Source organism: Pogonomyrmex barbatus, unplaced genomic scaffold (genome assembly GCF_055798465.1).
Source record: "Pogonomyrmex barbatus isolate J1 unplaced genomic scaffold, ASM5579846v1 scaffold31, whole genome shotgun sequence".
Taxonomy (NCBI): Eukaryota; Metazoa; Arthropoda; class Insecta; order Hymenoptera; family Formicidae; genus Pogonomyrmex; species Pogonomyrmex barbatus.
In genome coordinates, this window is record NW_028297129.1 from 12,125 (window position 1) to 84,213 (window position 72,089).

Below are 72,089 nucleotides of genomic sequence, written 5' to 3' on the forward strand. Positions count from 1 at the left end.
TAACCTAACCTAACCTAACCTAACCTAACCTAACCTAACCTAACCTAACCTAACCTAACCTAACCTAACCTAACCTAACCTAACCTAACCTAACCTAACCTAACCTAACCTAACCTAACCTAACCTAACCTAACCTAACCTAACCTAACCTAACCTAACCTAACCTAACCTAACCTAACCTAACCTAACCTAACCTAACCTAACCTAACCTAACCTAACCTAACCTAACCTAACCTAACCTAACCTAACCTAACCTAACCTAACCTAACCTAACCTAACCTAACCTAACCTAACCTAACCTAACCTAACCTAACCTAACCTAACCTAACCTAACCTAACCTAACCTAACCTAACCTAACCTAACCTAACCTAACCTAACCTAACCTAACCTAACCTAACCTAACCTAACCTAACCTAACCTAACCTAACCTAACCTAACCTAACCTAACCTAACCTAACCTAACCTAACCTAACCTAACCTAACCTAACCTAACCTAACCTAACCTAACCTAACCTAACCTAACCTAACCTAACCTAACCTAACCTAACCAGACTCGACCTGACTTGTACTCGTCCTGACTTGTACTCGTCCTGACTTGTACTCGTCCTGACTTGTACTCGTCCTGACTTAAAAAATATATGAAAAAAAAAAAAAAAAAGAAACAGAAAAATTTTCAAAAAAAAAAAAAAAAAAATCAAAATCTGGTTCTCCACCGTGGACGATAGAGCTCGACCGGAGCTACCATTTTGGTCCTCTGACCCACCCCCTTATCGTCCCCCCCTTCCCAGTTACCGTCGCTCAAAGTAGAGTCCCACTCTTTACGCCGTAACTTTTTTGTTTATGAATTCTTAACGACGAGCCTGCGCTCGTTCGACGCGGCTGACCGACCGCTACGAGACCCCACAGGGCCGTCCCTTAATACCCGCTGGTTGGGGAGTTATGGTAAAAAAAGTAAAAAAAAAAAAAAAAAATTTCACGCTTCGAGACGAGGGGTGGGGCCATGCCGTAGAGCTCGACGAGACCTGCCACTTTGGTCCTGCGACCCGACCCCCTATCCCCCACCGTTTCCGAGCTACGACGGGTCGATGCTCCCCGGAGTGGGGATCCGTATCTCGAAAACTATTGGTCGGATCGAAAAAAGTCATAGGACTTATTTGTAGAGCTCGACGAGCCCTTTCGAACGAGCCGTGGCTCGTCGTTAAGAATTCATAAACACCGGAGATACGGCGTCTCGAAGTTTCGACGAGAACCCCACCACCCGGTAGCTAACGGAGGGGGAGGGGTGGAGGGGTGGGGGTGGGGGTGGTTCAAGGTCTCGCCGAGGGGAACCCAGCCGCACACCCCCCATCCCCCTCCATCACCTCGTTTAGTGGCTACGGGGGAGGACCGAAACTTCCCCCCTCCCCCCCCAAACCAATATGGCGGTCGTCATCCTCGGGCCCTCCCCTACCACCACCCGAAGTATGAACGTTAACTTCGAAAAAAATTTTTTCCCAAAAATAATGCAGAAACGTGTAACCTAACCTAACCTAACCTAACCTAACCAGACTCGACCTGACTTGTACTCGTCCTGACTTGTACTCGTCCTGACTTGTACTCGTCCTGACTTGTACTCGTCCTGACTTAAAAAATATATGAAAAAAAAAAAAAAAAAGAAACAGAAAAATTTTCAAAAAAAAAAAAAAAAAAATCAAAATCTGGTTCTCCACCGTGGACGATAGAGCTCGACCGGAGCTACCATTTTGGTCCTCTGACCCACCCCCTTATCGTCCCCCCCTTCCCAGTTACCGTCGCTCAAAGTAGAGTCCCACTCTTTACGCCGTAACTTTTTTGTTTATGAATTCTTAACGACGAGCCTGCGCTCGTTCGACGCGGCTGACCGACCGCTACGAGACCCCACAGGGCCGTCCCTTAATACCCGCTGGTTGGGGAGTTATGGTAAAAAAAGTAAAAAAAAAAAAAAAAAATTTCACGCTTCGAGACGAGGGGTGGGGCCATGCCGTAGAGCTCGACGAGACCTGCCACTTTGGTCCTGCGACCCGACCCCCTATCCCCCACCGTTTCCGAGCTACGACGGGTCGATGCTCCCCGGAGTGGGGATCCGTATCTCGAAAACTATTGGTCGGATCGAAAAAAGTCATAGGACTTATTTGTAGAGCTCGACGAGCCCTTTCGAACGAGCCGTGGCTCGTCGTTAAGAATTCATAAACACCGGAGATACGGCGTCTCGAAGTTTCGACGAGAACCCCACCACCCGGTAGCTAACGGAGGGGGAGGGGTGGAGGGGTGGGGGTGGGGGTGGTTCAAGGTCTCGCCGAGGGGAACCCAGCCGCACACCCCCCATCCCCCTCCATCACCTCGTTTAGTGGCTACGGGGGAGGACCGAAACTTCCCCCCTCCCCCCCCAAACCAATATGGCGGTCGTCATCCTCGGGCCCTCCCCTACCACCACCCGAAGTATGAACGTTAACTTCGAAAAAAATTTTTTCCCAAAAATAATGCAGAAACGTGTAACCTAACCGTCACCATCATCACCGTCACCGTCACCGTCACCGTCACCGTCATCGTCACCATCCTCGCCGTCACCATCCTCACCGTCACCATCCTAACCGCCACCATCATCACCGTCACCGTCACCGTCACCGTCACCATCCTCACCGTCACCGTCACCGTCATCGTCACCATCCTCACCGTCACCATCCTCACCGTTAGCATCCTCACCGTCACCATCACTGTCACCGTCACCATCCTCACCGTCACCTTCCTCACCGTCATGGTACTCTCGTGGGGTTGACCCCTGACGTCCCGGGATTCCACGAGCGTCTCACGCCATCTGGGGCGTTTGTTTGCGTCCCATGTTTGGAGGACGAGCCGTCGGACTCTGAGATTTCAGTCCTTCACTGGATCTCGGGTTACGAAGAGGATCCAGCGGCTTTCGGGCCCTTGTATACCTCCGAGAGGGTTAGGGGAGGAGCGGATGACCCCTCCACACCTGTGGTCTGCTTAGGACCCAGGGTGGTTGCGGCTTCTGATCCCCCTCCCTCGGTTTCTGGAGGGGGGGCGTCTTCCGGTGAGGGAGCGCCGGTCTCCGCCGTTGTCGGGCCTTCGGTCACCTCGATTGAGGTGGTCCGTCCACCGATTGCCGTCGTCGGAGTCCCTGGCTCTAGTGGGCTCAGGGTTCCAACTATGGAGTCCGATTCGGACGTCGGCCCTTCCAGGCCGCTAAAAAGGAATAGGGGCTGCTCCCGCAAAGACGGGACGGCACCTTTGCAACCCGCGACCCCGACGGTCTTAGAGATCGTGAGGGCGCGTGTCAGTGGGGATCCTCTACCCAAGGCGGTGGGTGTTAGGAGAAAGGTTCCGCACCTCTCCGTCACTCGCCGCCTTGTGATGGAGGAGGACATATCCTCGGATGAGGACAGGGTTGGCTCGCTCCCGGTCGCTAACATGACCAGTGACCAGCGCAGGGAGTTCGAGCATTTCGCTTGTCAAATAGAGCACATGGCACCCTCCGAGGTGTCGTCGCAAGCCACTCAGTGGCTGCATGAGTTGGAGGAGGATAGGAATTCCTCCTCCTCTCTCCAGGGATCCGTCTCGCGGCGGATGAAGGTCAAACACTACCTTCCCCGGGAGGCTATTTATGCCTTATACCGGACCGCCGCGGGACGGATGGGATCTTCCTCGGATCCCGGCGGGGTCTCGTCCCTGGCTAGCGAGAATCTCTTGCTCAGGGACGAGGTGGAGCGACTTTCGGCAGAGCTGGAGAAAACGCGAAGCGCAAATAAATATTTGCGTAGCGTCTCTCCAGCTCTGGGCTCCATCGGGAGTGTGGCCACCCGGTTATCGGGTCTGGTTCCCCTCTGTGCCAAGAGGCGCGCGGCGAGGAGACTCGGGGTTTCCGCCCCATCTCCCCTGTGGCGCCGCAGCAGGCCCTGGACACCGAGGTTCTCCGGACGTTAGACCGGATGACCGAGGCTCTCCAGGACCTGGCTGCTCGGGTGGGGGCCCTCGAAAAGAGGAGCCCCATTCCCATCCAGCGTCCTCCGTCTTCTTGGGGAGCTGGGAACATCGAGGGTGGTCACTCGGGGGACATTGGGGGTGGTTCGTCGCCCCTCCCCCTCCCCCCGAGGAGATGGTTATTTCCCCGGTGGCGTAGCCTTCGCTCCCCGTTCCGAAGCCTATTACCGGCGGCGGTGCGGCCTCTTGGTCCACCGTCGTTAGACGCGGCAGCAGGAGGGTGGCGGCTGGGGGTGTCTTGCTCCCTCCTCCTCCTCCTCCTCCTTCAGCCCCTCCTGCCTCTAAGGGCAAAAAGGGGGGAAAAAGAAGGCCCGGCAGGGTGCTGGTGGGACTTCGGTCCCACCTACCCTTAAGCCCGGAGCTGCTGGCGGGGGTGGACCTAAGGACTTAGGTCCATTGTCCCCCGTCAGCCAAAAAAGAGGGCGGTGGGGCCTCGCCGGTATCGACGGAGGCTTCTGCTCCCTCGGCCGGTGTCGGTCTTCCGCGTGCCCCGGTGGCTGTCAAGCCTCCTCCCTTTCCACCCCCCGGGGTAGTTAAGGGGAGAAAGAAGAAGGGTGGAAAGGGGGGTAAGTCGGCTGGGGAAGTTCCTCCCCCGCCTGTCCCCCCACCATCCCACCCAATGGGTGGTCGGAGGGCGGGCGTTATGCCCCTTTCCACTGCTCGGAAATGTATCCCCCGATCCGCCGCGATCTCGGTCGCGGTGTCCGGGGACTGTCGGTTGAAGGATGTTATCGCCCGGGCGAGGGATGCCATCTCCCATGAGGAGGTGGGCATCTCGGGTGGTATTCGTCCTCGGCGCTCGAGGGCTGGGGCCTTCCTCATGGAGGTTTCCGGCGGCGCTGCTGCGGAATTAGCGTCGACGAATTAGCGTCTCGCATGGGGGCTCTCTTCGAAGGGGACAGTCCGGATTGGTCGGCCCGTGCGGAGGTTTGATCTCCGCATTAGTGGGTTCGACCGATCCGTGACAGCTGAGGAGGTGGCTGACCGGATTGCGGCGGTGGGTGGCTATGGGGCCGCCGACGTCCGCACCGTTCAGCCGAGATTTGTGAGCGGCGGTTTTGATCTTGGGACTATTTGGGCAGCTGCGGCCCTTCGCGTTGCGAGAGGGCGTCGCATTGTCCTGGGCTGGGCATCGGCTCGGGTGGACCTGGTCAAAGGCAGGCCACTCCGATGTTTCCGGTGCCAGGCCCAGGGACATATGCAGCAGAGGTGTCCGGGTCGTGGCGATCTGGCCCTCTGCTGCCATAATTATGGGCAGGAGGGGCTTGTGCGGGCGGATTGTAGAAATCCGTCCTTCTGCCCCTCCTGCAACGTGAGAGGACGTAAGTCCTCTCACGCGACCGGCGGTCCGGGTTGCGTCCCCGTTCGGGGCGTTTCCGCCCGCCCGGAGCCCCATCCCTCTGGGGATGGAGTTATCGTGAAACCCACCGTGTCGGCCACCTCTCTTAGTCAGGGATCTGCCGACACGGTGGAGATGGAGATGGTGGCGGCCCCGGGCAGCTCGCCCGAGGGCCCGCCGGATAAAAGGGCCCGGTGTGGGGGGGTTCTCCTCCCTCTCCTGGGGGAAAGGCCCCTCTCCCACAGCGGGTCCTACGTAGTCGACCTGCCCCACCAGAGCAATAAGCTCGGGGCAGGTCGACACGTAGTTGTGTCGGGTGGCTGAGGCACCTTCTGTGCCTCAGCCACCCTTGGGGCATTTAATGCCCCACCTACGGTGGAGTCTTAAACTCCTCGACGCGAGGGTGGCCGGGATGTGTACTGCATGTGTTCCCCGGTCACCCTCACTTTGCGTCCGCGAGCCCCTGGGGGGTTTTAGTGGGTAGGGGGGCGTGCGCACGTATGCGGGCGTCCAGAGTCCCACACTCCGTGTCGCTTAACGGCATTTCACCTCAATAAAAAAAAAAAAAAAGGTTCCCCTGCGATGACTCTCAGAAGGACATCGGTCCATGTGCCAACCCCACCTTCACGTGGTGAGAGTCGATAACGCCGAGGTACTCCCTCGGCGGCTGACGGGGCTCTGGCTTACGGTAGACCGCGTGCATCGGCACGTTGGTCTAGGCTCTGGACGGGCGGTCGGTCTCGCTACGGGCGTCGCGGTCACGGTTCGAAATTCCGGGTGTAGGCCCGGAAGAGTAGGCCGGGGACAGATGCCCTTAAGCCGTCGGTGAGACCGGGCTTGGCTGACGTCTGCTCTGAAGGGGCCAATGCGAGGATACGAGCGTGTCCGCCTGGGCATAGAGGACAATTCCTCTCCCGGATATGCCGGCGGACGGAGGAGGGAGTTGGCGGTGGGATACACCTCGACTCCCGAATCTGAAAGCAGGGCCTGTCCCTACCGGTGTGGCATCGGGATGCGACTCCTTGGGCGCGCTGCCCTCGGCCGGTACTCGCCTGGGACAGTCGCTATCCCGTCGTTAGGGCAGCTTACCTCCACAATGGGAGGCCGGGTAGGACGCCCGTCCCGGTGTTATCATTAATACCGAGACGGGTCACCTGCAATCGGTCCACGTGGACACTCCAGGCCTCGGGAAGGGGGGATGGGAGGCGAAGGGATGCTCGCATCCTGGAGCCCGACATCCTCAAACAGGGGTCTGCTTTCCCCCTCGTATAAAAACTTGGAAGCAGGGTAGGGGCGGTGGATAGGCACCGGCGCCTCCTCGGAGGTGCCGATGATGCCACACATCGACCAACAGGGGTCCGCCTCTCCCTCATATAAAAACTCGGAGGCGGGGACACGGGTAGTGGTGGTGGATAGACACCGACTCTCCACGTAGAGGGTTGCAGTTGTCACACATTACCAACAGGGGTCCGCCTTCCCCCTCGTATAAAAACGCGGGGGCGGGGAAACGGGTAGAGGCGGTGGATAGGCGACGGGCCTCCGGCGTACGCTGGTTTCCCGTTGCCACACATCGCCAACAGGGTTGTCCCTCACCCTGTATAAAAAACCGGAAGGCATAGGGATGGGGGGTAAAATGGTCGGTCGGTCGCCCGCGGGGAGGACGCTGGTTCGGAGGGGTCCCCGGTTCTCGGGTGCTCCTTTGGCTCCGTCTCCTCCTACAGGGGCCCGCCTACCCCTGCCCCTCGTATAAAAACTCGGAGGCGGGGACACGGGTAGGGGCGGTGGATAGACACTGGACTCTCGGGTCCATGATGTCACACATCGCCAACAGGGGTCTGCCTCCCCCTCGTATAAAAATTCGGAGGCAGGGACACGGGTAGGGGCGGTGAATCGACTCCGGACCCACTCACAGAGAGTGGGCCCTAGGAAGTCACACATCGCCACACAGGGGTCTTCCTTCCTTTGTATAAAACTTGAAGGCAGGGACACAAGTAGGGTGGCGGGTGACATAGGGCCGGACCCCGAACGTCACCTTCCACCAAAACAGGAGTCCGCCTCCCGCTGGGGTTCGTCCGTCCTGGCCTAAGGGCCGGAACGGGGAAATAAATGGAGAGCGGGCCGGGGCCAGATGGCTCGCCACACTCGGTGGCAGCGTCTCTGACGCAAATGGCGTGGCCTGACCGGTAGACGGGTCGGACTCTTTCCGGCTGGTAGCAGGCTGCCGGGGCGGCACATCCCTCCGCAATAGTCCTGCCCCCCTCCTTTCTCGTCGGAGGGCGTGCCCTTCGGGGGACCAGCTGGGGGACCTAGCCTGAACGCTAACACAGGCGTCTGTCTAGTGGGAGTTCCGCATCACCCCACTATAAAACAACCGGATGCGGCGCGCAGGGGCGGACTCCCTAGGACAGTGAACTAGGGAGTACCGCATCAACATATCAGACGCACACCCCCCAATGACGGGACTTAGCGGGGGTTTAATGGATGGGTCTCCACACTTGGTGGAGATTATCGACCCTTTCTGGGTGCACTCCCTCCTGGTGTGGTGACGGTGTGGCCACCTTGACGTGGTGAGGGAGCTCCCTATCCCTATGACCACCTGTTGGCAGTACCGGGGTCCAACCCCGGTAAAGCCCGGGTGCGAGGAGTCAGGGTCTAAGGGCACACCGACTCTGGGTCCGGTTCCCCAGTAGGGTGTCGGATCTCCTTCGGGAGATCCACACCCAATGGGCCGGTAGGGGATGCGGCGACCCTGACTTCAAACGCCCGGCGGTGCGGCGCCGATAAGGGAACGTCTGCTCCCTGTCCGTAACGACGCTGGTACTCCCGCAGGCGTGTCGCTGTGTCGCTGGATGCTCCTGGCGGCACGGCTCGACACAAGCCGGGGGGCGGTGCTCCGCCCAGGGGGGAACGGGCTGCGGTGTCGCTCGAACGTTTCCGAGGTAGGGTCCGCAGTTCGGGTGCCGTCGGGGCCGCTCGGAAGTATTCCGGGTCGGGGTCCGGCAGCACCGGTGAGCCATTGCAGTCAGGCTCACCAGAGTGTCCCATTACAATAGGGACACGTTAGCACACCGTAATCCCGTGGTCATGTTTTGCGGGACCGGGGGCCTTGGCTTAACCGCCCGAGTCACGAGGAAGAAAATCTCTATAAAAAATTACCCCAACCTAAGTTGAGCTACGTGACGAGAGGTGCGTGGCACAGGGGTAGCTGTGTCGCTAGCGAGCAATCCATGGGGAAACTGGCGCATCCCATGTGGAATCAGCCTACCACCCGGAAAGGCGTCACCTGGGTGGGGTCATCTATTCGTCCAGACTCGTGGGAACATTATGGAGTTCAACATTAATAACAAAAACAAAAACCATACCGGCCCAGTCCCTGGCAGGGCCCGACGAGATAGCGGCGATGCCTCATCCGCTGAAGAGTCGAAAACTCACACGAGGCAAAACAGCCGATCCGACGAACAGGCTGATAGTAGCTCGAGGGAAAGATCTCCATCGGTAGGATCCTTTAAGTCCCTGGGATCAAAAATGACGCATATGTCTACGTCATCAAGGAAGAGGCCGATCGGCGACCTTAACCCAGGCACGCTGAGTAATCCGGTGCCTGAGAAAAGGGGAAAAGGACGACCTGCGATAATCCCCGAGCATAAGGGGATATTTACAGCAAAAGAGCGCCTGAAGAAGATCAAACAGCAAAGAGCTGCCAAAGAATATCGTGCAGCCATGGAGGTTGGCGACTCAGATACCTCAGTTGCTGACTCAAAAAGACTAAAGAGAGCCTTGAATAAGGAAAAAGAGCTCATGGAGGATTTTAATAAGCTCCCAATCGTGGACATTAATGCCATCGTAACGGAAGAGATCGCCACGGTTAGAAAGTCGTACAAAAATCGAGCCATCTAAAAGGAGAAATGCATGGATTATTATGGAAAGCCACAGAAAGGATAGGCGCGGCCAACATAACATTCGCCAAGAAAAGTCGGGAAAACAACCCGACAAAACAGGCGATTGAAATGGAAGAACTCAGGAATGAGTTTCTATTGGCTAGACAACACTAGTTTAAAAAAGAAGATCGACGATCTCAGGAAACAATTGGAGGAGTTGAGGAACACACCCCCTTCTCCCTCTCCACATCTCTCGTTAGAGAAAGTGACGCCTGCGCGGAACATATAGAAAGAAACCTCTCGTAATAGAGAGGACGACATTTCCCCATCACTCCCTCTCATAGATCCCATGAAGGTAGGCCCCTTCCTCATGGAGGTAAAGAAGCGGGATAGGAGAGAGAGAGAAATTCCTCGCGCTTAGACCTCCGCTAAAAGGGATGCCTCGAAGGAACTTGAATCCTGGACCAATATCTATCCAGCGATCAACAATGGATATAAAGGAACTGGGAACACTCATCGAGAGCATTATCCCACACATCCTGAATAAGATGGGAATTATCCTAAGGGATCAACCCCCGACACGGATGGCCCCCTCCCTAACTCCCGCCCCCCCTAAGACCAATCCAAAGGGGGGAGTCGGAAGCCGGGGAAGGACAAAGAAAGCAGGGAGTCAACCCCCCTACTTCCACACCCGCAACCAATCGTCGGGTACAACTTAAGAGGGCAGCAAAAACTCTGGCCAAGGAGCATAAAGAGATACTCCACTGGATGGGATCCAGCGCACAAGGACCCATGCATCGGCCCGAGGAGGGCACATGGGCTCAAGTTATACGCAGAAAAGAGAAGAAGGATGCAAAGAAAAAGAAAGGACAGCGATCCACACAAGAAGGACAAAAACCCTCAAATAATAGGGACATAAACAACTCTCCCCCTAACCCTCAAAAAGGGAAACATAAAAGTAAAGGGAGAGTCAGAAAAAGGAAAGTGTCCAGAACTGCGGCTGTAAGTATTGTTTGCCCCGCAGGGAAATATGCGGAAACAATGGCCGCAGCGAGGAAAAAGATCCCCAGCTCAGAACTCGAGCAATGGGGATCTCCGAACTTCGAGCAAGGCGCGTTTTAACGGGAGCGCTCATGCTCTAAATACCAGGGGAAGGCAGCACAGAAAAAGCGGATAAACTTGCTACCAGAATGCGCGACGCTCTAGGTAGCTTGGAGGGGATTAAAGTAGACCCGTCCCATGAAAAAGGCGGAGTTGTGCATACGGGATCTCGACGACTCAGTCGAGGAATCGGATGTTGTGATGGCAATCGCCGCTGCAACAGGATGCGACCCAAACGAAGTGAAGGTTGGGAGAATCAATGTCTCTCCCGACGGCTTGGGTGCTGCATGGGTGCAGTGCCCAATCGCAGCGGCAAACAACATAGCCGCCAAAGGTCGAATCCGAGTGGGATGGGTAAATGCCCGTATTGGCTTATTGGAAACCAGACCTCTCCAGTGCTACCGTTGCCTGGAGAAAGGTCACGTCCGACAGCAGTGCACCAACTCCGTAGACAGAAGCGGGGCGTGCTACCGCTGCGGACGAGATGAACATCTTGCTAAGAACTGCAAACAGAAGATCGAATATCCTGCATGCAAGGCTGCGGGCAGATCCCCAGATCATAAAATCGGGAGTCCCAAATGCAGAGCCACCTCAAAGGGATAGGAGGCCTTCCAGAAGAAAAAGAAGGCGAGCGAAACGGCGAACGCACAGCCCCCCTGATAAAAGGGGGAAAGAGGATGAAAGAATCACAGCAAAGGGGGGAATAAGAAGAAAAAAAAAGCTCCCCCAATCAAAAGAACAGATAGCTTCCCTCCCTACGGGGGATGAGGAGCTGATGGAGGTCTGCCAGGAGAAATCGAACACAGTCAAATGATGGCCATGTGCCTCCTCCAGGCAAACCTAAATGGGGCCCGCCATGCGCAGGACTTATTTGTTCAGTGCATGGCGGACCGCAATGTCGGATTGGGCATCGCCGCCGAGCCATACAACATCCCGGAGGGTCACCCCTGTTGGGTGGCAGAGCGGATTGACTCGGTGGCGATGCACTGGAGAGTGGTGGACGCCTCTCCTCCCGCCTCGCTGGTTGAGGCGGGCGAGGGTTTCGTTGCGGTTGAGTGGGAGGCCCTTGTGGTCGTCGGGTGTTACTGCCCGCCGAGCTGTATACAGGACCGGTTTGAGCGCTATCTTGATGCGCTGAGGGATTGCGTACGCCGATGCCTCCCCCGGCCAATAGTGGTCGCCGAGGACTTTAATGCCAAGTCGGTGACATGGGGTTCCCGGCGTACCGACGTAAGAGGTGGCGCTATAGACTGGGCGGCGGCATGGGCCTCTGTTCACTGAACAAGGGCTCGGTCAGCACCTGCGTCCGATGGCAGGAATCGGTGATCGATGTCACCTTTGCTAATCCGCCTGCCGTCGATCTGGTGACAGGGTGGAGGGTGGCCCAAGAACTGGAGACGAGCTCCGACCATTTATACATCCTGGTCGGAGTCCGGGTCGCCCGGCCCGAGGTGATGGCCCGCCAATGGCGGTATCTGCGCACCCGGCGACGGTGGGTCCTCGTCAAGTTGGACGAGGACTCCCTGAGGGCCGCCATACTGATGGGAACCTGGCCCGGCCAAGCACGGGCCGGGATTGATGAGGAAGCTGGCAGGATCGGGGACATAATGACAAAGGCGTGTGACGCCTCCATGCCCCGATCCAAGCCCTGCCCTCTGCGGGCCGCGTACTGGTGGACCGAGGAAATAGATGAATTGCGGCGTCTCTCGGTCCGGGCCAGAAGAACTTTCACGCGGGCCCGCAGGAAGGGGAATCCCACCAGGACTGTAGAGGTGTACGAGGCATATAGTGGACCGACATCTCTAAACAGATGGGTCTTGGGTTTGTTGTATCAGTCGATAGGCAATCTTCTGAAGCGCATTCTGGACCTACAAATTTGGGACCAATTCTTTTTTCATTAATTTTTCGAGTCCCGGGGTTCTATTTCTTTGAAAAGTTGGGACAAACGGGTCTTGGGTTTGTTATGCCAGTCGATAGAGAATCTGAAACGCATTCTGGACCTACAAATTTGGGACGAATTTTTTTTCTTTAGTTTTTCGAGTCCCGAGGTTCTATTTCTTTGAAAAGTTGAGACAAACGGGTCGGGTTTGTTATGTCAGTTGATAGGGAATCTTCTGGAACGCATTCTGAACATACAAATTTTGGACCAATTTCTTTTTTCATTAATTTTTCGAGTCACAAGGTATTATTTTTTTGAAAAGTTGGGACAAACGGGTCTTGGGTTTGTTATATCAGCCGATAGAGAATCTGAAACGCATTCTGGACTACAAATTTGGGACCAATTTTTTTTTCTTTAATTTTTCGAATCCCGAGGTTTTATTCTTTGAAAAGTTGGGACAAAAGGGTCTTGGGTTTTTTATACCAGTAGATAGGGAATCTTCTGAAACGCATTCTGGACCTATAAATTTGGAACCAATTTTTTTTTCAATGATTTTCGAGTCCCGAGATTCTATTTCTTCGAAAAGTTGAGACAAACGGGTCTTGGGTTTGTTATGTCAGTCGATAGGGAATCTTCTGAAACGCATTCTGGACCTACAAATTTTGGACCAATTTCTTTTTTCATTAATTTTTCGAGTTCCGAGGTTCTATTTCTTTGAAAAATTGGGACAAACGGGTCCTGGGTTTGTTATACCAGTCGATAGAGAATCTGAAACGCATTCTGGACTACAAATTTGGGACCAATTATTTCTCTTTAATTTTTCGTGTCCCGAGGTTTTATTCTTTGAAAAGTTGGGACAAACGGGTCTTAGGTTTGTTATACCAGTCGATGGGGAATCTTCTGAAACGCATTCTGGACCTACAAATTTAGACCAATTTTTTTTTTCATTTTTTTTCGAGTTCCGAGGTTATATTTCTTTGAACAGTTGGGACAAACGGGTCTTGGGTTTGCTATATCAGTCGATAGGGAATCTTCTGAAACGCATTCTGGACCTGTAAATTTGGGACCAATTTTTTTTCATTAATTTTTCGAGAGCCGATGTTTTATTTCTTTGAGAAGTTGGGACAAACGGGTCTTGGATTTGTTATGCCAGTCGATAGAGAATCTGAAACGCATTCTGGACTACAAATTTGGGACCAATTTTTTTTCTTTAATTTTTCGTGTCCCGAGGTTTTACTTTTTTGAAAAGTTGGGACAAACGGGTCTTGGGTTTGTTATACCAGTCGATGGGGAATCTTCTGAAACGCATTCTGGACCTACAAATTTAGGACCAATTTTTTTTCATTAATTTTTCGAGTTCCGAGGTCATATTTCTTTGAAAAGTTGGGACAAACGGGTCTTGGGTTTGCTATATCAGTCGATAAGGAATCTTCTGAAACGCATTCTGGATTACAAATTTGGGACCAATTTTTTTTCTTTAATTTTTCGTGTCCCGAGGTTTTATTCTTTGAAAAGTTGGGACAACAAGATCTTGGGTTTGTTATATCAGTCGATAGGAAATCTTTTGAAACGCATTCTGGACCTACAAATTTGGGATCCATTTTTTTTTTCATTAATTTTTCGAGTCCCGAAGTTTTATTTCTTTGACAAGTTGAGACAAACGGGTCTTGGGTTTGTTATACCAGTCGATAGGGAATCTTTTGAAACGCATTCTGGACCTACAAATTTGGGACCAATTTTTTTTTTATTAATTTTTCGAGTCCCGAGGTTTTTTCTTTGAAAAGTTGAGACAAATGTGTCGTGGGTTTGTTATACCGGTCGATAGGGAATCTTCTGAAACGCATTCTGGACCTACAAATTTGGGACCAATTTTTTTTTGTTCATTTTTCGAGTCCCAAGGTTTTATTTCTTTGAAAAGTTGGGACAACCGGGTCTTGGGTTTGTTATACCAGTCGATAGGAAATCTTCTGAAACGCATTCTGGACCTTCAAATTTATGATCAATTTTTTTTTCACAGGAATGTATTAATCTATAACATGGTTATGTTACTAAAATATTAGGATTAAGTATATAATATTGTAAATGTGAGATGAATCGAGTGTTTATGTCTACGTCTTATCCTTCCATGTATTAGATTATTTATTTATACGTTTGTTTATTCTTCTTTTTACCTCTCCATACTTTACTCTAGAAATCAGAAATTAAGAATATGTATTATAAAGTCTGTGGATATGTCTGTCACTATTATAAGCTACATATCTGTGTGGTTCTATAGGTATTTTTCTGTTTGAATTTGTAGGTTATATTTGTTCACTTGAAAACGTTGGACATTATTGTCGACTTGATAACATTGCTCATTGTGCGATGATACTCTCCCTTTATGGAGTATGTCTCTTTTATGGAGATAATGTTGGATTGCTGCGCGACGCTGGAAGTGAGCGCCCCTGTACTCGAGGTGGTTAACTGATATGCGCTGATGTCTTGTCTCCCTTAATGTGGAGATACGGTGTTTCTAGCACATAAAAGGAACAAATTGAAATACATCAAAAATAAGGAAAGGAGGAGCGATTTGGATGTGCGAATGAATTGCTCCATGGTTGGAATTTTCTCTCATGGAGGGGGCTGTTCTCATCTGATTTTATGGTTCGGTGATTGCTTCGAAGTTTTGAGAGCGAAATTAACTGTGTGGTGATTGTGTAGTGATGATCCTTGGCTAGGAACTGAAACTTAAATTATTTACGGAACTTATGAGATTTATATTTGATATCCATTGATTTATATCTTGATGTAATAGAGTAGTGATACTGGATTTTGATACTAATTGGGAGACCTTATTCCGAGTTTAGGAGAATAGTGTAATTGCGCTCTGGTACCTGCGTTGTGCGAGGTGTATCCTACCGCCAACTCCCTCCTCCGTCCGCTGGCACGGGAGAGGAATAGTCCTCTACGCCGGGGCAGATACGCTTGTTTCCTCGCGTTGGCCACTTCAGAGCAGACGTCAGCCGAGCCCAGTCGTGCCGACAGCTTAAGGGCATCTGCCCCCGGCCTACTCTTCCGGGCCTACACCCGGAATTTCGAACCGTGACCGCGATGCCCGTAGCGAGACCGACCGCCCGTCCAAAGCCTAGACCAACGTGCCGGTGCACGCGGTCTACCGGAAGCCAGAGCCTCGTTAGCCGCCTAGGGGGTTACCTACTCTCACCACATGGACATGGGGTTTGTTTTTTTTTTTTTATTGAGGGGAAATGCCCTTAACCGGCACGGAGTGTGAGGCTCGGGACGCCCGCAAAAGAGCGCACGCCCCCCTACCCACTAAAATCCCCCAGGGCCTCGCGGACGCAAAGTGAGGGTGATCGGGGAACACATGCAGTACACATCCCGGCCACCCTCGCGTCGAGGAGTTTAAGACTCCACCGTAGATGGGGCATTAAATGCCCCAAGGGTGGCTGAGGCACCTTCTGTGCCTCAGCCACCCGACACAACTACGTGTTGACCTGCCCCGAGCTTATTGCTCTGATGGGGCAGGTCGACTACGTAGGACCCGCTGGGGGAGAGGGACCTCTCCCCCAGGAGAGGGAGGAGAACCCCCCCACACCGGGCCCTTTTATCCGGCGGGCCCTCGGGCGAGCTGCCCGGGGCCGCCTCCACCTCCATCTCCACCGTGTCGGCAGATCCCTGACTAAGAGGGGTGGCCGACATGGTGGGTTCCACGGTAACCCCATCCCCAGAGGGATGGGGCTCCGTGTGGGCGGGAACGCCCGGAACGGGGACGGAACCCGGACCGCCGGTGGCATGAGAGGACTTACGTCCCCTCATGTTGCAGGAGGGGCAGAAGGATGGATTTCTACAATCCGCCCGCACAAGTCCCTCCTGCCCACAATTATGGCAGCAGAGGGCCAGATCGCCACGACCCGGACACCTCTGCTGCATATGTCCCTGGGCCTGGCACCGGAAACATCAGAGTGGCCTGCCCTTGAGCAGGTCCACCCGAGCCGATGCCCAGCCCAGGACAATGCGACGCCCTCTCGCAACGCGAAGGGCCGCGGCTGCCGGACATTGGGCTCGAATAGTCCCAAGACCGGAGCCGCCGCTCACAAATCTCGGCTGACCGGTGCGGACGTCGGCGGCCCCACAGCCACCCACCGCCGCAATCCGGTCAGCCACCTCCTTAGCTGTCACGGATCGGTCGAACCCACTAATGCGGAGATCAAATCTCCGCACGGGCCGACCGATCCGGACAGTCGGATCACCCTCGAAGAGAGCCCCCATGCGAGACGCTAATTCGTCCGCAAGAGGGCCCGCAGCAGCGCCGCCGGGAACCTCCATGAGGAAGGCCCCGGCCCTCGAGAGCCGAGGACGGATACCACCCGAGATGCCCACCTCCTTAAGGGAGATGGCATTCCTCGCCCGGGCGATCACGTCCTCCAGTCAACGGTCCCCGGACACCGCGACCGAGAACGCGGCGGATCGGGGGATACGTTTCCGGGCAGTGGAGAGGGGCATAACGCCCGCCCTCCGACTACCTATTGGGTGCGTTGGTGGGGGGACAGGCGGGGGAGGAACTTCCCCAGCCGACTTCCCCCCTTTTCTCCCTTCTTCTTCTTCCCCTTCAACCCGGGGGTGGAAGGGGAGGAGGCTTGGCAGCTATCACGCACGCAGAAGACCGACACCGGCCGAGGGAGCAGAAACCCCCGTCGATACCGGCGCGGCCCCACCGCCCCCCTTTTTTGGCTGACGGGGGACAACGGACCGAGACTCTGAGGCCTTAAGTCCACCCCCGCCAGTGGCTCCGGGCTTAAGGATAGGTGGGACCGAAGTCCCACCAGCACCCTGCCGGGTCTTCTTCTTTCCCCCCTTTTTGCCCCTAAAGGCAGGAAGGGGCAAAACACCCCCAGCCGAAACCCTCCTGCTGCTGCGTCTGACGACGGTGGACCAAGAGGCCGCACCGCCGCCAGTAATAGGCTCCGGGACGGGGAGCGAAGGCCCCGCCACCGGAGAAATAACCATCTCCTCGGGGGGAGGGGGAGGGGGCGTCGAACCACCCCCAATATCCTCCGAGGGACCACTCTCGGCGTTCCCACCAGCTCCCTAGGAAGACGGAGGACGCTGGATGGGAATGGGGCTCCTCTTTTCGAGGGCCCCCACCCGAGCAGCCAGGCCCTGGAGAGCCTCAGTCATCCGGTCTAACGTCCGGAGGACCTCGGTGTCTAGGACCTGCTGCGGCGCCACCGGGGAGATGGGGCGGAAACCCCGAGCCTCCCCGTCGCGCGCTTCATGTCCCGAAAGGGGACCAGACCCGGCTAACCGGGCGGCAACCCCCCCAATGGAGCCCAGAGCTGGAGAGACGCTACACAAATATTTATTCGTGCTTCGCGTCTTCTCCAGCTCTGCAGAAAGCCGCTCCACCTCGTCCCTGAGCAAGCGATTCTCGCTGGCCAGGGACGAGACCTTGCTGGGATCTGAGGAAGATCCCATCCGTCCCGCGGCGGTTCGGTATAAGGCATCCCGTCTTTGCGGGTGCGGCCCCTATTTCTTTTTAGCGGCCTGGAAGGGCCGAAGTTCGAATCGGACTCCATAGTTGGAGCCCTGAGCCCACTAGAGCCCCCAGGGACTCCGACGACGGCAATCGGGGGACGGACCACGTCAATCGTGGTGACCAAAGGCCCGACAACGGCGGGGACCGGCGCTGCCCCGCCGGATGACGCCACTCCTCCAGAAACCGTGGGAGGAGGATCAGAAGCCGCATCCACCCTGGGTCCCAAGCAGACCACAGGTGTAGAGGACTCATCCGCTCCTCCCCTAACCCTCTCAGGGGTATACAAGGGCCCGAAAGCTCTGGATCCTCCTCGTACTCCGAGACCTAGCGAAGGACTGAACCCTCAGAGTCCGACGGCTCGTCGTCCCAACCTGGGACGCAAACAAACGCCCCAGACGGCGTGGAATCCCGGGACGTCAGGGGTCAACTCTACGAGCGTACCCAGAATATCACGCCTGAAAACGATCCGACCGCCAAGGCGTCTTCGAACCGTCTCCCTAATTATACCCCTACGGAACTGCGTGCGCCGTGTTACCATGGCCCCAGGAGGAATCCGTGGAATGCGACCCAGTCCAACGGCACAAGACCTGAGCCTTGTATCCTGGAGCGAAGCTCCACAAGGCTCATACAAGCCCTCTCGTGCGGTAGCCAATGGGCTAGCGAAGCTCGCCGACAACTCCGCTATCCGCCCGTCGTAAGATGACGACGTGGGGGAGACCGGAACCAAACCCCCCTCTAACACGCCGGGACCTGGGGCTCCGAAACCCCTGGCCCAGTAAGTTTGAAACCCTTTTGTTGTCCATTTTCATGATTGTGAAAATGATTTAACTTCGGGGCCTTCCCCTAGGTCGGTTGCCTTAGCCCGGCTAAGGAGCCCGATCTGCCCCGTAACACACCGTCCCGCCGGACCCAGACCTCGGAATATGTCCGAGCGGCCCCGACGGCACCCAGACTGTGGACCCTGCCCCGGAATACGTCCGGGCGGCCCCACGGCCCGTCTCCCGGGGGGAGCAAGCCCCTCCCATGGTATGTGTCTGCCGCACCGCCAGGAAGACTCAGCGATGCGGCGACACGCCTGCGGGAACACCCGCTCGATGGACCTTAGACCCTGTGGACCCTGCGCTTCTCACCCGGGCTTTCCCGGGGTAGAACCCCGGTACTGCCAACAGGTCATTGGAGCAGGGAGCCCCCTCACCACGACAAAGTGGCCCATCACGAGGGGGAGATGGGATTGACACATGGACCGGTGTCCTTCTGAGAGTCTACCTAACCCAACCTTTTTTTATATTTTTTTTAACGCGTGGAAATGCATTTACGAACTCCCAGGTCTCTTGTATCCGGGTGAGTGTGGGACTTAGGGGAAATTTCCCCCACTAAACCACGGTGTCCTCTCCGGCCATTTAGCTGAGCACCCGGGAACCAGCGGCATATTTCCAGGCGCCCAGTTGGTCAGTTAGGCTCTTTCAGCCCGACTCCCATCCTCCCTCAGGCGGCGGGGCGAGGACACTTGCTCCGCCGCCACCCTCACTTGGAGAGGGGGAGGCCGAAGTCTCCTGACCCACCCCAAGCTGCCCGCATCTGCGGCCAGTTCCCTCTTTGCCGTGGGTGGGGGGATGAGAAAGGGGAGGTACGGACTAAGCCCGCACCTCGTCATCATCCCCCCCGCTCAGGGTTAAGATGCCCTGAGATGCGTCATTAGGCGCCGTCTAACTTCTGGGGCGAGAGTCCCGCGCTGTGCGGTGTCCAAGGCCTCGCCCCTCCTAATCCTCTCGGCTTCCTCCTTTCGCTTCATTATGGTCTCATAAAAGGAGGAGGCCGCCCTCCATTTGTCCTCTCCATCCAACATTCCCTCAATCAGGGTTCGGAGGGAGAGGACCTCCCCGCCCAATACTGCGGCCAGGACACGACGCTCATCCGCCCACGCCGGGCAAACTGCCAGCGTATGCATCGCCGTGTTCCGCCCGACAGTGATGGCACACCGGAGTGTCCTCCTTTCCTATTCGGTGCAGGTATTTCCCGAAGCACTCATGCCCGGAGAGCACCTGCACCAGCCTGTAGGCCAGCCCGCCGTAGCCCTTCCCCACCCATTCCGGGAGAAGGGTCTCGGTAGTACCGCGGCCGGACGCGGTCGGTTCCTCCAATCTTCTTTGCCATTCTAGTATGACCCGACCGCGCTCCTCCCTTCTGATTTTGTTCACCGTCCTCGCCGTGGATACTATCCCCTCCGACCTCAATGCCCTGATGCGCAGGTAAATCTCGGCGCGTTCTCGGACGAGGAGATCTATTGGAAGGGTCCCCGCGAGGACTGTGACCGCCGCGTATGACACCGTCCTGTATGCGCGGGAGTCTTGTATACCCTGGCAGCCATGCGGCGTTGTGTCGCGTTTGCCACCGCTTTTATGCAGTGGCTGGCCGCCATAGCGGTCGCCCAAACTAATGCCCCGTATAGGAGCACCGACAGGACGGTGTTCACGTATAGGCGCCGCACCACCCGGCGCCCGAACCACCAAGGTTGGGCAAAAGGCGACATAGTGCGTTCGCCATCTTGCCCACTTTGGGGGCTAGAGTCTCAAAGTGAGATTCGAACTCCCATTTTTCATCCAGGGTGAGGCCGAGATATTTTAAGCTCGATCCCGCCCTAATGCGGGCCGGCCCTACTTCTACGTAGGCCGGAGGCAAGGCCCCACGATCCCTCCCATGGAGAAAGATGGCCTCCGTTTTGTGGGGCGCCTCCAGCCCCATGGCCGTGATAGCCCTAGTTACATTGCCACGGCCATGTTGGCCATATCCAGTGCATCCTCCCAATCCTCCCCCCATCCACCACCAATGTGTCGTCCGCGTAACAAACGACATGGCAGCCAGGGGGGAGCGGTGCTCACAGCACCCTATCGTAAGTGAGGTCCCACAGGAGCGGCCCAAGCTCCGACCCCTGCGGGATTCCGCAGGACATTCCCCATCCGCGCTCCAATCCCGCTTTGTCGCGAAACCCGACAGACCTGTCCCTGAAGTAGTCCCAAAGGACTGTCTTCATTTACGGGGGAAGGCGATGTTTGTCCATCACCCTCCCCACCATTTCCCAGGGGAGGGAGTTAAATGCGTTGACGATGTCAAGAGACACCGCAACCCCCCTCCGTTATTTGGTCAGAGGGCCCAAACCCTCAAGACCGCGTCTATCGTTGCGCGGCCCTCCCGAAACCCGAACTGGACCTCCGACAGGTCCGGACCACTCAGGAACAAATGACGGACGAGGCGGGTAGCTATGATTCTCACAAAGAGTTTTCCCGCCTTATCCAGCAGACAAATTGAATTATACGCGGACGGGGCGTCCGCCGGCTTCCCATCCTTCCGGAGAATGACCATGTTCGCCCTCTTCCACCCGGAGGGGAAGCGACCAGTCCTGAGGCAGCCGGTCATTAGCTGCCTCAGTCGGTCGCAGATACACCCTAGGCCAGGGCCCATACTCTTCCAGGGACCACGTCGGATCCGGGGACTGTAGACTTGCCCCCGAACCTCCTAGCCGCGGAGCGCATTTCTTCTTCTGTGACCCCCAGATCCTCCTCCCATTCTGTCGAGGGACCGAGGTAGGGGGGCACAACCACCCGCTATGCGGGGAACAAGGCGCCCACCACGTCGGCCAGGAAATCAAGGTCGAGCCCCTCCGCGACCAGGGCCGCCACATGTCTAAGTTGCTTAAGTACGATCTTATACGGGCGCCACCAGGGGTCCCGGTCAAGGGAGGAGACCAGCTCATTCCATGCCCCGATCTTTGCCGCCATGATAACCGCCCAACTTTTCAAAGAAATAAAACCACGGAACTCGAAAAATTAATGAAAAAAAAAATTGGTCCCAAATTTCTAGGTCCAGAATGCGTTTCAGAAGATTCTCTATAGACTGGTATAACAAACACAAGACCCGTTTGTCCCAACTTTTCAAAGAAATAAAACCAAGATTCGAAAAATGAAAAAAAAAATTGGTCCCAAATTTGTATGTCCAGAATGCGTTTCAGAAGATTCTCTATCGACTGATATAACAATCCCAAGACCCGTTTGTCTCAACTTTTCAAAGAAATAAAACCACGGGACTCAAAAAATGAAAAAAAAATTGGTCCCAAATTTGTTGGTCCAAAATGCGTTTCAGAAGATTCCCTATCGACTGGTATAACAAAAACAAGACCCGTTTGTTCCAACTTTTCAAAGAAATAAAACCTCGGAACTCGAAAAATTAATGAAAAAAAAATTGGTCACAAATTTGTTGGTCCAAAATGCGTTTCAGAAGATTCCCTATCGACTGGTATAACAAACCCAAGACCCATTTGTCCCAACCTTTCAAAGAACTAAAACCTCTGACCTCGAAAAATTAATGAAAAAAAAATTGGTCTTAAATTTGTGGGTCCAGAATGCGTTTCAGAAAATTCCCTATCGACTTTTAATAAACCCAAGACCCGTTTGTCCCAACTTTTCAAAGAAATAAAACAGAGACCCGAAAAATGAAAAAAAAAATTGGTCCCAAACTTTTCTGTCCAGAATGCGTTTCAGAAGATTAACTATCGACTGGTATAACAAACACAAGACCCGTTTGTCCCAACTTTTCAAAGAAATAAAACAGACTCGAAAAATGAAAAAAAAAATTGGTCCCAAACTTATTTGTCCAGAATGCGTTTCAGAAATTTCCCTATCGACTGGTATAACAAACCCAAGACCCGTTTGTCCCAACTTTTCAAAGAAATAAAATCTCGAGTCTCGAGAAATTAATAAAAAAAGATTGTCCTAAATTTGTTGGTCCAGAATACATTTCAGAAGACTCCCTATCGACTGATATAACAAACCCTAGACCCGTTTGTCCTAAACTTTCAAGAAATAAAACCTCGGGACTCGAAAAATTAATGAAAAAAAAACTGGTCTTAAATTTGTGGGTCCAGAATGCGTTTCAGAAAATTCCCTATCGACTGATATAATAAACTCAAGATCCGTTTGTCCCAACTTTTCAAAGAAATAAAACAAACTCGAAAAATGAAAAACAAAATTGGTCTCAAACTTTTTTGTCCAGAATGCGTTTCAGAAGATTAACTATCGACTGGTATAACAAACCCAAGACCCGTTTGTCCCAACTTTTCAAAGAAATAAAACCGAGACTCGAAAAATGAAAAAAAAAAATTGGTCCCAAATTTTTTTGTCCAGAATGCGTTTCAGAAGATTCCCTATCGACTGGTATAACAAACCCAAGACCCGTTTGTCCCAACTTTTCAAAGAAATAAAACCTCGGAACACGAAAAATTAATGAAAAAAAAATTGGTCCCAAATTTGTATGACCAGAATGCGTTTCAGAAGATTCTCTATCGACTGGTATAACAATCCCAAGACTCGTTTGTCTCAAATTTTCAACGAAATAAAACCTCGGGACTCGAAAAATGAAAAAAAAATTGGTCCCAAATTTGTTGATCCAAAATGCGTTTCAAAAGATCCCCTATCGACTGGTATAACAAACCAAAGACCCGTTTGTCCCAACCTTTCAAAGAAATAAAATCTCGGGACTCGAAAAATTAATGAAAAAAAAAATTGGTCCCAAATTTTTTTGTCCAGAATGCGTTTCCGAAGATTCCCTATCGACTGGTATAACAAATCCAAGACCCGTTTGTCCCAACTTTTAAAGAAATAAAATCTCGAGCTCGAGAAATTAATGAAAAAAAAAATTGTCCCAAATTTTTTTGTCCAGAATGCGTTTCAGAAAGTTCCCTATCGACTGGTATAACAAACCCAAGACCCGTTTGTCCCAACTTTTCAAGGAAATAAAATCTCGGAACTCGAAAAATTAATGAAAAAAAAAAGGTCCCAAATTTGTAGGTCCAGAATGCGTTTCAGAAGATCCCCTATGGACTGGTATAACAAACCAAGACCCGCTTGTCCCAACTTTTCAAAGAAATATATTCTCGGAACTCGAAAAATTAATGAAAAAAAAAAAGGTCCCAAATTGTAGGTCCAGAATGCGTTTCAGAAGATTCCCTATCGACTGGTGTAGCATACTCAAGACCCGTTTGTCCCAACTTTTCAAAGAAATAAAACCACGGGACTCGAAAAATGAAAAAAAAATTGATCCCAAATTTGTTGGTCCAAAATGCGTTTCCGAAGATTCCCTATCGACTGGTATAACAAACCCAAGACCCTTTTGTCCCAACTTTTCAAAGAAATAAAATCTCAGGTCTCGAGAAATTAATGAAAAAAAAAATTGTCCTAAATTTGTTGGTCCAGAATGCATTTCAGAAGACTCCCTATCGACTGATATAACAAATCCAAGACCCGTTTGTCCCAACTTTTCTAAGAAATAAAACCTCGGGACTCGAAAATTTAATGAAAAAAAATTGGTCCCAAATTTGTAGGTCCAGAATGCGTTTCAGATGATTCCCTATCGACTGGTATAACAAACCCAAGATCCGTTTGTTCCAACTTTTCAAAGAAATAAAATCTCGGGACTCGAATAATTAATAAAAAAAATTGTTCCGAAATTTGTAGGTCCAGAATGCGTTTCAGAAGATTCTCTATCGACTGGTATAACAAACCCAATACTCGTTTGTTTCAACTTTTCAAAGAAGTAAAACCTCGGAACTCGAAAAATTAATGAAAAAAGATTGGTCCCAAATTTGTAGGTCCATAATGCGTTTCAGAAGATCCCCTATCGACTGGTATAACAAACCCAAGACCCGTTTGTTCCAACTTTTCATAAAATAAACCCTCGGGACTTTGAAAAGTTTTCAAAGAAATCAAAATCTGGTTCTCCACGGTGGGCGATAGATCTCGACGGGAGCTGCCATTTTGGTCCTCTGACCCACCCCCTTGTCGTCCTCCCCTTCCTAGTTACTGATGCTCAGAGTCCCCACTCTTTACGTCGTAACTTTTTTGTTTATTAATTCTTAATGACGAGCCTGCGCTCGTTCGACGCGGCTGACCGACCGCTACGAGATCCCGCAGGGGCGTCCCTTAATACCCGCTGGTTGATGTTATGATAAAAAAAAGATTTCACGCCCCGAGACGACGGGTGAGGCCATCCCGTAGAGCTCGACGAGACCTGCCATTTTGGTCCTGCGAACCGACTCCCTACCACCCACCCCTTCCGAATTACGACGAGTCAAAGCTCCCCGGAGTGGGTATCCGTATCTCGAAAACTATTAGTCGGATCGAAAAAAGTTAGACTTAATTGTAGAGCTCGACGAGCCCTTTCGGACAAGCCGTGGCCTGTCGTTAAGAATTCATAAACATCGGAGATACGACGTCTCGAAGTTTCGACGAGAATCCCACCAGCCGGTAGCGAACGGACGAGGAGGGGGTGGAGGGGTGTGGGTATGGGTGATTCAAGATCTTGCCGAGGGAACCCAGTCGCACACCCCCATCCTCCTCCTTCACGTTTAGACGCTACGGGGGAGAACCGAAACTTCCCCTCTTCCTCTCAAACCAATATGGCGATCGTCACCCTCAGGCCCTCCCCTACCACCACCTGAATTATGAACGTTAACTTCGAAAAAAATTTTTTCCCAAAAATAATGCAGAAACATGTAACCGAACCATTACTTCAATATCTACACTTTATGGGACCATTCATAATAACTTGTCACGTCGCGGGCGGTGGCGATGTTGCCAAGCAAATCACTACGTGACACCGGACAAAGGGGGGAATACGCTCGCCTCTCGACGACGCTGCCAGCAAATCAGAGCGGCAAATCACCAGCAGCGGTTCGGAAGAATTAAGGAGAATTAACGTACGAATCCCTGATCACTAGAATAAACGTGCGATTGGATGCGTGCGCAAACCGCGGATGGCATCAGACCGAGGGAAGCACATCACATTAATTATTAATGGTATTCGCGAAGGTAAAACGCGTCCCTAAATGTCGTTGAAGAATATTACGGAATAATATTATCGGAGCTAGAAAGTTTGAAACAGCGTTTAAAAGTGCATTTTCCGAGTGAAGTCATCGGACGGGGCAAAAACTATGCCCAAAAAAAACAAAGGGGGCTCGAGCCATGCTTGATGCAATCTTTCCTGTCGTGCTCCAGGAGGATTATTTGTATATTTGCCAATGGCGTTGAAGGGTGTCGCCGTTGCAGTCCGACCTGCATCCATCGAGAGAATAGGACCATCATCTCTCTGGAGTACCGGTCGTGGGGATTCGAAAGAATACATGTATATATGTATATTGTAATATATATATATATATATATATGTATCATTGTATTGTTGACGTGTTATTCTAAATACGTTATTTGCGATAAATATCATCACATGCCTCGGTAGTCGAAAGGATAAGATGCCTGCCCGGTAAGCAGGAGATCCAGGTTCGATTCCTGGCTGAGGTGGTATTTTTTCGCAGAATAATTACGAGTTTTCACGACTGGTTCGTGGTCGGGCCCCGCCGTGACGCACACCCTCCCTTCTTATTTGTTAAATAGATAAATGAGAGGAAAATATTTTAAAATATTTTAAGAATAATATCGGGTATGATATATATTTAAAGCAAAAATGTAATTATATCGTTAGTCATTTAGAAATATTTTTTAAACAAAAATGAGAAACACAAACAGTAACAATAGTATCTGTTATTTATAACAGTATAATATTATTATAAATTCAAGATAATTGTAATCTTTACATATTATAAAATTCCTTTTCGATGGATGCAACTATGTTATTTATAACATCGCTATAACTATCGCTATAATCAGTTTTTATTTTATACAAACATTTTTGTATGCGAAAACATACTTGAGATTTTTTAGGATAACAGGCATGTAATACGAAAAAGCACTTGTAGCGTATCTCTCACTCAGTAGCTTTGAAAACACTCTCAACTTTGTATAATGTATTATCAATGCAAATGTAGTACGTATTGACCAAACTAACGTTATGTCCAACGATAATAATAAATAGTTGTACAGTCAACTTTAATGCAGCTGTTCTATCCCTCTGACGTTCAATATTATGTTCGAGATTAGCAGGACTCTAAAGAATAAAAAGAAGTGAACATTAGTTTCAGTTCAACTACAGTAATTATATTTTTAACATAAAATTGTTTTATATGAAACATAAAGAAATATATTACTTATTTAAGAAATAATATTACTGATAAAATGAAAGAATTTAATGATTCAATTATTGTAGATGTGATGTTTCTTGTACCTTTAGAAATTTTTATTGTTGGGATACATAATGCTGACAATAATTTTAAAAGTTTAATATTTCTTTCCTCTAAAAATGGAGATTACAAAATATATAATAGCACAGTAAAGTAATAAATTTTAAGTAAATAATAATAGAAAATTTAACTTTTTCTTATTCTAATATATTTTCATTTATTTGATCAAGTTGCTCTCAATATATTCTATCTTTAATTTTAGTCTGTATAAGAGTATAAATTTTTCGTGAAAACTGGCCATTCATTGTATATAAAGAACATGTTTCCGAATTGTGCAACATAATCAGATTCAATCTGTAAAAATTATTGAAAATGATCACATATATGTCTTCTACTAATTTTTTAATATAGCAATATTATTATTAAAATATTCACTAATGTGTAATTCTGTGGATGTTTCAAAATGGGCCATTTAAAAAAAAATAATTGAATATTTTCATCCCATTTAGCCATATCCTTATTCTGGCAAGTTGATTTGTCTTCCAATGTTTAACAACATCAGATCATGGTTCTCTATTATCTTTTAACCATTGCAGATGAAGTTCGCACAATTTTGAACCTATAAATGTATATACATACATATACACATACATACATACATATATACATATATACATACATACATACATACATACATACATACATACATACATACATACATACATACATACATACATACATACATACATACATACATACATACATACATACATACATACATACATACATACATACATACATACATACATACATACATACATACATACATACATACATACATACATACATACATTTATATATATATATATATATGTGTATGTTTTATATAAATATGTACATATGTATATATTTTATATAAATATGTATATATATATATGTATATATATATATATATATGTATATATGTATACATGCACACACAAATACTATATATACTATGTATATACTATATACATATTATATATATACTACATATATATAATATATATATATATATATATATATATATATAGTTTTTAAATACATAATCATCACACTAATCAATGCAAAAAAAATATTTAACTTACATTCAGTATTCATTTCATATACAGCATTAATTATAGATAAAGTTGTTGTATTGTTATTTTTTTGGGACCTTACATTTTTTATTACTCCAGAGATCATACAGTCTCTGTGATTATTGCGATATCGATCAACAAATATCCCTTTATTTATTTTTTGATATTTCCCTTCATGCAATGGTGGCACATAATAAATTTCCATTTTTTCTTTAAAATACGTAGATACTTTTATAGCAAACTTTTTAATGTATATTTTTAATTCGAGCCTAAATAATAATAATAATATAAACAAAAATATTTTTTATCAATTTATATTATTTTACATTATATTATTATATTATTTTAGTTTATTTATATTATTCAAATAATTTAAATTTTATTTATCAATCTTAATTATTATTTAAATATTTTATATTTTTCATACTCATATATGTATACATATTTTATTTATTTTATTTATTTTATGCATTGTATTACTTACGGATATGGTTTCTTAAAAATAGCAATTGATAAATGTGTTATAATAACATCTGCTAATTTTCTACGTATTTTTGTATTTAATCGACCATACTTTTTATGATTTAAAATTACAAGGCCAGTTTTTTTTAAAAACTTTTCTATATCCTATAAATCGAGTTAATAATAATAATATAAATAATTATAATTTACAATTATTTTAAATCTTTATATATAAAAATCTTATAAGTAAAGATTTTGTAATCAAAGTTTACAAGATAAAAATAAATATTTATTTTTCAAATGTTTAATCAATATAAGGCAAAATAATAATATTAAATGTAAATACCAGCTCATAAATTGCTTCGAAAAGCTGTAATTCATCCATTTTACATGTTTCAGTTTCTATATTTTGATTTCTTTGATTTTTTTTTCTTTAATATGTCTTTCATTATTTAAACAAACATATCCTTTATTAATATTTTATACAATATTCTCAGTATGTATTATCAACTGTTTCACGATTATTCATGTTTTCATCAATTTTAAGACTAAATGTTTTAAATATCACAATATTCCTTGTATTTTTTATGTTTACAGGGCTTTTTGATCTGGATATTGTATCGATATCAGATGATATTGTATTTTGCTAAGCATTAAATATCTATATTAATACTATATTAATAGAGTATATTAAAATATACTCTGAATTAGTAATATGATTTTGCTATTAAATTATATTTATTTATTTGAATAAATCTTTTTTTAAATAAATTAATATTAGATGTACAATAACAAAAACATGCCACCATATTGTAAGATTCTTGTACTTTTTGAATTTAAATAAAGTAACCGTTTGTCAGGAATTAATGTCCGTTTTTATAATTATTGTCTATGGTTTAATACACGCACTGAGAGAGGTAACCGGCACGTGTTGGATAATGGAGCAGGCACAATAACTTTTCAACTTTCAACAACTTTAATATAATGCAGTTTATCTATATTTTCACTGAGTCTACCAGTAATACAACGATTAAACAGATATCGCCTGTATCTCGACTATATTCACTACAATGGTTTCGACTATACGACTTGAACTCTCGCGGATGACACGTCTGTCTCATTCGCCGACTAGGGAGAGAGTCTCCGTCGCTTGCTGCTCCGCGCATCGGAGCACGTTCGGTGATTTCAAAGCTAACAAAGATTGCATCAGCCCTTGTCTGATTGGTCCTTTCCTAGTATCACTCACTCGTGTCGTATTCGATCGAGAGGCGCTCTTTTTGGTCACTGAACAGCACTCATGGCGCCATCCACCGGTTGTCCTAGGGACTTCTTGGTAACTTTCTTACAGCTCGGCCATCCTGCATTTATGTTCGTTCCCGAAGATACATATTTATCTATCGCTTTTTATTATCACAGTTTCATAGACGCATCTCTTATTTATAGTAATATCGCTTGTAAATAACGCAGTGTCTCTTATTTTCTTAATCTTATATTTAAACAATTTTTAACCTAATCTTATTTTAACATAATCTATCTACATTGCTCTTATACTAATTAATACTATGTATGCCGTACTTAAAGTATAACTAATTTCCTTCGCTTATCATTTCCAAAGTTTGAGACGATCGGATGAAAGAATTGTGTTAAATGGACGCGTTGTCAAGTTAAAACCAGGTATATCTTGCACAACGTAACGATGATTACCTAGTATTTTTCCTATCATATACGGGCCCTTATATTTAGCCTTTAATTTCGCATTTACACCCGGTTTCATTTGTGTGTCTCATACTAGTACGTATTCACCTGGTTCGAACTTGGACGGTTTTCGAGATCGTTCGTCGCGGTACTCTTTATTGTATTGACGTATTTTGTCCGTTGCTGTCAATGCCATATCACAATTTTTCTTTCTTTCAGTTTCTATATCTACATCGATTGACGTTAATTTTTGAGTAAATTTTGCAAGCGGATAGTCTGTATGGGAACGCTGACTGTACCCCAATACCAGTTTTGTCAGAGACGTTTTTGTTACAGCATGGTAAGTGTTATTTATAATATACTGTATGTCTTTAACCCTATCTTTCCATTCCGACGAATTATTTATTAACTTAGTTAAGGAACTCTTGATAAATCGATTCACTCTCTCGACTATTCCATTAGCCCAGGGGGCAGCTACTGCAATTTTCCTATATTTAATTCGATTTGATTCGACAAATTCGCGAAATTCATTTGAAGTGAATGCCGTTCCACGATCAGTTACAACTTCAGTCGGATTTCCAAACGTTGCAAAGATATCGCTTAATATACCGAGTACTTCTCGAGTCGATGTGGATTTGACTGCATTTAACCAAGTAAAGCGAGAGAATGCATCGACTATGATTAGTATATGTTTATATTTATCACATTTATATTTATCATATTTATCATATTTAAGTTTCTTGTAACGGACCGAAATGATCAATGTGAATTATTTCCATTACAACCGTTGAGGACGGATACAGTGATGTCTCCCCTTCGAAACGATTCATGGAGTCATTAGCCATTAGACAGGTAATACAATTTTCTATATAACTATTTATGCGCTTACGCATACCGGGAAACCAAAAATATTCTTTTACCCCTTGTAATGTTTTCTCGAACCCTGCATGCGCCATTTCATCGTGATGAGCGCGTATGACTCCAGATATCATTAATTCCGGAACTACGAATTTTATATCTTCATTTTCTTTTCTATAAACCAGACCGTCTATCAATTTCAATTTATCATCGTCTTCATTTTCTAATTTATTTGCTATCTCTTGAATTTTAGGATCTGCCAATTGCCGAAATTCAAGCTCTCTTTCTATGGGGCGTTCGTCTACGTAACCCACACGACTGAGAGCGTCGACGTGTTGCATCTTATTACCCGGACGATGAACAACTTTAAAATAATAATTTTGCAAAGCAAGCGTCCACCACGCTATTCGCGGATTCAAATTTGCTTTATTCACTGCATAAACTATCGCGTTACAGTCAGTGACTATAATAAAACGCAACCCATAAAGATATAAATGAAATCTCTCCACTGCCCTAACCATGGCTAACATTTCTAACTCGTAACTATGATAATTTCTTTCAGCTCGGTTCGTAATCTGGCTGAAGAAAGCTATTGCCGCCCAATTATTATTCTGCTGCTTCTGCAGCAGTATAGCTCCAAGGCCCAAGGCATGACTGGCATCTGTATGCAGCTCAGTCTCAGCTGCTGGATTATACAAGCACACGGGAAATGAGGTAAATTCTTTCTTTAAGTTTTCGAATGCCTTAATACATGTTTCATCGAAATCAAATGCAATACCTTTTTTAAGAAGATTTTGCATCGGCCCGGCTTTCACTGCAAAGTGTCTGATAAATTTTCTAAAATAACCGGCTAAGACTAAAAATCTGCGCACTTCGTGTACGTTTTTCGATTGTTTAAAATTTCGTACAGCTTCGATATGCCGCGGGCTAAGAGTGACCCCGTTTTCAGAAATTATATATCCTAGGAATTCTATTTCTTGACGTAAGAATTGACACTTTGTATAATTTAATTCGAACTTATATTTTTTTAGATATTTCAAGTCCGTCTCGTTCAAGACGGCTAGATTCTGGTCTATGGTTTCCGACGGTATAAGAATATCGTCTATATAAACGATAACCTTGTCTTGCCGTATGAGCGAATCCAATATTTGCAAAAGACGCTTCTGGAATTCCGCAGGAGCTTCTGAATACCCGAATGGTAAATATTTGTATTCGTATTGCCCATCAGGCGTAGCGAAAGCAAAATACTTTGTACATTCCTCATGTACTTTGATATGATGAAACCCGTCCTTCAAATCTAACAACGTAAACACTGACTTTCCATAAAGTCTCGACAAACAATCCTCGATTACCGGAAAAGGGTACTTCTGTTTTATTACTCGACTATTTAACGGTCTCAAATCAACACATAATCTGATCGCGCCGTTTTTCTTTTTAATAGGTACAATCCTTGCGCAATATGGTGAGATACTCGGCTGGATGATCCCTCGATTCAACAGGTCATCCACGACTTCTCTTATTTGTAGCCGTTCGACATAAGCAAATCGTCGCGGCGCAAAAGCGTATACAGAGTCGTCCTTCAAATGAACGCGAACGGAATAACCATCTTCAATCAGTATTACCTTCAAATTCTCTACTGCTAATATTTCCTCCATCAATCGTTTCTTTGTCTTTAAATCATAATCTATTTCGCTATCTTGTATTACTTGTTGCAGGTTGCTAAGTGAATCCGCAACATAGAGAGGTAGGTTGTCAAAGAGGGTCACATCAGCCACTGGTTCGCCAACCTCCGTCTGGTGCAACTTATATACTAGAATGAGTTTTTCTTTTGCTATAAAATCTCTTCCTAAAATTAAGTCGCCGTTAAACGCTTTTTCATTTATTACATATAGGTTTATTTCAAACTTACGACCGCTCAGGGCGCTAATCGTTAACTCTGGAACGATCCCGACTATATTTAGTGGAGCGCGATTTAAGTTAACTAGACAGCGATCGACTGGTAAGAGGACCTTGGTGTATGGCTCGATCCGCTCTTTATATATATATCTGAACTAACAAAAGAAACAGGACTTCCGGTGTCCATTAACGCCACTAACTCACATGCTTTATTACAGATCGAGTTCACCTGGATGAGTGGTCTGGACAGTTCCAATCTGCTGCTTTCATCCTCCGATACCAGGGCCACCGAATCTCCCTCTGCCTCCTCGAACACCGCTGCTGCTGCTTGCACTGTTTGCTGCCTGCGTGCTCCTTGCGCCCCTTGCCGATTCCGCAGGGCCTGACAGTCGAATTGGCGATGTCCTTTTTCCTTGCAGAAAAAGCAGGTAAGATCGCCTCTGCATTCCTTGTGTGTATGTCCCCGTTTTCCGCAATTGCGACACACTATGTCTTTAGTCTTGTTAACGTTCGGTGTCACACACGATTTTCTCTCACTATCCAACATACCTTCCGTAATATTTCTCATTTTCTCCAGGAATACGTCTAACGAGGTATCTGCTACGGAGAGTGCTGTTGCCCTTAACGCATTCTGCGATATCCCGCCTATGAGAATATGTATCACATTTCTGTTAGGTAAGTCTAACATTTGCATCAATGCTCTTTTAGCAATGACCTACTGATCGAACGTTTCTTTGTTCGAGTTCCATTTATGTGCTTCTATTCGCTGCATCTGCTTATAGAAGGGCACTTTCTTCCCGAATACTTTCACTAACTCCGGTTTAAGTCCGAACCACGATTCAATTGCAACTCCGTTCTGGATATCGTACCACGTGCGTGCGAATTTTATTAACTTGCTCGACGCCGCGAGTAAGGTCGCTCCATCGGACGCACCGTGTACTTGTGCTACCTTGTCTACACGTTGCACCCACGCACTTATATTTTCTGTTTCAGTTCCACCGAATTCGGGAATTTGTGAAGCCAACCAATTCACTACATTCCCCGTTGATACGTCTGCTGCGTAGGGAGCCGGCCGTATCTCCTGCCGAGTTGGTGAGCAGTCCATAGCTCCTGAGCCAGCCCTTGGTAATCTCGACTCCCCGCTTTCGCCCATCTCATTGCGCGACACCACCTCTTGTCTCTCGTTTCCCGTACAATTAGATCTAACTTCTTGGAGTACCTGTGTCATAAACTGGTTTTGCGCTTTTTGCATATCTCTTTGCTGTTGCAGGATAGTTTCTGTGATCCTCGCGAGCGCGTGGTATAATGCGGTTGCTGTTACTGAATGTTCCAACGAGGCTGCTTCTCCTCTTTCTTCCCTTGCTAGCTTCGTCGGGCCTATTTTCTCTAAATAAGACATAATTGTCTCAATAAGTGTTTTTCGATCCTCCGACAACGGGAGACGAAAGCGTTTCGCTTCCTTTTGGAGTTGCTCCAGTGGTGCTTCAAGTGTCGCTCTTTCCATCATCCTTGTCCTCGGCATCACGTTCTGTGCACGTGCTCACCTTACTCCGTACCCGTGATCAACACAGCGTTTATTATATTTATTTTTTTTAATGATGACGCAAATTCAAATCCCACTTCTGAAATTTTGACTGTAAGATTCTTGTACTTTTTGAATTTAAATAAAGTAACCGTTTGTCAGGAATTAATGTCCGTTTTTATAATTATTGTCTATGGTTTAATACACGCACTGAGAGAGGTAACCGGCACGTGTTGGATAATGGAGCAGGCACAATAACTTTTCAACAACTTTAATATAATGCTGTTTATCTATATTTTTACTGAGTCTATCCGTAATACAACGATTAAACAGATATCGCCTGTAACGATATCTCGACTATATTCACTACAATGGTTTCGACTATACGACTTGAACTCTCATGACACATCTGTCTTATTCGCCGACTAGGGAGAGAGTCCCCGTCGCTCGCTGCTCCGCGCATCGGAGCACGTTCGGTGATTTCAAAGCTAACAAAGATTGCATCAGCCCTTGTCTGATTGGTCCTTTCCTAGTATCACTCACTCGTGTCGTGTTCGATCGAGAGGCGCTCTTTTTGGTCACTGAACAGCACTCATGGCGCCATCCACCGGTTATCCTAGGGACTTCTTAGTAACTTTCTTACAATATTAGTCAAATTATCAAATTATTTTTATTAATATAATAATAATAAAAATAAAAGTAATTTACCTTGTTATCGCAAATTATCTGCATTTTAGATGTAGATTTTTGAAATTTTTCTAAATTTTTCTAAAGTTTTCTTTAAATAAGATTCTTTTATCTATTTTTGGTATAAGAGTTTCAAGGTTTTTTGAGCCAGCTTTTAATCGTAAAAGTGAATGGAAATCAATTTCTTCATCTATATCAAAAAGGGTGTTTTTTACAAATTTTAAAAAATTAATTCATTATTTATTATAATATTAAAGGATTATGAACTTTCTCATGAAAAGAATTTCATCTATTTTTTTGATTTTTGTAATATTTTATTTTTATTATGCAAATCGGACTCAAGCTCTCGATCAAGAACTAGCCTAGAACTTGATCAATTTAGCCGTTATTGAGATTCGATAATTTCGGATGCTCGCATCTCGCATAAAGTCACACGGTAGTTCTCGGTTGACTTGACATCCGAGAACTACCGACACTACCGTGTTTCCTGATATATAAAATATAATATAAATATTAGGATGTAATTAAAAACTTATATATTTCTTTTAATTTGTTAATGAAGTCTTGCTTGGTGGATAATTTTTTTACTCATACAGAATTTGCAAGCAAATACAAAGTTATTATTTTTACTTAAGTTAGATTTAAAAACGAACACGTCGGAAAATGCTGACCATAGCATTATATTTAAATCTTTTTCATTTAAGATTTCATTCAAAATATTCTCTATGTTCTCATTCATTGTTACACTTATTCTTCAAACTTGTAAAACTTATAAAAATTCTATTCTTGCACAGATTGAGTGCTATTCACTATTTGTATAGTTTCTAAGAATAACATTTAATCTATACAAGAATTTTACAAGTTTTACACGTTTGAAGAATAATTGTGAAAAAATGAATGAGAATATGAATATTTTGATTGAGATTTTAAATAAAAAGAACAATACGTCCTGAAATAAAAAAGTAGTGAAGAAATAAACACTGATGTGAGTGTGGCGACGTATGTATGTGTACATGTGTGTGCGTTGGCTGATAACATTTTGTTCGGAGGCAATGAGTTAGATTCGTGTTAGAGGTATCTAATTGTTCTTTATAAAGCTCTTCTTATTCTTTATAAATAAGTGATAAGCTTTGTGAACGGCATTTAAGTTCTATAGTTTTTATAATTTTTATGATTCTTCAATATGTTGGTACGGATGTTATGCATATGCGCGAGACGTGTACGTATAAGATAAGACCTGAAGAATAAGAATAGATAAGAATTCTTTTTGGCTGAACTGATTATACTAGTTCACAGTTTATCTTTCTTTTTTACACTAAAAGAAGAAAGATAAACTTTGAACTAGTGCAGCCAGTTCAACTAAAAAGAACAGACCCATAGTTGTACAATTTACTGAATGGAATGAGTTGTCATTCGTTGCCTTTGAAATGCATTTGATTGAGAGATTTTATGTATTGGATTGTAACTGCTTTTAGAAGTACCTCTGTCCCCTGTAAAAGGACACAACATTTATCTGCTCGATAGCCAGTCTAGCTTGCGCGTGCGTATTGTGAATGCGACATGGCGCATGCGCATGAGTTGAAACACCGGAAACGAAAGCGAAATTAATATGGCCGTGAATAACGATTGACCGGAATGTCTGAAGTGAAACATTCTAGATTTCAGTGAACTTTGCTAGAAATATATATGGTATATAGCTTTTAACTCTCTTGAGTGGGACCGTGTGTGCTGTCCGAGAAGTCGGTATGACTGTGCGCGGCTTGATTACTGTTAATATTTTATCATTAGATTGTGTGATATAAGTGAATACAAGTGACCGAAACATCGACATGTGGCAATAAATAATACGCAATATTCGTATAATATTTGCGAGTAGGTCGCGTCCTCCGGATATTATGTAGTATATAATCTACTGTGACGGATTCAGCGAATTATTCCGTCAATATCATTTTACCGATCTGGCGGTGGAGTGGTTTGAAGTTCGTGCTCTTGGATATCTTTTACGTTCCCTCTGCGGACAAATGTCGACATACATCTACATATTGGATTCAGTCTGAAATTGCTTTGAAATATTGAAGTTCTGATATTTATCATATATCTACATATCATATCTACAAGTTTGTTTCAATCCAAACCTGGTATGTTCTTTTTTATTTATTTCATTTTATTTGAATTGTGACGCTGTGTACTATGCCTTTTACAGTGAGTGATAATAGCTTATTTATTACCGTAATTATTATATCTTATTCTTTGTAGCTTATTAATCTTAGTGATTTGCTTATTAGTCTTGTTGCTAATATTATTTTGATTTTATTTCAACTATATATTCAACTATTTGCTGATAATAAATTTTTTGTATGTGCTGTTTTTTAAACTTTTTGATTTTATTAATAATATACTTTTTCACTCTTGTTTATTTAATTTTCTTATTATACTGCATCACTATTATATTTAATTATCTTTATATTGATTATCAGATATTGATACATACTGCTTTACTTTAATAAATTGCTTGATTAATCACTTGTTTTATTAGGCCTTATTTACTCATTTATTTATTTATTTACATTTTATTATCAATTGTTTTGACAGTATTATACTATCTGCAATATGGAATGTATATTTATTTAATTTGATTTATGCTTGTTTACATTTTTAGTATGCATCATTTTAACTGCTTTTACTTATTAAATTGCATATTAATTTAGTTTGTTTATTATTTTATTGTTTCTGTTTAAATTTATATAATTTTTATTTATCTCTATAATATTATATATACTCATCAATATTCTCATTTCTATTTCAATCTCTGATTCAGTTTAACTCAGCTTAACTTTAATTTAATCTAATTAATTCAATTGGAGTTTTATTCAAATTTCTTATATTCTTACACTATTTACTACCTAAATCTTCTTACTCTAATCATTAATTGTTATTCTAATTATTTATCTTATTTAATTTTAATTATCTTTGATTATTAAATGAATAATTCCAAATTTTCTCATATGTTAATTTTAATTTAACTTTGATTTTGATTTAATTTATTTTAATCAGGTTTAGCTCATTTGATGTAATTTTTATTGATATAATTACATTCTATCCATTAATTTCATTTTACTTTACTTATCTATCAATTAATTTCTTTTGAGAAACTATTTTCATGGGCGCCGGATAACCGATGTGAACTTAGTGCCCAACTTTAAAAAATTAAAAAATTAAAAAATTGTTTATACCATAGGTTTGTACCTCGTTTGTACCTGTTTGTATCACTTTTTATTTTGTTTGTGTCTAACGGGTTAAAAAGTTACAAGGGGGTGAAAAACTCGTCAGTACAAACAATGCTCTTTCGAATGGCATTGGCCGTTTTGAGCTATCTTGAAAAATGACAAAAGTATCTCTTGGACGTATTTTGAAAAGACTGTACTTCCGATTCCGTTGAGGTACAAACGATTTGAAAAGAGGTACGATGCTGTTTCGGCGTTGGTGGTTTTTAAATATCTTAAAGTTAAGTGCTGACGATTTTTTTACCCCCCTTGTAACTTTTTAATCCGTTAGATACAAACAAAATAAAAAGTGGTACAAACCTATGATATAAACAATTTTTTAATTTTTTAAAGTTGGGCGTTAAGTTCACATCAGTCGCCGGATAGCTATTGTATTATAATGCTATTCTCTGGCTGCCCCTATATGCACATTTGCACACCTTTTACTTGCTGCCTATATATTTGCCTTTTAATTTGATTTTGATGAATTGATGTTATTATTTCATCATTATTGTACCTATTTTGTGTAATTTTTTGCTGTATTTCAGTAATTTATTTAAATCTTTATTTCTTGTTAGACAAGCTTAATTTGGATCATAATTTTGATCTATGCATTTAAATAGAGAGTGCGTAGGGATTAGCAAGGTATGTGTGCTACTTAATATCCCTAACATTTTTATTTATAGAAATCAAGATGTCATCAACGATTATCAGGATGTAATGTACAGATATTTTTCGTGCAGTTACTTCACACAAAAAATGCACAAAAGCATTAATCCATTTACTGAACAAAAATAAGATAAATAAATGAACTCTTCAGTTGATTAATAAGCAAGCTTGCTGCTCATAAACTAAGCAGTTTTGTTCCAATAATATTTCATATTTTGTGTTTATTTGCTAATTGTAAAATTTCAAGGCTAAGAGATTCATAATGCAAGAAATCTTTTATGCATAATATATATTATATTAAAAATAGTAAAGCATTATATTCTGAAAATTTTTTGCACTATGGTTCTCATTAACCTTATTGTTACATTCGGATTGCCTATATCATGAAAACTTTATATTTTTTTTCTAAAAAAAATTTTATTTTCAAAAATTAATTATAACTATATATATTTGCTAATAATAAAAACAAATTATAAGATATAATGTTGACAAAAGTAGAAATTAAAGAATGGATATGTTGAGAACAATGTTACTAACCTATTAGGAACACTAACTTTAAAATATCACAATAGAATGGAAAAATTGTATATAGAATAAGAAAAAAATTTATATAATTTCTTATTTTTTTTCTTGTAATTGTTCGATTCTTCTTACATAGATTGAACAAATTCTATTTTTTCTATTTTATTTTTTATTAATTTATTAAAGAAATGTTTGTGCCGTTCTATTACTTTTATTTTCTGACATACTATATGTTAAATTTGAAGTAGGTGATATTGCAGTGACATTATTAACTTGCTTTCTTCCACTATCCCAGTCTTGAGCATTTGATAACACTTTTCCTAAGGAACTCAAAATGTCCTTTTCTGATACAGATATCTCTACAATACTTTCGTTAAGTGGTATCACATAATAATATAAAAAAGAAAATTGATAAAAATAAAAATTGAAACATTTATATAAATTGAATAAAATATGGTTTATAACGTAAAGATATTAAAAACATGTCTCTTCATGCTCTTCATGCAATTAAAAAAAGGCGGTATTATATAAGAAACTTATTAACTTTCTTAGAACTTGTAAATTTCATTGCAATTTGTGCTGTTATAAACTTTTTTAACATTACTGAAGATTTAGTAATAATTCCATTTTTATCTAAACAGAACCTAAGCATGCTATTCTGAAAACAAAGATTTATTTTAAATGTTTATAATTTATTTTAAATGTTTTTATGTTTTTATTGAAGTAATATGCATAATAATTCAAAATAAATTTGTTAAAACCTCTAAATTCTATCATTTAATTCTCTTCGGCTTTGTAATGGTTCACGATAGATATAACTTTTTAAATGTTTCTACAGAAAAAAATCTAATGGGGTTAAATCTGGCGATCTAGCCAATCTGACTAATTTTGAGGCCCACTCATGGCGTCCGACATTTGTTTGGATATATTACATTCAAATAATTTGTAACATTTCTTGTATCTCTATATGTGGAAGTGCGCCATCTTGTTGAAAATACATATTTTTTTTTATTGTCAACGGGACATTTTCCAACAATATTGGCAAATCATTTAAATAAATTTTGCTGTTAATTCGAATGGTCCAATCTAAAGAAAGTTCAAATTATTTATTTTTTTAAATCTAAATATTCAATGACATGATTGACAATTAAAGAATATAAACATGTTAAAAGATAACACTATAATAGATACTAAAAATATTAAAATATTGTCCACTATACCAGCCCATAAACTGATACTAAATCTATGCTAGTAATTTACTGCAATTTACTATACTCATGAGGATTTCCATTTGCCCAAATGTAACAATTATGTCTGTTGAAAATTCCTTCACGGGTAAAATAACATTTATCGCTAAACATTATATGATGTACAAATGCAAGTTGTTGTCCTTGATTTAATAACCATGTGTTTAAAAGTTTATTCGCCGTGCATAATCTTGTGGCATCAAATGTTGCACTTTCGAATAATGAAATGCGTGCATTCTATTTTCTTGTAAAATTTTATTGAAAAAAACTGTATCAAGTTAAAAATAGAATGTAACTAACAATATCTTTTATTAAAAAAAAATAGAACCCAAGTGGTGCGTATATCTGTTTCTTCATTGAAGAGTCTTTTTATTGTCATACTTAACTCAATTCTAGTTGTGATCAAATTAAAACATAAAATCTAAGTGCTAGTATCTTTGTGATGATCTTTGTATTTTCATTGAAGAGTCTTCCTATTCCAAGTGATAATAGCTTTAATTCTTTTAAAAAAAAATTGATTTCAACATTGCTAACTTAACTCAAATGATATCATTTATAAAAGATTTGATATCAATAATTGGTGCTAAGTTATAATCCTACTAAAATTGCATCATTCTACTAAACCCAAGTGATATGTATCAAGTAAGGGGGGAGGGGAGCACATACGTGCCCTACGAGCGGAGATATCCATCGAGTGAGAGACCAACATCGCTCTGGAATACCGGTCGTGGGGATTCGAAAGAATACATGTATATATGTATATATGTATACTGTAATATGTATATGTAGTGTGTGTGTGTGTGTGTGTGTGTGTGTGTGTGTGTGTGTGTGTGTGTGTGTGTGTGTGTGTGTGTGTGTGTGTGTGTCATTGTATTGTTGATGTGTTATTCTAAACACGTTATTTGCGATAAATATCATCACATGCCTCGGTAGTCGAAAGGATAAGATGCCTGACCGGTAAGCAGGAGATCCAGGTTCGATTCCTGGCTGAGGTGATATTTTGTCGCAAAATAATTACGAGTTTTCACGACTGGTTCGTGGTCGGGCCCCACCGTGACGCACATCCTCCCTTCTTATTTGGAGATATTGCTACATAAAGTTCGATTCGTAAATTTTTACTTTAAGAAACGTCATCATTATTATTTGTATAAAAGACTTGATATCAATAACTGGCGCCAAGTATATATTATATTCTCTTATTATAGTCTCATAAACATTAAGCTACAAGTTCACCTTAACCGTTTGAGTCCCAAGTAGCGCGATCGCGCTGTTGAGATTTTATGTCGAGAAAACCCAGCACATTTCGAGCATTGTGGACAACTGACGGTGCGTTACCGATTGTTGAAGTCGCGCGGTTAGATTTATTGACGCAAGTACATCATACAGCTCCTTTTAATGTAAATAGTACATTTTACAATAGGTAGAATAATACTATAATAATGCAATAATACATTACAAAATAAAAATTTTTATTTCATTGTTATCTCCTCAATAATTTTTATCGAACAAAATTTGAAATATTTTTAAATTTACAGTACGCATATGTAATAATACAGATGTATTTTATAAAATAACGAATTACAAATTAATATTTTTGTGTTATGAACAAACATTTTAAATGGAGAGTAACACTTATAATTTGTGACATCGGTGTTTATCAAAACATATTGGATGAATTTCTTTTTTACATCGCACGCAAATTAAATGTGATCTTTTTATTGCATTTTTGGTGCTGCAGACTACGCATTGTCGCAAGTTACGTTGTGGCAACTTTACTAAACCAAATGTTTTTTCCCTTACATAACTATGTGCTTGCTTTTCGTTCATCCACTGACACTCAATTTCAAAAATAATATTCGACATAAAATCTAACCGAGATATTGCTTTACTCTTAACTCTTTCCTTGTAGATTATATATGCATTTAAAATCATGCAGATGATTATGTTAAAGGCTACCTTTTTCCAATATTTAACTGATCTTCGTTCATCGAGATAGGTATATAGCATTTTATCCGATTCATCGACACCACCTATGAAGGCATTGTAAGATTGAATAATAGCGGGTTTTGTCGAACGTATTTCTCTGCCATGTCGATTTTTTGTTACATTTTGTTACATTTTTAGTCACATTTTGCTCTTCTGCTTTCGTTGAAATTAATAATACAGGACTTTTTACACTTTTTTTTCGCGATAGGCACAGAACAATACTTCATTGTTTCGAAAATATTTTACCTCGTTTACATTAGTTTGTGTCAAGTTATCGGGAATACATTTCTTATTCCTAATAGTTCCAGTTAAATAGGTATCCATAGAATATAAATATCTAGCTAATTCTACGCTAGTAAAAAAATTGTCGACAAAAATGTGATGCCCCGTATTCAAACAATAACTATCTTTTAATAAATTTACCACAACATCATATCCAAGTCCAAACTTTTTTTTATCACTAGTAGTTGTTTCTTTTGCACCTTTATAGAGAACGCAAGAGAACGCCAAACAATATTTTGATACGGAATCACACAGTATCCAGAATTCTATTCCCCAACGATGATGCTTTTTATTTGGCAAGTATTGCGTTATGCTAGAATGACACAGCGTCCCAACTAATGATTCATCAATTGATAATTCTTTGTGTGGTTTATAATGTAATTTGAATACTTTATTAGCGTGTTCAACAAGTGGCTTAAATTTTGCACAGGGATCGTATTTCTCGTGACCAGGTGGAAAACATAAAGAGTTATCAATTAAGTGAAAATATTTCAAAATTTGTTGAAATTTATTTCGAGAGAACATTCTTCCACGGTATGTTACGTGAATTTTCGGACCAATACAAACGTATACTGGGTCTTCTTGTAATTCCCATTTCCAACAGCACTGCTATAAATGCCTTCATCTCTAAAACGGTAACTGATGTCCAAATCTCTGTTTCAAATGATTCTAATTCTCTAGGTAAATGCCTTGAATACTCCGCATATTTATTAGTTTCTTCAACTATTAGTGACCATAGTGTCAAATCAAAGAATAGTTCAAAGTATTCAATGGGTTTACTCTGGCTAGAGAAGTTACATTGCGAACCAGATTCTTTGCTATGCTCGAGAGAATCACGTTGATTAGAAACGTCTTCAGCAACTCGTAGACTGTTCAGTGGACATTGATGCGATAAATCACTATCACTATCCTCTGAAGTACTCAAAATGCGTTGTCTTTTGCGCTTACAGGAACAATGTAGTCGTCATCGTCGTCAATAATATGATCACATGGATTTGTGATTATGCTCATAGATTTTCTTTTTCGATTCATTGTACCTTTTTGGGGATACACCAAATTTAGAAAAATTAAATAGTAAATCTAGATTAATTTTTTACTTACTTTTTGCGTTGCTTTGTCTAATCATTTTGAAATACACAATTATGAACAATGAGAAACACTTACGGAAGAATACGTCCGATCACTTTGCAAACTGCAATAAATGTGACGGAGCGATAAGAAAAAGACGAGAATCACGTTACCTAACACATACAAGAAGCGCTATTGCTCCGATTGTGATTCATCGATATAAAATAAACAAAGCGCTATCGCACCGCTTGGTATTTCTCGACATAAAATAAAACAAGCGCTATCGCGCTGCTTGGGTCTTTTTGTACTCATTTAGAGAAAGCGCAGTTGCGCTGTTTAGGATTCTTCGACAGTGTTTTTTCAATACCCCCTGGGACTCAAACGGTTAATCAAATTATATATTTCATTTGTAAAAGATATTTTATTCATAAAAGATTTGATATACCACTATTTTTAAAAAATAAAATCTAAGCAGTAGTATCTTTAATTTAAAAATAATAAAATCCAAATGATATGTATATCTTTTTACTCATTCAAGACTCTCTTTTCTAACCCAAGTAGTAGTAATTATTTAGCTTTAAAATATTATTATTTTTGTAACAAAGCATCCGAAAGATGCTCTGTTACTAGCGCGCGCAAATACGGCCCGCGCCATCCGAGGCCGCCCGAACACTCCCGACCGCGACCGACCGACACACGCGCGCCGACGAGCTGTCACGCAGCGACAACGTGACAGCTATTGTTACATTAACAAACGCTAACAAACTAAACGGTGACACGTGGCGCGGATAGGGGTATAAATACCCGACGAATTTTAAGACAAGAGACCAGTCCTATCCGCTCCTCCGACCTGACCAACACCGACAACCGTTCCGATCAGAACAGCGAGAGAAGATTCTCTCAGCGAATACCGAGCGTTCTCTGTATTCCTGTTCTATCCTTTCTCGAGAATTCGGAGTGTTCTCAGCTTTCTCGCTCTCGCAACGAATACCGAGCGTTCTCGATATTCTTGCATCTCTCGTCTAAGGAAAATCAGAGTGTTCTCAGATTTTCCTCCTCTCGACAATACCGAGAGTTCTCAGTATTGTCACTTCATCTCATCTCGAAAGTCGAAGCGTTCTCGGACTTTCCCGCGACGTCCGCCCCACGTGTCACGGCGAGCGTCAGCGGTTGCCTAGCAACGCACACGCGCAGGCCCGGTTGCCTGGCAACACGCATACCGATACGAACCCGGCATCCGACGAGCGAAAATCCGAGCGCACGTCCCCGCGTCCGTGCCTAGCGACAAAAATCCGAGCGCGCAGGGACGTTCCGTTACATTTTCACAAAATTGCTTTACTCAACCTAAGTTTTTATCACAAAGAATTAAAGAGTAACAGTACAAAATAAATGATAAAATTTTATTTGAATAAAAAAAATTTTTATGTAAAAATACTTGGCGCTAGATGTTCCAAAATCCAAGTGCTAGATGTTCCGTCTCTACACATATTCGTATTATGACCTTTTTTGATACAAGTTCCATAATGAAAAATTGCATTTATAATTTTATGTTATGCTTGTCCAGTTATTAGTAATCCAGTATTAGTTTTAGTTTTCGGCATTGCACACAAACTGAATTTGTGTAGTATTTTTATTAATTCTCTATCTTGTAAAGAAAATGATATTAAATGGATAATAAGTATTTTCTTTGATAAAACCAATTCATTTTTAAATAATATATCATTTCTTCCACAACGTTCACATGATTTGTCAAACGATTGACACTGATTTGATGAAAATGTAATTTTTAGTAAATCATTAAGATTAAAACTTTTCTTTTTTATATTATTAATAGAAATATTAATAATAGAAATTGAAAGAATAATGTTAGTCTCAGTAATAACTTTTGTATTACCACAAATGATTGTATTGATAATTTGCAATAACTTGATGCTCTACAAAATTTTTTATGTAATCGTATTTTGTACAGAGAGAGGTGTAAGAAAATCGAATGGGTCTTGTTTAATAGCAACTGAAAAGTTCTCTCCTAAAGATTTCCGTATTTCATAGGTATCCAAATTGTTCATTCTATGTTCATATCGATGTGCAAGTAAATTTAATACATTTAGTTTATCGCAATTTAATAATTGTTGTCTGATAATATGTAAATGCAATAAACATTGTAATACTGTATTTGCGTAACATGAAACCTTGTCTATATTTTGAAAACCATACATAATCCAATTAGTACCTTTTGAGAGCGCGTTTTGAGCTGACTCTTGAATGGAAGTAATTGTTTTCAATAATATCCATGGAACATGTTTAACTTTACGATAACGCCCCTTCGAAGTAATTATTTCTGATTATATATTCGTTTTAGCCGATTATATTCTATAATAGTTTTTTCACTAGCAAATATGGATGAAGGATCAAAATTAATTAAATTCATCTAGAGATGTCATTCGGGATAAGGCAACATAAACCTGTCCGCTGTTACGTTCTGATTGTCCATCAATACATTTAAGTACTTTACTCTGGGATTGGACCGGTTTGTGAATTAATCAACTCCGAATAGGAAATGAATTTTATAAATTTTATATCGTAGATCTTTCTTATTAATTTGATTATAATTTGGATGATTTATCTCGAAATCAATTTTTCTTAATTTATATTTAGGAAATTTGCTTGATTATTTTAGTTTTAGTTTTAGTTTTGACTTTCTAATTTTTTAAGTTTTAGGAATAATAGGAAGGAATCTTTATTTAAAATTATCGTTTGATTTAATTGAAATCTTAGTCTTTAATTTGAACTCTGCGCCCTCCTCTTTTGGGCATGAATATCTTGAAATTAATTATTTATTATTGAAACTCTAAATTCAAATTATTTAGTCACAATATCGTTGGCTGCGACTAAATGATACGCTACGCTATTGTCAGCGACCGAATTTGGATTTATAATTATTATCTTGATTTTAATTAAGAAGTATTTAAGAAAGAAGAATAAGATTTCAGTTTTCTAATTATTTTAGTTTAAACCTTTTACCTTTATTTAGTTGAGGAAGCTTTTAAATTTAAATTTTTCCTAAGAGAAATATTATAAACAGAAATTTATTATAAATTTAAGAATTTAACCCTAAAGTCGATCACACACAACTTATGACTGAAAATATTCTCTGAATAAAACGAACTGAACTGACTATTGCTGCCGTCACGCCTAGCTAGCTGTTGCTTCTTCCGAAGAACTATTACTACTAACTACTGTTGTAGCTTTCTGAAGAACTACTACTAAGCGCTTTTTCCGCACGCATATTTATAAGTGGAAATGATCAGAACCCTCGCGCGAGCTTCTCACCACTTCTTTTTTTCGAACTCATAATTAAGAAGGAGAAAGTTCTTTCTCAGAGGTGTCATCTGAATCCTCGTTGGCAACAGCCGTAACATGGTACCAACAAGAATTCAATCAATAAATCAATATTTTTATCATATAGCACGCATTCCTTCATTTAAAATTATAAGATTTAGATAGCCGTGACACCTCTCCCCTTAAGTACCTTATGTTACTACGTATGAATAATACTAATTAATCTGATACAAAATTAGCTTATTTCTATACAGAGGTTAGCTATTATTATTATTATTATTATTGTATTTATATATTTGTTATTGTTTGTTGTTTTTTTTTACTTATTGAAAGCAGTGTGGTTTAAATATGAAATATGTTCCACTTTTCCTTTTTTTTTGGTTTGTTTGTTTGTCTGTTTTTTTTTTATTATTATTTTAGTTATTGTTGTTTATTCTAATGGGTAATAGATAATTATTTGTTTATTTGTTACATATGTATTAAAATAAATACATTTCTTCTTTTATTGGTTTTGCTTCTAATATATAATTTCTTATACATTCTGCATAATCTATTAAATTTTTTAATTTTAAAAGTGTTTTATAACATATTGAGTATTTAATTTTTGTCTTTATTGTTTTCATTTACTACTGAATAACTGTGCCATGCTCCAACGAATATCTTTTTATATTCTATTGCGCCATCCTTTGATGGATCAAAAGTCCTCGCAGCTTTATCTTCCGGGAGGTGTGGTAAAATATGTTATGGTTATATTTGTCCGTTCCTGAAATATACTTCAGGTCCGGATCTCCCAGTATCCTTTTATAATTTTCTGTTTGTTTTTGTCGTTTCTGCATCTTGAAAGGAAATAAATTTATTATTATATTTATTTTATTAATTAATTTTTCTCATTTACTTACAGCACATTTAAATTCTGGATCTCTCATTAATTTTTTAAAATTATTTTCTATTTCTTTTTTATTTTTTTGCATTTTGTATTTATTGGTATAAAATTTTCAACAGTGTATATTCGGTAGAGTCTGTCTCAAACGAGGAACAGAATTGTTCTAAGTGATTCTTTTATTCGGCAAGGCTCTTGGCTCTTAGCTATATTCTTATCTTATAACGCTTTTTTGTTTTAGGTGGTAAGGGTATTGGGTTTCGTTACGGACAAGTGTTTAGTGTGGATCTGTTGCTTCCTATTTCAGTTTTTATGTATTGTAGTGTATGTATGTCCTTGGTAGTGTATGCGTGTATACGCAATGTTTGTGTGAATTTTTTTATATATGTATATTCTTTTATTTTTATTATTATTATACTATTTTTATTTGGGAATTGGTTACATATTATGAGAATGAATACACATATTAAAAAAAATAATATAAGAAATATAAAATAATCAGTAAAAATATATATATATATATATATATATATATATATATATATATTTGATTTTATATTTTTATCGATTATTTTTTTTTAATATGTATATATATATATATATATATATGTTTTTTTAAATTACAAATTAAATTTTAAGTTATAAAAATAAAGTTATTTTATATTTGCATATTTGTATTATATATAAAATTATTAATTTATTAATACTGTATTATTTCTATATTATATTATTTCTATGTATGTGTATATAATATATAATTGTAGTAATTAGTTTTCAACATTTTCATAATTTGCATATCTATTTGTTTCATCTTTCCAATAAAATTTTTCTTCATTATTAATAAATTCTTCTACGCATTTAACACTGGTCTTGAGCTGGTCTTAAATTTAATGCAATTTTTCCGCAACAATAACATGTTCGTTTTATTCCTTCAATTTGTTCTTCGACCTTACAAAGCGTGTGCCAGTTCCTTACTTCTTCGATAAAATTGTGAATGTCAAGAACAATATCCCAAAAACATTCATCGCATACTCGTCTATAGGGTATGTCTCTTTCCCTGTAGATTGTCTCTCCTTCATTAATTGCCATTACGCACATTGTTGTTCCTCACAGTAAAGATTCATAGGCGTCTGGATGATTCTGTGGCAGTACGCCATCTAATTATGGCTTTTTTCCTCTTTTTGTGCTGGCAGTTTCATTTTCTCTTTTATATTATAAAAATTAATAAAATTTAATTTTTGAAAAGGTAATTTTTTAGATGAATTAAAAGTATTTTAAAATTTACCTGAATTGTTTTTGTAAAGTTATTTATTATTGATGTACTATTATAATTCTTTGCTCTTTCTCCTTGCACAATTGAACTTCGACTGTTAATTAACTCTACCGTAAGAATTCGTATCTGTTATCTTAGTTTATCGCTTGATACATGTTTTGTCTGATCGATATAGGACTCGCCTTTTGTGCTGTCTTTTGTTATCTCTTCTTATTATTACAATCGCGGGTATAGCGTTTGTTGAGTTTCATTGCGGATAAAAGTTTGACTTGAATTTTCAATTTCATTTTCTATTTCGACTTGTGTTTGTTGTTGTATAGGTATTTGTGTTATTTCTTGCTATTCATTTGTTTATTGATTTCCTTCTTCTAATCTTTTTCTTCTAATTTTCTTTCTTCTTGAGGTTTTTATTTAGCCTGATGTAATAAAAGATTTGTGAGTCCCAAAGCGCTCCGATGAGATATACTGACCAATCATAAATTGTGTGAAGTGCATAGCCATGAATTAGTGTGTCTATTATTAACTTGATTGTTCTTATATAGAAATACAATTCGATTAGTCCTGCACTTGCATTGCCGATAGATAGAAATGTTTCCCAAATTTTCTTCCATGCAGATTCCGTAATTTTATATAGAGAGTTTTCGTCGATAAGATGAGAGAATAATATTCCTTGAGATAAGGTCGGTTCTCCTTGCGCCACGAGCCATTGTGTTTAAAATTCCGTTCTTCTCTGCTGGAAACATGATATGGTCTTGTAAATTTTCGAGTTCGCTGTTTGTATATGCCGCTTGCTGCCAATGATCCAGGGTCGTTGTATTGCCAAGTCGATTTCGTCATCAGTGTTTTAATGGAGATTTGCTGTATTCCAGAATTGGTGTAATTTTATACCATCTATCGTTTAAATAATACATTGTTGAAATTATTCTGCTGCAAGTGATTTGCGTTCCGGGTTTGAAAAGAATATGAGTTCGTGGTGCTAAAAAGTATGTTTCATTTCTTTTTAATACTGATAATTGTTGATAATATTCCTTCGTATGATGAATTTTAACTTCGACTGGAGTACATTTGATTATATGGACAACATCTCCTGATATTATTGCCACATATCCAGATCCTTTCATAATTTGATATGCGAAATCGTCTGGAGAATGTGTGGCTATGCTAAGCGCATTTTTCATAATTTGTTGCTCCAAATTGCACCGTTGTTTAAGTACATCTGTGTATAAATGATTCATTTGTGTTCGTTCATGTGTCTTTCTTCATAAACAAATTTTGAATTTACATAAGCAAAAATATCTAAATTTTCAACTGATAATTTTCGTTTTTGAATAAAAATTCCTTCAGTTTTAATTTCAAGAATTAATAATTTTGGATTTTCTGTTTTTATTAAAGTATATCCGCAAAGAAACTCTTCTTCAGTTTGAGTAAGTGTAAAAGTTATATTTTGAGTTGACAAGGAATAAATTATTTGTAATTTTTCATTTATGTTACTAATCATTTTGTTCGCTTTTCTTTCATATAATACGTCATAATAATTAAATTTACAAAAATTCGTTGGTATGGTTTCCCAAAAAGTATATCTACCTTCGATATCTATGCAATTTCTGAATATATTGACAAATTGTTCCTGTTTTTAAATAAATTTGATTTGTTTCAATATTTATTATTGCTTGATATGAAAATAAACTTATAGTCATTATTCCTTGTACAACTACATTTTGCCAAGTTCCATATGGATCTGAATGTTCTAAAGCATTTTCCATCGGTTGTTACAGATCCAGTAAAAATAATTGGTCGCGAAGTTGTATAATTTACTTTTAATCCGTTAATTATGTTATTTATGTTTACAGTTAATGTCCCGGTTTTGAGCATATTTTTGCATTGGTCGAATGTTGTGTCGATTATATATTCTGTTTGCGCATTTTGTATAGTATATGTGAATACATGCCGCAATAATAAATTGTTCGCAAAATTGAGACTTTGCATTGTATAATATTGATAGATTCGAATTTTGACAATTGTAATAATTGAATTTTAATTTCTTGTATTTGTGGTTCGATTATAGCGATATATTACATTCTTCTATTTCCATTAACGACAATGTTGTTACGTTCGGGTTTGACGTTCCGCAGTCAAAGCCGATAATTCCATAGCTTTATTCTATCAAGATGTTCTGCATGAGAATTAAGAGGAAGATTTTCGCTTCCATCTGTTTTAAAAGAAATATTATTATGAATGAAATTGAAGTTGTTGCGCGGTACAAGTTTAATTTCTTAGGTAATTGTCATTTTTTGGTTTTTGAATTTTATTAGGATGAACACTCTTTGGTTTTCCTTTAAAAAGAATTTTGATATTTCCATTTTATAAAATATCTGTTATTATATGTAGTCCAGAATATTGATCTCCTAATTTTCCTTTTCTTGGTTCACATAAAAGGAAAACTTGATCATTAATTTGAAATTTTTGTGGATTAATTTTCCGATCATAATAATTTTAAATTTAATTTTTGAAGCTATTAAACATTCTCGAGCCAATTCTTGTAAGTTATGAATATTTATCATTAATTCACATAAATAATCGTCATATGTTTTTCCTTTTTCTGTATCATTAATTATTTCACGGGACGATTGTCTGGCCATTTTGCCAAACACCAACTCATATGAAGTATATCCAGGTGATTCATGTGTACTTGTATTATAAGAGAAAGTTGCATATTCTAATAATTCATCCCATTCAGTAAATTTATTAACATTATTTCAAATATTCAATTAATACTAAATGAGATCGTTCCAAAGCTCGATTACCTTGTGGATAAAAGGAGGTTGTTTTAAATTGTTTAATTCGAAATTGTTTTGTAAATCTTTTCATTAAGTTACTTATAAAATTCGTTTCTTAATCTGTTAATATAGCCTTAGGGGCTCCAAAAATACAAATAAAATATTTAATAATGCGTCAGCGACTTTTACGGCAGTTATTGATTTTAGATATTGCTAAGATATTGCTAAGGAAAATTTGGTTAAGTGATCTTGGATTGTTAGGATGTAGAAATTTCCTTTGAATTTCTGGTAAAGGTCCAACTATGTCCATTGATATTTTTTCAAATGAAAAAAAGAGTGTGTCAGTTATTAACATAGGTTTTGACTCGAACTAGCTTTTTTGACATTGTAAACATTGATTTATATAATTTCGAATTTCAGTCTTTAAATTATCCTAATAAAAATTTTGTCTAATTCGATTATATGTTTTAGTTACTCTTTTATGTCCTCCAATTTTTGATGAATGAGCTTCTTCTATTATATCTTTTCGATTTTCAACTTCCGGAATTCTGATTGTGACAAATTATTAATTTAACTGGGATTCTGATAATAGATTCTCAAATTCGATTTAAGATTTCTTTCCATTTTATATTTTATATTATCAATTTCTTTTGTTTTTGCAATATTTAAAATTTTAATTGAATTTTCTTTAATCGCTTCTCGTAATTTACTAGTTAAACAATGTAATGTTTCCTTAGTTATTTTTTCATTAATATTATTTTTGCAAATAAAAATTAAATGAATTTTATTTCCTTTCTTTACTATTTCAATATTTTCTAGTTTTCCTTCTCTATTTTTAGGAATTAAATTTCTACTTTGTAATGTTTTTGATCCGTTATCACAAAGTTTGCAGTTAAAAAGTATAAATAATTTCCCTTTCGCATAAAATTTTGTCACGACTGTTTATTATACTTTGCTTTTGTCCGCGTGTCATTATCTGTCTTTCAATTGTGTTATTTATTTCGTCAAAAGTCATTTCATTGTAAGTTTCGTTTATGTCTTATTTACTGTCACTTTTTACTTGTCTTCATCTTCGTCAAATTTTTCTTCGTTATCTTCTTTAATATCTTTTTTTTCAATGTAGTCATTAATGACAATTTGATTCTTTGGATAATTTTTTTCTTCATCTTTTTCTGATATCAAATTTTCTTGAACTTCTCCTTGATTAATTTCACCATTATTTTCTGTTAAGTTATCAAGAATTTGTAAAAGATTGATGGTATTTCTATTTGTGAATTTAAATTATTATGGTTTTGTAAATTTGATTCATCATAACTTTCTGCATCTTCGTAATTTGATTTCTGAATCTAGTGTTGAGTTTTGTTGTATATTGTTTTATGTTTGTTGTATATTGTTTTCTGTGTTGTTATTAAATAAATTTTCTGTCATCAGTTTCGTCTGTTTGATTTAGTGGATTATTATGTATTTCTGCCTAAAATGTATGTTCATAAAATAAAGGTTCATTTAATTCTTTTTTAGTAAATGGTACACTTTCTCTTTCTAATTTTTCTGTATTACGCGTCTGCATTCCTAAAAATCTCTGGTTCTTCCATCATTGTTCCTCTTCTTGGTGAAGATGGTGAAGATCTTGGATTCACGTTTCTGTATCTAGCTTCCTCATCTTTTAAACACTCTTCTATCTCATCGTACTCAGATTGTATCGATATATATTTGTTGTAAGGTTTCTGGATAAAGCATCAGCATTAGCGTTAATATTTCCTGGTTTATATATTATTTCGTAATCATATTCGGCAGTTTTATTCTCCAGCTTGCTAAACGAGAAGTTGGATCTTTCAATTTATGAAACCAAATTTATGATCAGTTATAAGAAAAATTTTTTACCATATATATATATATATATATATATATAAAAGGTCGAAAATGTTGAACAATATATACAATTGCTAATAATTCCTTTTCTATAGTCGAATAATTTTTCTCTGCATCATTTAATACACGCGAAGCGTAACTAATTGGTTGATCTTTTCCAATCTGACCTTGACTTAAAATTGCACCTATTGCTGTTCCAGAAGCGTCAGTTAAGAGAAAAGAGTTTTTGTAAAATCAGGATACTGTAATATCGGTTCTTCACATAATGCATTTCTTAACGTATTAAAACATTCTTGTTCTTTATCTCCCCATTTAAATTCTATATCTCTTTTTAGTAAATTAGTTAACGGTTTAGCTATTTTTGAAATCCCTTAATAAATCTTTGATGATACCCAGCTAATCCAAGGAATTGTTTAATATTTTTTGCATTTTTGGGAATTAGAAAATTTTGAACTGCTTCAATCTTTTTAAGATCAAGTTGAACTCCGTTTTCTCCAATTATATGTTCTAAATAAGTTACTTCTTAAAAATTCACATTTGTCTGGTTGTAATTTTAAATTTGCTTCTCTTAATCGAAATTAATTTCTCAAATTTAATTGCGTGTTCTGTTCTGAAATTAATTTCTCAAATTTAATTGCGTGTTCTGTTAGTAAACTAGCCATATAATACCATGTCATCTAAATATACAAAAATTTCGCTCCCTTGCATTCCCGTCAAAACTAAATCCATCAATCTTTGAAATGTGGCAGGCGCATTTTTAAGTCCAAAAGGCATTCTGTCAAATTCGTAATGACCATGGGGGAGTAGAAAATGCTGTTTTATAACTATTATCCGGATGCAGAAAAATATTTTGCACCGCCCAGCTGATCGACTATTTCTGTTATGTTTGGGAGTGAATATGCGTCATCTACTGTCTTATCATTTAGGTCATGGATATCTAACACCATTCTCCATCTCTTATTTTCTTTCGAGTCCGATCTCTTAGGAGCTATCCACACAGGCGTATTATGAGGTGATTTTGATGGTTTAATTATATTTTGCTCTAATAATTCATTTACTTGTCTCTTAATTTCATCTTTATGAATTACTGAAAATTTATATTTCCAGTTTAGTATTTATTGGAATCTCATTTACTGTTGGAATACGATGTTTTAAAACATTTGTATGATTAAGATTTTCACCGGGCAAATGAAAACAATCGGCACTTTTCTTTATTAATCTTTCAACATGTTCACGCTCTTCATTATTTAAATGCTCAAGTCTTAATGCATCAATTATTATATTCTTTCATTTTGATTTATATAGAAAGATGATCTTGAATTCGAGCTTGTATTAAAATTTTAATTTGAACTTGACTTTGAGTTTGAATTTGAGTTCGCGCAGGAGCTTATATTTGAGCTTGCATTTGAGTTCATGGAGTTTGAGATTTCTTTATTATTTGTTCCAAATTCATATATTTCAATTGTGGGAATTAATATCTTTTCTTCTTCTTTATTTGTATTTATTATATTACTTATAGATAGGCTTTACCGTCAGTACGTTGCGAATATTACACATCTTATCATGTTTACAGTTTCTAATTCTTTTTCCGCGTCAATCGTGTACCGTGCCTCTACTTCTTCAAATGTTCCTTCATTCGATATTATTATTTCTCTATTTAATCCGCGTAAGAAGCTTGTTTTTAAATGTTTCTCAATTGAATTTTGAAATTCTAAACTTAATATTCCGATTTCTCTTTTTTGTGCATCAAGAATTCGTTTTCCTAATTCCCTACTCGATTTGCTGCAATCTTCTCATCCCTCTTTTGGTATAGATAAGCTAATCGCTTCGTACACTGTTTCTCGGTTCGTATTTTTACTTTCAACAATTCAATTAATTCTTGCATGTTTTCAGATTTTTCCCAACATTGATCTATGAGTTTCCTCTTTTAATTTATTACATATTGCCCTAGAATTAGAATTACTTCCTGCGGAGGTGCGACCATACTTAGTGCTTCTTCGCAACTGCCCCTCGACGAAGTAAACAAACGGAATATTTTCTCCATCGAAATTTGGCACCGCTTCTAATGCGTCTCTGATCGAAAATTGTAAAAAGTTACTTATCGTTCCTTCTGATGATAAATTAATTCTTGATTTCGTTGTTGCTGTTGTTGAAGCTGTTGTATCGTTCGTTGTTGCTTCCCAATTAGCCTTCGTAATTCATTTATGTCTCTCCTCTTTTTCCATGGTGTTTCTTGATGTTGATTGACCAGATTCTTTCATTTATTAAAGATTAATTTTAAGTTTTTTTGTTCATTTTTTTACTGTTCACTATCGTTTCTTTACACAAACCGTTTTAGTATCCCATCGCTGTCACCAAAAATTTTTCGAAATGTGATTGTCCGTTTTTGGGTTAATATATTTAAGTACTTCACTCTGGGATTGGACCGGTTTGTGAATTAATCAACCCCGAATAGGAAACGAATTTTATAAATTTTATATCGCGGATCTTTTTATTAATTTGATTATAATTTAAATAATTTATCTCGAAATCAATTTTTCTCAATTTATATTTAGGAATTTGCTTGATTATTTTAGTTTTAGGTTGACTTTCCAATTTTTTAAGTTTTAGGAATAATGGGAAGAGATCTTTATTTAAAATTATCGTTTGATTTAATTGAAATCTTAATCTTTTAATTTGAACTCTGCGTCTTCCTCTTTTGAGCATAAACTTTTGAGCATACCTTGAAATTAATTACTTATTTTTGAGACTCTAAATTCAAATTATTTAGTCACAATACCGTTGGCTGCGACTAAATAGTACGCTACGCTATTGTCAGCGACCGAATTTGGATTTAGAATCATTATCTTGATTTTAATTAAGAAGTTCAGATTTTATTTAAGAAGAATAAGATTTCAGTTTTCCAATTATTTTAATTTAAAATTACTTTATTTAATCGAGAAGGCTTTTAAATTTAAATTCTCCTAAGAGAAATATTACGAACAGAAATTTATTATAAATTTAAGAATTCAACCCTAAGATCGATCACGCACAATTTATGATTCAAAATATTCTCTGAAATGAACTGAACTGACTATTGCTGCCGCCACGCCTAGCTAGTTGTTGCTTTTTTCGAAGAACTATTACTACTAACTACTGTTGCAGCTTCCTGAAGAACTACTAAGCGCTTTTTCCGCACGCATATTTATAGGTGGAAATGATCAACCCCCGCGCGCGCTTTTCATCACTTCTTTCTTTCGAATCCATAATTAAGAGGAGGAAGGTTCTTTCTCAGATGTCATCCTCGTTGGTAATAGTCATAGCCTGATATCATCAAGAATTCAATCAATAAATCAATATTTTTATCATATAGCACGCATTCTTTCATTTAAAATTATAAGATTTAGATCGCCGTGACACTGCAATTAAATATGGAGTTACCTATATTCATAATAGCACTTTTCAAAATTAATCTCTGGCTTTTATGAATAGTGATGCCTTAATTCAAAGATAATGGAAATTGTTTTTTAATAACATATGCTCTATCCATCAATTGGAACTTAACACTTATTTTTTCAATAAAACATTCCAAACCAAATGGTAAAAGAAGTTTTATTTTTTCTATGTAATTAATAGTTGTATCTTATATAATTGAAATGACTGTAGTTATTGTATCATTTACAAGACCCAAACTAGCATCAATATTGCGTTTTATCATAATTTTTGCTTCAATTTTAATTATAATTTGTTTTGAAAGTCCAGCTAGTATTATCATCATCATTATCTGACAATATCTTTGTTACCCTTTTTTTCATATATGAAATACAATCAATTGTATCTTCAACTATTAATAATATTTCTTTTGAAGTAATACGATTTAACATTGCAGTGTTAAGAACGTCAAACATATAACAAGTAGGCAATAAACAAACGGTATTATTTTGCAAATTATTAATAAAATCACACAATTTGTTTATTTTTGTTTCGAAAGACTCACCCTTAAAACAGATTTTTTTTTTTTTGGAGAATCTTATAATCATATTTTATTAATAAACCAACACGAATTTTCGAAAGTAATTCACGGTAAGATTCGTCTCTTTGTTGATGCAGATTGATCGTCAATTTATCATAGTCAAATAAATTAATCCAGATCGGGAGCTCGAGCCATGCTTGATGCAATCTCTCCTGTCGTGCTCCAGGAGGATTATTTGTATATTTGCTAATGGCGTTGGAGGGTGTCGCCGCTGCAGTCCGACCTGCATCCATCGAGAGAATAGGACCATCATCTCTCTGGAGTACCGGTCGTGGGGATTCGAAAGAATATATGTATATATGTATATTGTAATATATGTATATATATATATATATATATATATATATATATATATATCATTGTATTGTTGACGTGTTATTCTAAACACGTTATTTGCGATAAATATCATCATGCCTCGGTAGTCGAAAGAATAAGATGCCTGCCCGGTAAGCAGGAGATCCAGGTTCGATTCCTGGCTGAGGTGGTATTTTTTTGCAAAATAATTATGTGTTTTCATGACTGGTTTGTGGTCGGGCCCCGTCGTGACGCACACCTTCTCTTCTTATTAATCCATAGATTAGTAACATTTAAAGAATCAAGATATTTACGAATTTTTTCATCTAAATAAATGTATAAAAATGTATAAAAGGTTTATGTATAGAAGGTAACACACATTTTTATGTATAGAAGGTAATTGAAGCAAATCTCCAAATAAAAGAACATGCTTTTGACCAAACCAATCATCATCACAATCAAAGTATCGAATATTTCAAACAATCGTAAATGTATATACAAATGGCCAATCATGGAGCCGAGCGCGCCCAACATTGGCAGAATCAGTAATGTGCCGCCTTGTTTCGTCATCGGAAGTTATTCGTTTTTTTTTTTTGCTGGCTTTTTCCTTGCTCTTCGCTTTCATACCCATGCCGATTTTGGTCTTGACTTTCGCTGCCCAAACGGCTGTAGCGGCAGCTTTTTCGCCCAGAGTCGAATCTCTCATGATGACGCGTCCTAGGGCTTTATTGGCGAGTATCTTATCCGCCGCATATCTATCGGTGAGATCGTTGCTCCGAGAAAACGCAATGTCGTGTTTACGGCACGCCGCCTCAAGTGGATTTATGCCCGTTTCATCTCTGGCTAATCGCTTTTTCAGCCGAGTACTCGGACCGCAAAATTGATAGTCGGGAATATGTAACTCGAAAGGAAGCGCATTTATCGCTCGATTGAGCAGACCTCCAACGCAGCCTTCGTTTCGACGTTGCTGCTGACATATGTTACAATCTTTTATCTTCGGTGCGAGACCGTCTATATGCGTGCGTTGCCACGATTGGTTATAATGCTTGACGCAGCGACGATAGATTTGAATCTTCAAATCCGCCTTTATATGCTTCGGAAGTTTGTTTCCACACGTGGTCGATATAGGCTATGTTCCCTTTTTACTGGCAGTGCAATCATAATGACGTCATGACAGTTCACTGCCGCAATCATTCCGAAATTACTGTAGTACTGCCAGTAGCATTATGATGTCGTATTTCGGAATAGCACTGCAGTAGCAACAGTGGACTGTAACAATAGTGCGTAACAGTAATACTATGTAATAGATGGATAAACGCACAAAGCTTTCAATATGCTTAATAGCTTTAGAAGTTTTAAACGAAAGTAGTAGCGATTCTTCCGAAGAAGAAAACCAAATGGAATTAACACCACTTCTAGCAGTTCGACCGTGTATTAAAAATTATATGGATATAATAATTAAATATTCAGATGTAGAGTTTAAGAGTCATTTTCGGTAAGATAAATATAAATAATTGTGTAGTTATATATATAAAATGCTTGGAAATAAGTTTATTATCTTGAATATTTAAAGAAAACTTATTTGATTTAAGATTAATAAATCTTCAATTACAGACTGTCACGTGTAGTATTTACATACTTATTAAATTTAATAAAACCTATCTTAATAAAGCAATCCAATAGATACAGACGATGCACAATTCCTCCAAACATACAATTATTAGTAGCACTATGGACCATGACACCTGACTCATATAGCAGGTAATTGTGTATATGTAAATAAGAACAAAGCTATATAACTATAAAAAAAATAAATATGAACATTATGTTTATTATATTTATTTATCTATTATTATATTATTTATATATTCTGTATTTAATTAATAGATTGTTTGTGACCGATTTAATATTGGGCGTGCAACTGCTTGGCGTGCTAATAGAAGAATCTGTTCGATTTATTCATTAGCATCCCAATTTATTAAATGGCCAAATATAGAGGAATATACATGGACAGACATTCAAATCAAATATAAGTTTTCAAAAGTAGTTGGTGCCATAGATGGTACTCACATACATATTCATAAACCAAAGAAACATGCAAAGAGTTACATAAATCGAAAAAGCTATTATTCGATACAATTGCAAGTGAGCGAAAGATTTGATGTAACCTTTAGAGAAATTTAATACTGACGATATTAATGTGATGTATTAATGTGACTAATTATTAATTGTGCATATTAAAACATGAATAATGCTTTTCAAAATAAATAATTCATTACGAATAAATTTAAAATTGCCAGTATTAAATTTATCTAAAAGGATAATATGATTAAAAATAAAAGTTTTATAAAATTGATTTTATAAAATTGATAAATGCTTAAATATTTAAACATTTTCTTGTAGGTTGTATGTGATTCTATCTTGAAATTTATTCATTGTTACGCAGGACAACCTGGATCTGTGCACGATACGAATATTCCGACTAAGCGGCATTCAATCTATGTGCACAGAAAATTACTTTCCACAGAATAGTCATTTATTAGGTGATGCTGCATATGTTTTGCAAAAAAAATGTAATGGTGCCTTATAAAAACAATGGTCATTTGACAGAAGCTCAAATTAATTTTAATATACGTTTATGTTCGGCCCGTGTTATGGTTGAAAGAGCCATCGGTTTGTTAAAAGGACGTTTTCGTAATCTCTTAGATAAGTTATATATGAAACGGACAGACTTGATACCTCAATACATTATTACTTATTGTGTGCTACATAATAATAATATTTGTATTTTACATAAAGATTTTATAGATGATGTAATCGTTGCAAACGAAACAAACAATCTATCCGTGATTGCACATAATGTTGAAATTAATGATCAAAATAAAAAAGAAGGTATTCAAAAAAGAAATGCGTTAACATATATGTTGAGTGAAAGATTATAAAAACACAAGTAGGTGAACAAGGGGGGCCCTATGCCCCCCAGGCATGTGGGGGGGATGCGGGAGAGAGGTGGATCCCTCTGGCGGTCGTCGAGACAGGTTTATCCGTCTCGATCGGTAAGACGGTCGCGGGGTTTCCCCGGGTCGGTTCCCCCGTTCTCGACGCCGCCCTAGCGTTTCCCGCTAGGTAACTCCTGGCGCGTCATCGACGCCGCCCTAGCGTTTTCCGCGCGGTCTAGCGTTTTTCGCGTAGCCTTGGGCCCGTCCTCGACGCCGCTCTAGCGTTTTTCGTGGGGCGCCGCTCTAGCGTTTTTCGCGGGATGCCGCTCTAGCGTTTTCCGCGGGGTCTAGCGCGTCCTGTTTTCGCGGTTTGTCGCGTCGCCTTAGTCGTGTCTGTTTTCCATAACGTCGCGATTAGGCGCGTCTCGCCTCCGAGCGTTTTCCCCGTGGTCTAGCGCGTTCTGTGTCGCGGGATGTCTCGGTTTATTACATCGCCTTAGGCATGTTTCATGTCTAAGTGACTATGATGATATAGCGCATGCCGCTTGTGCGTCTCGCGTCCGAGCGTTTTTCGCGTGGCCTAGCGCGTTCTGTTTCGCGGGATGTCGCGGTTTATTACATCGCCTTAGGCATGTTTCATGTCTAAGTGACTATGATGATATAGCGCATGCCGCTTGTGCGTCTCGCGTCCGAGCGTTTTTCGCGTGGCCTAGCGCGTCCTGTTTCGCGGGATGTCGCGGTTTGTTACATCGCCTTAGGCGTGTTTCATGTCTAGGTGACTATGAGGATATAGCGCATGCCGCTTGTCTTGTTTAGTAGAACGTTGTGGTTTGACGCGTCGTCGAGGCGATTTTTTGAGCGATACTTGTTGCCGTGTGTTTACGATGACGAGAACCGTTAAAGTGGCGAATCGGTGCCAGCTATGTGAGACACGAATGATCGACGACGATGAGATGTGTTGGTGCCATTCGCTGGATGATTTAACATCTTCTCCATTGCGAAATGTGACGGCGTATCCATCGGTCAATGTGACGGAATACGTCGTGAGAGGACAATACGCACCGATTTCCAATCAATTAAAGAGGCGCGGTTGTTGAGTTCCGCCTCAGCGTAAGATTTCGCCTAAAAAGATAATAGAGGCGTGCGTATGTCATCATTATCGAGGGATGGCATATAATCTTTTATTGGAGGTACTCTACGAAAAGAAGAAGCCGATCGAGATTAGCAGATGACAGGAGTACATGGTGAATTTTCACGAAAGCGGTCATTACGATGTATTTAATGATAACGATGACGACGAGATGTTTTTTTGCGCTCATCGCAAGTATTGGAGGAAAAGCGGTGTCGTTTCGTCAGCCGCGTAGGAGGAGAGAAAAAGAAGAGAGCGCGTTGGCAACAATTGACGCAACTAAGTGTGCGCGTATGTAAGTATGTATTATAATCGTAATATAACTATGAATTGTATATATGAATATGTATGAGAGAATAAGATTAACCGCGAGAGAGAAACGGAGTTTTTCCTCGTTCGTTTGCGGCGTATCGCGGGGACGAGAGGCGGATCGACGATGCGTCGGGAATCTTCAATTACCGAGTGATACCGAGTGATACCGAGGATGACGTTATGTTATTGGGAACGTATGAGTAACGAGAGGTGGAGATCGCGCGAGGGGGAAATCGTCGCACGAGTATTAATAATGAGAGATTTAATGTGCAATATCAAGGGCAACGGTATTGGGAATGTATGAGAGATGGAAGTCGTGCGAGGAGGGGGAATCGTCGTAGGAGTGTTAATGATGAGAGAATATTTTATTACTTTATTGTTATTATTTTATTACTCTATTGTTGTATTATTTTATCAGGCATATAAAAATAGGAAAGAGCTATTTGTAGGATGTTGCGGTTAGGCGCGTTCTGTGTCTAGACGGTTTCCGCAGGGATCTAGCGCATCTTGTTTTCGTTGCAACGGGAAGACGCACGTTTTGATTATGTACGATGTCACGTGTTTTGTCATTTCGGAATGTCGCGATTGTCGCGTTTTCGACGCTGTCTCGAGGTATATATCTAGTCGTGAGAGGCATTTTCTCTCATTGTTAGGAACGTATATGGAAGTAGTCGTGCCTAACGGTGGTTCGTCTTCGAGCGAGAGCGACGATTTGTTTTTACGCGCGTTTGATTGTAACGTGACGTATGACGATCTCGACGATGATCGTTGCGAGTTGCTTATTGAGAGTGACGATAGTTTAGCGTGTCACGAGACTATTGCCCGGTAATGACAAGGAGTGGATCGTGACGAGAGAAAATGTTTGCTGGAATGTGGCCACGTATCATTTGCGACGGGGGATCGGTACGGAGAGTCCGCGAGAGAAATTGTGGATTGAAACGTTGCTCGCTCTGAGCGATAGAGCGGTAATCTATGAGAGAACAGCGAGAGAGAAAAAAGTTCGAGACGTTAAATTCGTCGTTCCTACGGACAATTGGGGTAACACAGTGTGGGAAGTTGCGACATGGAGAAGAGTCGCGATCTTCTCGAACACGCGGCGGGAGTTGAAGGGGTGTGCGCCTATCATATTTGGGAACAGGAGTGTATCGAGTGTCTCGAGGTCTTGAGAGAAAGATGTGAGAATAGAGTCGATCCTACGGTTACCGGAACGATAAATTCTCTAGTCTCTCGAATAGCGCAGTTGGAGGGTGCGAGATTCGCTTTGAGTCGATGTTTTAGTTACTTGGGTGCAGGATACGACGGTTCGAAGGGATTCGAATGGGTGGATATCGAGACGGCTTTCGCGAATCGCGTACGAACGGATGCTGTGGTAAACATCGAGCACATCGAACCTCGACGATTACTTGAGGACGCGAGGGTCACGGTGCTCGAGCAAGTGCGAGTCGATCTTGATATGCACGCGTGTTTAAAGGTCAACACCGTGTTTTACGGGGAGTTCGTCGCGAATGATAAAAGCGCCGTTAAGAGCATTCGCACGAAGAATTGTCAGCTATTCGGTATGTCCGATCTACGAGAATGGTACGACGGGGACGTTATGAATGTTGTTCTGACGTCGCTGGAGGAATTTCAGGAACGCGATAGTAGTTGGGCGTTACTTCGGATATTAAATTTAATGATTAATATAAATAAGTGTAATCCTATGCACGCTGGATGTTGAATGTTACTTCCTCCGAAAATAAGATATAAGAGAGCCGTGATTAATGTACGTTCACACGACAATGCGTGTTTCGCGTGGGCGGTGATGGCCGCTCTATATCCCATTGATATACACTCGGATAGATCATCGTCGTATCCTCACTATTCGTTGGTGCTGAATTTCGATGGTATTGATTTTCCTATGACACTACGAAACATCGCTAGATTCGAATGTCTCAATGATTTGTCTATTAATGTATTTGCTATTCGAGAGAAAACGGGGAGAAACGATATCATGATCGTTCCTTTGTCGCTTACGGGAAACAAAAAGTCTACGCACGTAAATTTGCTCTATTTGTCGAACGAACGGCGCGACGATAATGTCGGTCATTTCGTATGGATAAAGCACTTGTCTCGACGTCTGTTAACGTCGCAAAGAAATAAGCATAAGGAAAAAAAAATACATATGCGATCGGTAAGCGTAAGAGAGATTATTCTCGTTACGAGATAAATTTTGTATTAATTATAAATTGTATTTTTCAGATGTCTACATTATTTTTATTCAGATGAGAAATTGGTCGCACATAGCGTCGAGTGCAGAAGAGCGAACGACTGCGCTGTTATTCTTCCGAGCGAGGACGACAAGTTGCTCTCTTTTCACAATCACGACAGAAAGGAGAGACTATACACACGATTCGTCGTGTATGCAGATCTGGAGTGTGTCATAGAAAAGGGAAATCAACGATTCAGTGGGAGTCTCGACAATAGATTCGCCTATCAACACCACAAGGCGTTTAGCGTAGGATATTATTTGCATAGCACGTACGACGGAATCGTATCCGCGTATAGATTTCGTCGAGGCGACGACTGCGTCTCGTGGTTCGTCGAGGAGCTGCGCGCTCTCGCGTGTCGCGTGAAGAAGATTCTGTGCGCGAGCGTACCGATGTCGGAGCTCACGCCGAACGAGTGGAACGCTTTTCAAAACGAATTGTCACGTGTGTGGAAAGAACTTTGAGTCGTACGATATTCGTGTGCGTGATCACTGTCATCTTACCGAACGATATAGAGGACCCGCGCACGCGAGTTGCAATTTGAACTATCAGAACGCGTTCGTTATTCCTGTTTTTTTTTCACAATTTATCCGGTTATGATGCACATTTCATTATTAAGGATATAGCGAACGCTTTCGAGGGTAGAGTCGATTTGTTACCGTTGACTAAGGAAAATTACATCGCGTTTTCGAAAATCGTCAACGATTCGACGTACGGAAAATGGAAAACTTGTGTTAAGCTAGGTTTCGTGGATTCGTTTAAGTTTCTTAATACTAGTTTAGAAAAAGTAGTTTCGTATCGAGAAAAATTGAGGATCTCGCGATTCGAATTTTCTGATCTCATCGCGGAGGATTTCGAGTTGCTCACGCATATACGCAAGGGCGTATTTCCTTATAAATATATTGATAGCGTTGATAAACTGTTAGTGACCGAATTACCATCGATGGAAGCTTTTTACAGTTCTTTAACTGGTGAAACTGTGAGTGTTAGTGATTACGAACACGCGCGAAGGATATGGGAACGTTTTCACGTAAAAACTCTCGGCGAATACAGCGATCTATATTTGAAAACGGATGTGCTTCTCTTGGCGGATGTTTTCGAAAATTTTCGAGATACTTGTATGGAAAGTTATAATTCGGATCCAGCACATTATTTCACATTACCGGGATATACGTGGGACGCTATGTTGAAATATACGAACGTTCGATTCGATCTGCTCACCGATATCGATATGGTGATGTTCGTAGAGCGCGGTATACGCGGCGGTTTAAGCCAATGTTCGAATAGATACGCGCGAGTTAATAATCAATATGAATCGTCATATGACTCGTCTCAGCTGTCGTCGTATCTTATGTATTACGATGTGAATCTCTATGGCTGGGCCATGTGCGAACCTTTACCGTATGCGGAATTTCGGTGGGTCGAGAATGTCGAGAGTCTCAATATTATGTCCGTGCCATCTGACGCAGATATTGGTTATATTCTAAAAGTCGATCTCGAATATCCGCGATATCTTCACGACGACCACGCGAATCTTCCGTTTTGCCCGACGCGCGAGAGACCGCCGGGAAATCGAAACGAAAAGCTACTCGCCACGCTCTACGACAAGTCGCGTTACGTGATATATTATCGCAATCTTCAGCAATGCGTGCGACACGGTTTACGCGTGACAAAGATCTATCGCGCGATTCGCACAGTCTCCTTAATTGCGTGCGTACATCGAGCTCAATACGGAACGGAGAACGCGCGAGCAACGAGTTCGAGAGAAATCTGTATAAGTTGATGAACAACGCGGTTTTCGGCAAAACAATGGAGAACGTGCGCAATTATGTAGACGTGAGACTCGTGACGCGTTGGGATGCAGAGGCACTAATCGCGAAACCGAATTTTCACAGTAGGAGCGTTTTCGACGAGAATCTTATGACTATCGAATTACGCAAACTCGAGGTTCAATTTAACAAACCAATCTACGTCGGTATGTGCATTTTAGAAATATCTAAGATGCGATTGTACGATTTTTATTACGATTATATGATACCGCTTTATCGCTCTAAATGCAAAATTATGTACACGGATACCGATAGCTTGATATATTTTCTGGAATGTCGAAACGTTTACGAGAATATGAAGCGAGATATCGCGAGATTTGACACTAGCGATTATTCCGACGACAACGCGTACGATATACCGCGCGCGAATAAGAAAGTTCTTGGTGTGATGAAAGATGAGAACAACGGAGCGATCATGACGGAGTTCATAGGACTTAGGGCGAAGATGTATGCTCTGAGAATTTTGGGAAAGAGCGATACGAAGAGAATAAAGGGCGTTAAGAGGAGTACCGTCGCGAAAACGATAACGTTCGAGGATTTCGCGTGTTGCTTGAACGAATCGTTGCAGCAATCGAGACGTCAGGCGTGCATACGCTCGATGGTGCACGAGGTTTACACCGTGTCCGAATTAAAACTAGTTTTGAGTCCTTACGACGACAAGCGATACTTAATACCGGACTCCACTAATACATTACCGTGGGGCCATTATAAGATATCGTTATTACATACTAATGTAGTATAAAAAAATTTGTACCAATATAGAATAAATAAAATTTGTACTAATAATATAGAATAAATGATACTGTACATTCTTTATTTATTACAATACAGTTGTTTTGTGAATTCAAGAGTTATGTGTATTGTCCATTCCTAGCTATTTGACAAAAACTTTATCGTTCTTTCTACGTAATACTTTCTCAACGAGATAGATATCAAGATTGGAAACTCGCAGTAATTCGTGTTCGTAAAACCCTCCGGCTATTGGTTCTTTACGATACTCTTTTAGCAGATACGTCACGGGATTCGTGTGTTGCACCTTAGCGATTCGAAAAATCTCAGTCGTCCAGTTAGGCGTATATCCCTTTTCAAAAATCGTTTTGAATTTGCTGATGCGTACCGGATCGTTCACCTTGAATCTTGCGGGGGCTGCGATCTTCAAGTGACTGTATACCGTGAAGAAAAGTTTCTTGGCAATGGTTGGAGTTACGTCCGCCGGTCGCATTCCGATCGTTCGATGCGTGCGATTGTTATACTCCGAGATTAAACGCGGTAGAGCGTCGAGCCATCTGTACGATCCGTTTAGCGTGAAGAGTTTCCACATGTTGTTCTTGAACGTGCGATTAAATCGCTCCACAACCGCCGCCTTCATCACCGAATACGTCGAGTAGTGGCGTATATCGTACCTATCAGTAATCGCTTTTACGAAGGCGTTATAGAACTCCTTGCCCTTGTCCGTTTGTAGATTTCGCGGATGTCGAGCGCGATGATCGTCGCGAAATATCTTGGATAACGCCGCGGCTACTTCGCTTCCGCTCTTGCTCTTCAGCGGCACAGCCCACGCATATTTGCTCAACATATCGATAACCGTCATTACGTAGTTGTAGCCTTTGTTTTGTCGCGCGTACGGACGCATCTCAACGACATCGGCCTGCCACAGGTCGTCGTAATCGCGCACTACGACTCGACGACGCGGAAAATTTCTTCGCGCGGGCTTGTGAAGCTCCTCGACGAGTCTCCTCTTCTCGACGCTCATCGTTGATTTTACGAGGAGGCGCGATTCGCGTTGATTTTATTCGTGCGTGTTCGCTCCTGTTCCTCGTTCCAAACGTTAATCGTGTTTCATGATATTTGGAATATCCATTTTTAGTGTGATTAGTAATTCGTTTATCTTTTCTCTAGTCACTATTTTATCCACGTTTAACGAGGCCAGCGTCTTGTCCAGCGTCTCTCTCGTTACCGCTTTATTCGTTAGCTCTCTCGTGATTCTCGTCAGATCTGTCACACTACGCGCCAGATTCTCCACGTTCGTCGATATTTTCTCGCGGCTCGTCGACGATGCGTCGAGCTCGTTTCGCACGGATTTCTCTAGATTATGCAGTGATTCCTCTAGGATCTGTGTTCGTTTCTCCTGAGCGTCGCTGAGCGTCTCGACGGTCTTTCGAATCTCGCTCGAATCTTTAGTTTGCACTTTGTCTTGTTTTTCCTCCACTCGTCCTAACTCACGTTGAAACATGAGCAGATCTTTAATACATTGATTCCGTTTATCGAGTACTTGTTTCGTTTCTCTTATTCGTTTATCGAGATCGACGAACAAGGCCTCTCTCCTTTCCTCGATCTGTCGTAGTGATGCCTCTAGATTTCGCGTTCGTTTCTCCTGTGTCACCGAGCGTCTCGATGACCCTTCGGATCTCGCTCAGATTTCTCTCTCGCGATTCGTCTCGTTTTTCGAGCTCTTGTTCCACCGTGTCTCTCGTCTCCTCTATTCGTTTGTCATGATCGACGAGCGAGGCTTCGCTCTTCTTCTCGAGATGCCGCAGAACGTCCACCTCGGTTTTTATGTCGTAATACTGCAGGAGAATATTCCGAATTCGCTTGTTCATATCTTCTAGCTGTTTTCGTAGCTCGTTCGTTAGAACTTTCGATTCCTCGCTCCTTACGCGAAGCGCTTCGTCGACATAACCTTTAGTTGTCGCGTCGGTATCATCGGTGTATCTAAATGGCTTCTTACGTCTATTGACGTCGTAGTCGTCCGGATTAAGGCAGAGCGCGCTGCAACGCATGTACGCCCGCAGGGAAGCGATCGTCGAACGATCGTCAATGCCGCGTTGCTTCTTCAGAGATTTCCCAAATTTATTCACAGACATGCCCTCGCGGGTGACGAATCTACCGCGCGCGATAATCTGCTTGTAATTTCGGCGATCTGCATATCGTATTTGAGAAACAATCTGGCTACGCGCGTCATAGATTCCTCCAATTCGCCGATCGATCTAACCGTGCTCTCATTCATCTTCGACAATAAACTTCAAGTGCTTGTCGAAAATTCGCTCGTCTCGGAGATTTTCGCTTTCGCGTCTCGAAACGCGCTGTCCACGTAACTTTTACTCGCGGCGTCGGTATCGGTTCTAGGTCTGGCTAAACACCGTATAATTTTGTCTCTAGCGTCGTAGTAATCATCACTTAGACAGAGAGCGTTATTATTACGCATATAGCGACGTAAGAAATCGATCGACGATCGCGAGCGTGCCCTGTCGCCTCCGCCGAACGACTCCAACGGTCTTCCGAACTTGTTCACCAACATAACGGGAATATCGATCGCCACAAGCGCGCGCCATGTTTTACTCGATCGCGTCGATCTCGCGAAGTTCCTCAAGTATCGATAGAATCTCGTTGTCGTGAGCGTCGTTGTCAGCTCGTCTAGAGGCATCGAGCAATCGAAGACGATCGACTAGTTCGTTGGGATACGTCCCAATGGACATACTCGATTCCTTTGTTTCTCACCCGCATAGCGGATGGAATAGAGTCGATCTCTTTTTTTCTCGCTTTACTAATACCAGCGCCACTTTTGTCCTTATCGAGCAATTGTGGCGCGATGATATGTTTGTACTTGAAACCTTTGTTTCCTAGAATAGGCATAAGTGCATTGTGACCACATCGATGGGCGTTTGTAGTTAAACTACTAATTAACAGTATTCTTGTACGTTTGCTTGTCGTTCTCCGTGTACACAGCATCGTCGCGAAGTCTCTTGAAGATCAATTCGTATAAGCCCGGGGTACCCGGATATCGCGTGTCGCCCACGATCACGCTGTCGTCGGCGGTCACGTCGAATCGCCTATCGCCAAGCATCGAGCCGTCTAAATCGAAGTACACTCCGTAAACGTGATCGATCTCACTCTGTCTGTCCCCGCTTAGAAGCGTGCCCATATATTTGCGACCTAATGGTCCCCATTGCGCGTTGGAGATTGATTCTTCCGATTCGTTTCTCAAGTTGCGGGACTCACCGTCGCGATCAAGGGCGAGAGGCGTCTTCTCGTTGATCTAAACGGTGGCTCATCGTCGTCATCGGTTTCGCGTTTTCTCTTAGCGCCGACGAACGCGATCGGATCGATTCCCTCGTCTCGCGTAGTATTCTCGGCAATTCGTTTCAACGGCTGAACGATCGGCTTGAGTCGTCTCTCCAGCGCGATCTCCTCTTCTATCTCACCGGTCTTTAACTCTCTGTACTTTTTACGTATAGAATTCTGAGTCTTCGCGATCTCTCGCGCCGTTTTTTCCAGTCGAGCGACATTCGTACCAGCCGCAGCGTCAACGTTCATACTCGCAGTAGCGTCAACGTCCATTCTCGTAGCACAACTGATCGCTTTATACCACGGCGAAATCGTTAAATCCTCGTCTGTATCTATCATTTCTTAATGTGCTGTCTTTATCGATGACTACGAAACCATATTTGCGTTTCCAACACGCGCGACATAAGGCATAAAAATTCTCAGACGACATATCTATATTCACATGCTCGTTGTAAACGTGCTTTAGGTTAGTGCCATCCTGCTTAAACAGAATCAAGAGATTCGCGTTGTCGCGTATCAGGTGTTTTGGAATTTTAGCGTATGTCTGACAAAGATAGAAACAATCGATGTTCGAATGTCGACCCATGGCAAAATATTCCCTGATCGCGTTCTGCTTGTCACAGGCCACGTCGTCGAACACGAATATCGAATCGGGAAGCGCCTCGCTCGGTGACACGACGTCGCTATTGTTTGAGAACGCGCGATAGCCGATCTCGTCCATCGACTCGAGTAGTTCCGCCAGATATCGATATTTTGGTTGTTGCAAAGAGTAGACGTACACATTCTCAAAGCGTGCGCCATGCGGACTTTCGAGCATGCTTACCAACACGTTCGTTTTACCGCAATTGGAGGGGCCGCAAATGATGCAACGTATCGTGTTCGGTAGTAGAGGGCCGTGTCTGCCCTCTCGACCGCGTCGTCCGAGATTCGTCGAGCCTTACGATCGAGATTGAGCACTCCTATAGCTGGCGACCGTCG

At 41.3% G+C, this 72,089-nt stretch overlaps 1 protein-coding gene, 1 long non-coding RNA gene and 3 pseudogenes across 3 annotated transcripts; 2 read left to right on the forward strand and 3 right to left on the reverse strand.

Moving 5' to 3' along the window:
- The first annotated feature begins 10,474 nt into the window (after window positions 1-10,474).
- Window positions 10,475-10,939, forward strand: LOC148935869 (uncharacterized). Its single transcript, XM_089080557.1, has one exon. The coding sequence runs from the start codon at window positions 10,475-10,477 to the stop codon at window positions 10,937-10,939; it is 465 nt and encodes a 154-aa protein (XP_088936683.1).
- Window positions 10,940-26,385: 15,446 nt separating this feature from the next.
- On the reverse strand, window positions 26,386-28,981 carry LOC148935870 (uncharacterized; annotated as a pseudogene).
- Window positions 28,982-30,864: 1,883 nt separating this feature from the next.
- On the forward strand, window positions 30,865-34,632 carry LOC148935871 (uncharacterized). The gene is made up of 7 exons (XR_016140022.1): window positions 30,865-30,999; window positions 31,259-31,719; window positions 32,037-32,203; window positions 32,447-33,004; window positions 33,120-33,329; window positions 33,479-33,576; window positions 33,895-34,632. It is a non-coding gene; the product is annotated as an uncharacterized LOC148935871 (long non-coding RNA).
- Window positions 34,633-48,998: 14,366 nt separating this feature from the next.
- Window positions 48,999-51,918, reverse strand: LOC148935872 (uncharacterized; annotated as a pseudogene). The gene is made up of 2 exons (XR_016140023.1): window positions 49,652-51,918; window positions 48,999-49,570 (listed from the first exon to the last, which is right to left on the reverse strand). The product of XR_016140023.1 is annotated as an uncharacterized LOC148935872 (transcript).
- Window positions 51,919-55,693: 3,775 nt separating this feature from the next.
- LOC148935873 (uncharacterized) lies at window positions 55,694-59,297 on the reverse strand (annotated as a pseudogene).
- Between the last annotated feature and the right edge of the window lie 12,792 nt (window positions 59,298-72,089).

What these genes read in the sequence shown, in the direction of transcription:
- LOC148935869 (XM_089080557.1), top strand. Translation starts at nt 10,475, where the DNA reads ATGAAAAAGGCGGAGTTGTGCATACGGGATCTCGACGACTCAGTCGAG.